Below are 72,089 nucleotides of genomic sequence, written 5' to 3'. Positions count from 1 at the left end.
TGATGCCTGGTCTCCTGTTCACACTAGGTTCGCAGCCAATTGCAACTGGAGACCCCCATTCCCTTGACACTCACCTCAAACATTTGTCACCTGTGCCAATGTTTTCCAACCAGGGTGCCTTGGGCTGTTGCAAAAACTACAACTCCCAGCATGCCCAGACAGCCTTCGGCTGTCTGGGCATGCTGGGAGTTGTAGTTTTTGCAACAGCCCAAGGCACCCTGGTTGGTAAACACTGACCAATGAGTAATGCTTCAGGCCGGAATACCCCTTAAAGGGATACTCCACTACCCAGCAATCGGAACATTTAGTTCCCGACGCTGGTGCCAGCTTTGGGGGTTGCCACGCCCCCTTGTGCCGTCATGCTCCGCCCCTTGTGACGTCGCATCCCACTCCCGTGGACATTATTTTTTTTTTACTTTTAAATTAACTGGTGCCAGAAAGTTAAACAGATTTGTAATTCACTTCTATAAAAAAAAAAAAAATCTTAATCCTTCCAATACTTTTTAGGGGCTTTATATTAAAGAGAAATCCAAAAAAGAAATGCATTTCCTCTGATGTCATGACCACAGTGCTCTCTGCTGACCTCTGCTGTCCATTTTAGGAACTGTCCAGAGCAGGAGAAAATCCCCATAGCAAACATGCTGCTCTGGATTGTTCCTAAAATGGGCAGCAGAGGTCAGCAGAGAGCACTGTGGTCATGACATCAGAGGAAATGCATTTCTTTTTTTGATTTCTCTTTAGTATACAGCCCCTAAAAAGTACTGGAAGGATTAACATTTTTTTAATAGAAGTGATTTACAAATCTGTTTAACTTTCTGGCACCAGTTGATTAAAAAAAAAATAAAAAAAAGTTTTCCACGGGAGTACCCCTTTAAATGCAAGTCTGAGAGGGGGTGTGTTTGCGGGGCATGAAGTCACGAGGGGCGGAGCGTGACGACACGAGGGGCGTGGCGAAGCCCACACCAGCGTTCGGAACTAAATGTTCTGAACGCTGGGGAGTGGAGTACCCCTTTAAGTTACCAAATTTCTTCTTCTTCTACTTTATTTATTTAATTTTTTTCATTTTATTTCTAGCCACATGAATATCTATCCAAATTCCTGCAGTACTGGATTTAATCTTTAAAAAAAATGACCAAATAAGATAAAAGGCATGATTCTGCATCTGGGAGAGCCCATTTAAATTGAACGACTCTTTTGATGCCTCCTTGTACCGAGGTTTTACCTCCACGCAGGAAATCTGCCATAATGCATGTGTGGTGAATGATTTTACCTTGTAGGACCCACATTCCTCTCCATACACTTTGTTTTTGACATTTTACCGTCACGGTTTAAATAAAGCAGAATTAATTCAGGTTAATTTAGCAAAGTCTCCTGTCTATGTTTGGCCATAGACTCTCGCATAGCATGGGGTGAGTGAGTATTAAAGGGTTGGATTGACATGAACATATAACAGACAGGGTTTATTATTTTTTTTGTGAGCATATTATGACTGCAAGTCCCAGGTTTAGGGAAGGGTCACATGTGCCGTATTTTGTTGCTGCATATGTTCCTAACCATTAAAGTCAGTGGGTTTCCATTGACTTCAATGTGTAGAAAAATACGCAGGAGAAAAATATGGCACGTGTGACCCTACCCTAATTTTGGGTCTGAAGAACAGAACTGACCTCATCACAGATCACAACGATGCTGTCATTTAAGGTCAGGCCCGTGGTTGGATTGGGATTTGTAGTTCTACTGTGAGCACCTGTGCGTGCGGCCTAAAGGGGGTTTTACCTGATAAGGCTATGTTCATACGGCAGAAATTATGTGATTCCACTTCAATTCTGTTCTGCAAAGCTCGCTGTAAAATTTATGCACTTTTGCTTAATTTGAGTGGAATTTCTGTGTGCTCAAAACAGAATTCTGCCAAAATTCAAAGCCCCAAACTTCAATTGAAAATTTTAAATGCATGTTCAATGTGTTTGCAGAATGCGGAAAGCATTGGAAATTCTGCAATGTGAATGGGACAGCGGAATCCCCATTCAGTTCATTGTGAACATAGCCTTAGGGAATGTTCACACTGAAGAATCCAAGAGGAATTCACGAGGAATAATTTCAGTCAGGAAATTAACTTGTCATTTGGGTGGAATTTATGCAGAATTTGCACAGAATTGAAAAGGAATGAAGGAAGGGGCTATTCAATTCTACTTTTCTGGATTTTGTCAGGAAAAAAATCCCATTGACTTAATGGGCTTTTATTCGAGGATTCCGCCTGAAGAATGAACATGTTCTATCTTCAGGCAGAACAGAGTTCAGCATTGGAATTCCGCTAGCAGACATTCCTCAGTGTGAACAGGACAGCAGAAAGTCCAATAAAGTCAATTGAAAATGACAGAAAAAGCAAGCGGAATTACTTGAGCAAATGCCTCTGGAGTTGATCAGTGTGAACATACCCTTAAAGGGGTACTCCGGCGCTTAGACATCTTATCCCCTATCCAAAGGATAGGAGATAAGATGCCTGATCGCAGGGGTCCCGCTGCGCCCCCTCAATGCAAACCTATGGGAGGGGGCGTGACAGCTGTCACGCCCCCTCCCATAGGTTTGCATTGAGAGGCGGAGCCATGATGTCACAACGCTCCGTTCCCGTGATCGACGGTAATCAGACCCGGAGCGAACACGCTCCAGGGACTGATTTTAATGGGGTGCCTGACCCCCACGATCAGGCATCTTATCCCCTATCCTTTGGATAGGGGATAAGATGTCTAAGCACCGGATTACCCCTTTAAAGTAAAAAATTTGACTACTCTTTTCTAAAAGCTTTATTTGGCAGCTCAGCTCTATCAAATCCATTATACAATACCACACAGGTTTTTTATTTATTTTTTTTTTTAAATATATACTTCTATCCATGAACCCCTTTTAAAGTTTTTATAAACATTGAAACGTTTCCAAAAGATACCATCAAGGGGGCCTGACATCAATGGGTGACCTTGGACTCAAAGCCAGTCCCATAATTTAGCGGCCTCAATACTTGCATGTAGGGATGAACTTTTTTGAGACTCCTAGTACATAGGATAATGAAGAAAACAAATATACTTGTCTCAGTTGCACATTGTTCTTCAATCTGTAGAAAAACTAGAACTCTCATCATGATGTAGGAAACACTGCAGGAGTATGATATTGTTGGGGAATAGTAGTCTGTATTGACACCGAAAGCTTTTAGAACTCTGTTCTGCTGCTAAGGCTGCATTCACACCACGTTTTTACAATACAGTTCCCGTATCAGGTTTTTGATGAAAAACGGATTCCTCAAAACGTGTATACAAATTTCAACCCGTATACAGTTAAAAACCGTATAAGGTTTGAAAAGTGATGTCCGGTTGCATCAGTTTTTTAAAGAAAAAAATAAGTATACGTTTTTAACTTTTCACTCCATTTTGAATAAAGTTTCACTTGTTTGATTTGAAATTCCAAGAAAAAAAAAACTGTGCAAAGTCAAAAACCATATGCTGAAAACCGAATGGAACCATATGCACATACGGTTCTGTACGGTTCCCATTGACTCCCATGTTTAAAAAAAAAAATGTATACGGTTTAATACAGTTTTTCACCCGAACCAAAAACCGTGGTAGGCTACGGTTTTGGGTACAGGAAAAAAAAACTGACCAAACCTTACAGGATGCAAAACGGACACAACATGATGCATCTTTTGGCATACGGTTTTCAATGGAGAGTCAATGCATACGGTTTTCAATACGGTTCTGTACGGTTTTCACATTGAAAAAGTATACGGGAACTGTATTGCAAAAACATGGTGTGAATGCAGCCTAAGGCTGTTCTGTATAATCCATGAGATATAAGTAACAGCCAAAAAGGACTATTTCTACTTTGTCCCAGTTGTCACCAGTTGTGTGACCACATTTTTTTGCAGTCTTATAAAATTTGATCTGCCATGTTGGATTTTTTTTTTTATTGCCGGTCATCAGCCATGAGTAAAGGTTAATAGAAACATTTTGTTCCCTGGTTGTAGCATTTTATAATGCTATCGGAGATATATTTAGCAGGTGCTATTTTTAGACTGAATAATTGCATTAGCAGTCAAGAAGAAATTGGATACTATCGGTTATAAATATAGGATCAACAATACTCCTGAGGATATTAGGGTGAACTCCACAACAAGCTTCTTCATATAGTACAAGGCTATTAGAGATGAGCGAACTTACAGTAAATTTGATTCGTCACGAACTTCTCGGCTCGGCAGTTGATGACTTATCCTGCATAAATTAGTTCAGCTTTCAGGTGCTCCCGTGGGCTGGAAAAGGTGGATACATTCCTAGGAGACTCTTTCCTAGGACTGTATCCATCTTTTCCAGCCCAACGGAGCACCGGAAAGCTGAACTAATTTATGAAGAATAAGTCACCAACTGCCGAGCCGAGAAGTTCGTGACGAATCGAATTTACTGTAAGTTCGCTCATCTCTAAAGGCTATGTTCACACATAGTATGTTGGGTCTGTGAAACATCTCAAAAAAAATGTCAGTTTTTTTTGTGGTTGAAAATACGGTCCAGAAAAAATGTGCACATAGCCTTAGTCAGTATACTCGTCAGTCAATCAAGTAACACAAGTCTTTTACAATACTCCCAACTTTTAAACCTTAATGGTCTATTCACACGTACAGTATTCTGCGCAGATTTGATGCTCAGGATTTTCTGCTACAGATTTCAATGTAAACGAAATGACTGAACACAGCTTCAAATCCTGCGCATCAAATCTGCACAGGATACTGTACGTGTGAATAGACCCTTAAAGGGGTTCTCCACTGCCCTGCCTTCCGGAGCTCCGCTCGCAGTGTCTGGAAGTTTATTACTCCGAACGCTGTGTTCGAGGCCGCTGCCTCGTGACATCACGCCCGCCCCCTCGTGATGTCACGCCCGCCCCCTCAACGAAAGTCTATGGGAAGGGGGCGTGACAGCAGTCACGCCCCCTTCCCATAGACTTTTGTTGAGGGGGTGGGTGTGACGTCACAAGGGGGCGGCCTCGAACTCTTAAGCCCGCACACAGCGTTCGGAGTAATAAACTTCCGGCTGCTGCGAGCGGAGCTCCGAAAGGCAGGGCAGTGGAGAACCCCTTTAAGGGGATATTCCAGCATTCAGCAGGGTAACCCCTATCCATCGCTTGGGTATCTCAGGTGCTCCCATAGACAACTCATGGAGACCCCACTGCTCTATGTAGCGGAAAGAGTCAGGGCCCTAGTCTGGATATCAGGGTCCCAGTTGCCTGACCCATATCCCCTATACCAGTGGTCTCCAACCTGCGGACCTCCAGATGTTGCAAAACTACAACTCCCAGCATGCCCGGACAGCCAAAGGCTGTCCGGGCATGCTGGGAGTTGTAGTTTTGCAACATCTGGAGGTCCGCAGGTTGGGGACCACTGCCCTATACTGTGGATAGGAGATATGTTTTCAAGTGCTGAGTACCCCTTTAATGCATTCAAGTGTCCTACTCCTTTTCTATCAGGGGACACCCCTAAAATGGTATGGAACATTCCTTTTTGAGACTGCTTGCTGGACTATGTATTCTTGTAGACTTGTACACTAGTCATATGAAGTTACACAGGGAAACTGATATTTAAAGCTGGAGGGGGAAAAAAAAGTCAGTCAGGTGCCCAATGCAACCAATCAGAATTCATCTACTAAACTGCACTGAACTCATACTTGGATTATGATTGGTTGCTTTGAGCAATGTGACCAGTTTCCTTCATGAGGCACGTCTATGTATTCTGCTGCTGGTTATGGAGTATAATGGTCCATGCACACTACGGAATTTCAGAGCTGGGAATTTGGACTTGCTGTCAATGGGATTCCGCTGCACAGTGCACATGTAGTGGAATGTATTGCCGGCTAAGAAGACTGGCAATGTCTGTGCGACTGATTCCGTAGTGTTAAAGGGGTATTCCAGGCCAAAACTTTATGTTTATATATCAACTGGCTCCGGTAAGTTAGATTTGTAAATTACTTCGATTAAAAAAATCTTAATCCTTGCAATAGTTATTAGCTTCTGAAGTTGAGTTGTTTTTTTCTGTCTAACTGCTTTCTGATGACTCACGTCCCGGGAGCTGTGCAGTTCCTATGGGGATATTCTCCCATCATGCACAGCTCCCGGGACGTGACATCATCATTGAGCAGTTAGACAGAAAACTTCAGAAGCTAATAACTATTGGAAGGATTAAGATTTTTTAATTCAAGTAATTTACAAATCTGTTCAACTTTCCGGAGCCAGTTGATATATATATATATATAAAAAAAAAAAGTTTTTGCCTGGAATACCCCTTTAAATGAGGAGGTTACCGTTCTCAAGCTAGATTCTGTGTGTGAGGAGTGTAGGAAATAATAAATACTGAGAGAAATATTTGAATATTGATAATAGATTGTGTTTATTAATAAAATATGTGTGTATATATACACTCATGCCATATGTGTGGTGTCTGCAGGGCAGACCTCTAAAAAAAGGTTTTAAATACTTAAAAAAAAACATTAATAGAATAAAAATAAATAAAAAATAAGCGTACAGTTGTTAATGCCGCTGGCTTGTTAGCTCATATGCTGTGGAGGTTATATGCATCTACCGCAATAAAAAACATAGGATGCTTGATAGCGGTATGTGTATATTTTATGGAAGACAATGTTGCAAATTGCGCATTTATATACAATATATTGAACACATCTTATTTTGCCCACATTTGAAACATTTGTCTTCTATGAAGACTATCAATATAAATGTATTAATGTTCAGTCCTGATGCCTGTGGGAAAGAAATTCCTGGGTACTTATTGTACCCCGAGATAAAATGCCTGTCAAGGGAGTAAAGTCATATGATGCTATGCGGTGTCCTGTGTAAGGAATTACGTTAATGTCTTCTGTGAAGGCTGATGCGATATCGACGCTATGCCCTGCTCCTTGTTGCTGTAAGATAGTGTTATATACAGTTTGTATATTTGTGCGCTGTACGCACTGCTCACCCAGAGATGGATCCCACGTAGCTCTCACTTACCCGTCATAGGCTGGTCTGCTCCTTGCTGTCCGGCTGGGGGGAGTACGATCACGGCGGGCCTGGGGAGGGAGAGGTCAGATGGCGCACGTGCGTGGCTGAGGCTGGAAGGTGGTGATGACGTAATGGATGGCGGTCTTTCACTGGCTTGCGGAGCTCATTGATACTCTCAATTCTGGCTAAACGTGTTTCGAGACCCTCTTGGTCTCTTTTTCAATAGCTGATATCAACTATTGAAAAAGAGACCAAGAGGTTCTCGAAACGTGTCTAGCCAGCATTGGGAGAACACTACCACATCAAGGATATTAGCCGCATACACGATTATTGCATTGAATGCGCTCCGCAAGCCAATGAAAGACCGCCATCCATTACGTCATCACCAACTTCCAGCTTCAACGACAGACGTGCACCATCTGACCTCTCCCTCTGACCTCTCCCTCCCCAGGCCCGCCGTGATCGTACTCCCACCAGCCGGACAGCAAGGAGCAGACCAGCCTATGACGGGTAAGTGAGTGCTACGTGGGATCCATCTCTGGGTGAGCAGTGCGTGCAGCGCACACCTATACAAACTGTATATAACACTATCTTACAGCAACAAGGAACGGTGCATAGCGTCGATATCGCATCAGCCTTCACAGAAGACATTAACGTAATTCCTTACACAGGACACCGCATAGCGTCATATGACTTTACTCCCTTGACAGGCATTTTATCTCGGGGTACAATAAGTACCCAGGAATTTCTTTCCCACAGGCATCAGGACTGAACATTAATACATTTATATTGATAGTCTTCATAGAAGACAAATGTTTCATATGTGGGCAAAATAAGATGTGTTCAATATATTGTATATAAATGCGCAAATTACAACATTGTCTTCCATAACATATACACATACCGCTATCAAGCATCCTATGTTTTTTATTGCGGTAGATGCATATAACCCCCACGGCATATGAGCTAACAAGCCAGCGGCATAAACATTTGTACGCTTTTATTTTTTATTTCATTCTATTAATGTTTTATATATATATATATATATATATATATATATATATATATATATATATATAATATGTTATTTTGTGGGTGGTCTGCATGGGCCCTGCAGACACCACACACATAGCACAAATTTATATATATATATATATATATATATATATATATATATATATTTTATTAATAAATAGAGATGAGCGAACTTACAGTAAATTCGATTCGTCACAAACTTCTCGGCTCGGCGGTTGCTGACTTTTCCTGCAGTGGGCTGGAAAAGGTGGATACAATCCTAGGAGACTCTTTCTTAGGACTGTATCCACCTTTTCCAGCCCACCGGAGCACCAGAAAGCTGAACTAAATGTATGCAGGAAAAGTCAGCAACCGCCGAGCTGAGAAGTTCGTGACGAATCGAATTTACTGTAAGTTCGCTCATCTCTATTAATAAACACAATCTATTATCAATATTCCAATATTTCTCTCAGTATTTATTATTTCCTACACTCCTCACACACAGAATCTAGCCTGAGAATGGAATCTGTATTCCTATCTGTTGAGCCACCTATTCCCCTTATGTATGATTCCGTAGTGTGCATAGACTCTTACTATGAATACTTCTACATCCCAAATGTGTTCTTCAGGGTGCAGAAATAAGGGCTGTATATTTTGGTATAGTTAAGTGGTTTGTTGAGGGATAAGCTCAGTCTAAAGTCTATTATTAGCGTTGCGGAAACTTACAGTAAATTGGCTCGTAGCGAACCTCGCAGCTCGGCTGTTGATTACTTTAGTCTGCATAAATTAGTTCTGCTTTCCAAGGGATCTGGTTGCCTGGAAGAGTCCTGGATGACAGTCTTGGGTCTCCTAGCTCTGTATCCACCTTTTCCAGGCAACTGGAGCCCTTTGGAAAGCGGAATTAATTTATGCCAGACTAAAGTAATCAACGGCCGAGCTACGAGGTTCGCCATGAGCCAATTTACTGTAAGTTCACTCAACTCTATCTATTATGGCACACGTCCTGGGAGCTTGGTGCCTGCTATTATTTGTTTCTCTTATTATTTATAGTGTCGGTTTGGGTGTTAGACATTTTCTATATCGGTATTTCCCAACCAGGGTGCCTCCAGCTGTTGCAAAACTAAACTCCCAGCATGCCCAGGCAGCCTTTGGCTGCCTGGGCATGCTGGGAGTTGTAGTTTTGCAACAGCTGGAGGCCCCCTGGTTGGGAAACACAGAGATATATATATATATATATATATATATATATATATATCCTGTTTCTTTAAAACTGCCTTCCCTTCAGCATAAAAAAAAAATTAAATAAAAAATTCTTATATAAGCTTTGATACATGAGGTGCCAAGTATTTTCCTAACCATTCATTATTACAGCTCCCAGCATGTCCGGACAACCTTTTGGCTGCCTGGGCATGCTGGGAGTTGTAGTTTTCGAATAGCTGGAGACACCCTGGTTGAGAAACCTAATACTGTATTTTATACTTTGGTCTTACAAACGCTGCACATCCTCATTGAGGGCAACTGGTGGTCTTTCAAGCTTAAAGGGGTACTCCGGTGAAAACCTTTTTTCTTTTAAATCAACTGGTGGCAGAAAGTTAAACATATTTGTAAATTACTTCTATTAAAAAATCTTAATCCTTCCAGTAATTATTAGCTGCTGAATGCTACAGAGGAAATTCCTTTCTTTTTGGAACACGAGCACAGTGCTCTCTGCTGACATCTCTGTCCATTTTAGCAACCATGCATAGCAGATGTATGCTAAGGGCAGCATGGTGGCTCAGTGGTTAGCACTGCTGCCTTGCAGTCCTGGGGACTTGGGTTCAAATTCCACCAAGGACAACAAAAAATAAAGCATTATTATTATAATAACGTCAGCAGAGAGAACTGTGCTCGTGATGTCATCAGAGAGCATTCCAAAAAGAAAAAATTTCCCCTGTAGTATTCAGCAGCTTATAAGTACAGGAAGGATTAAGATTTTTTTAATAGAAGTAATTTACAAATATGTTTTACTTTCTGCCACCAGTTGATTTAAAAGAAAAAAAGGACAGGAGTACCCCTTTAACTCCCAGAAAATGTAGTTGACTGAAGTTTGAAGTTAAGGGGTCTTGTGAGATCTTGGAGGTCTAGCCTGAGTCCCCCTGGTTAGTTCATGTTTGTCATGATCACAGTTATCTGTATGAATTGTCCTGGACAATGTGATCTAGTATCAATTTGTATACATAGTCAGTGGTCTGCAGCCTGTAACTTACCAGCTTTTGTGAAACTATAATTCTCAGCGTGTCCTGACAGAGACCTATGGGTTGCAGACTAGTGGCCTAGGGAGTCAGAATTAAAGGGGTACTCCAGTGGAAAACATTTTTTTTAATCAACTGGAGCCAGAAAGGTAGGCCCCATTCACACTACGAAATTGCTGCGGAATTTCAGCGGCGGACATTTCCGCCACTGAAAGTGTTCCGCGCAAAGAAAGAACATGTTGATTCTTTGCGCGGATTCCCGCTAGCGGACCATAGCCGTCAATGGTGACGGCTCAGTGCCCCGCGGCCCTAGTGCCGAAGTATCTTCGGTGGTGGGTGCCAGGCGGAATCTCCGCTCGCGGAATTCAGCCACGAGAATTCCGTAGTGTGAACGGGGCCGTATACAGATTTGTAAATTACTTCTATTAAAAAATCTTTACCCTTCCAGTACTTTTTAGCAGCTGTATACTACAGAGGAAATTCTTATATTTTGAATTTCTTTTTTGTCCACAGTGCTCTCTTCTGACACCTGATGCCCGTATCAGGAACTGTCCAGAGCAGGAGAAAATCCCCATAGCAAACCTATGCTGCTCTGGACAGTTCCTATCACGGACAGAGGTGTCAGCAGAGAGCACTGTGGACAAGACAAAAAATTTATTCAAAAAGAAAAGAATTTTCTCTGTAGCATACAGCTGCTAAAAGGTACTGGAAGGGTAAAGATTTAACAGAAGTAATTTACAAATCTGTTTAACTTTCTGGCACCAGTTCATAAAATAATAATAATTCCACCAGAGTACCCCTTTAAGACCCAGCTAAACCAAAGACTCCATCAGTATGTAAGATTTCACAGGATGACAACTTGAGCATCAATTAATATTCATTCCTCGTCTAGAGAGTTGCATGTAAATTGGTTGTACAGAATTAAAAAGATGGCTGTTTTCTTTTCTATTTCCCTACAACAGCGCCACTCCGATCCACAGAATGTGCAAAGTATTGCAGCTCAACCCTTTGTCAATGTAGCTACAGTACCAGACACAGCCTGCGGAAAGGTGTGGCATCTGAAGAAAACTGTCTTTTTATTCCTGTAAAATCCGTAATAATAAGTTCAACATTTTTCAGCTAACTGGTTCAAAACTGTTTTTTTTTTTTTTTTTTAAGTTTATTTGAAAACATAAAATTTATAGATATATATTTTTAATTATTGTTTGAGATTATTTTTTAAGTATTTTTATTTTTTTTCTTGTCATTTTTGTTCCCTAGGGACAGAACGGAGCCTCTTGTATCAAAACGATCTTTTGGAATGTGTGGCCACTTTCTTCGTAGCAACCAAGAGAGTCCATGTGTGGTTCGTCTCCCAGCAATGGTTGCTATAAGGATTAGGCCCCCCCCTAAGGCAGCGTTGATACAAGAGCCCCAGTGTGTGCAGCACCATCAGGCCGGGGGCAGACTTGTCGGGTATTCCATTTTCTTTCTTTTTGTACATACGTTGATTTGCATGTTTTGTTCCTAATTTTAGATGTAACTCAGCTATTAAAGATGATGCCGTACCTTATGACCCTGGTTCCTGCCCCTGCCAAATGAGAATGTGAAGGGAGGTCACTTTTCATTGGTCTAGTGTAGAGCTAGGCCGTATGACCAAAAATGTGTATCATGGTATTTTTGTAAATTATGGCGGTTCTACGGTATTTAAAGGTATCCCCCCCATCATGTGACCCGTGGGTGCTGCTTCTCTCTCCCCCCCCCCCCCCCCCCGGTTTATTAGCCCAGTGCTGAGCTGTCCCCCATACTAATCATATGTGACCCCCGAGCGCTGTACTGTGCCCGTGCTGCAAAAATAAACAAAATACACTTTAACTCCCCTTCCTACATTCCCCTGTTGCTCCGGTACCGGCCTCACGGTCCAGCGATGCGAGCCTCATGCTGCTGCCTGGGGATGGGAACGTCACAGAGCAGTCAACCTATCACCGGCCGCAGCTATGTCCCACCTCGGCCGGTCATAGGCTGAGCGCACTGTCATATAAGGAGCGGGCCGGCTTCTTACATGACAGTGGGCTCAGCCTATCACCAGCCGGGGCGGGACATAGCTGCGGCCGGTGATAGGTTGACTGCTCTGTGACGTTCCCATCCCCAGGCAGCAGAGCAGCGGAGGGACCGTCAGGCCTGCACCGGGGGAATGTAGGAAGGTGAGTTAAAGTTTATTTTGTTTGTTTTTGAAGCCCGGGCTCCGGATAGTACAGTACAGTGGCTGATAATTATTTGGGGGGGGGGGGGGGGAGGAGTAGGGAGAAACAGCACTCGCGGATCACATATTAGTTCCCGATATGGGGGACAGCGCAGCGCTGGGCTGATAATTCATTGGGGGGGGGGGGGGGGTTTAGAGAAGCAGAACAGCGCACGCGGGTGACATATCAGTTCCCCGATGTGGGGACAGCACGCTGTTGCTGATAATTCATTCAAGGGGGGTGGGGGGGCCCCAACCGGTATTGCGGTATGGGAAAAATTCATATAGTACAGGAAAAAAAATTTGGTATGAAGCGGTATACTAGTCTAGTGTAATAAGTGGGCTGTGGCTGGAATATGGAGGGCTTCACTTTGGAGATTGCACGGGATTTGTTTGTAAAGATAATACTTGTAAATTCTGGCTCAAGCTAATGGCCTGACTGAATAAAGTTGAATTTTCAATTTAGATGCATGCGGATGGCTTTTTGTTTACCGTGATATGTGGCATGACTATGCTGGTGTACGCAGCATATGACACTTACTTATATGTGTACATGACGACATCAAAACACAGGAAAACCAAACTCAGAAGCTGGGAGCTGTTTTTAATGGTATTTTTTTTTAGAGATGAGCGAACTTACAGTAAATTTGATTCGTCACGAACTTCTCAGCTCGGCAGTTGATGACTTATCCTGCATAAATTAGTTAATCTTTCAGGTGCTCCTGTGGGCTGGAAAAGGTGGATACAGTCCTAGGAGACTCTTTCCTAGGACTGTATCCACCTTTTCCAGCCCACGGGAGCACCTGAAGGCTGAACTAATTTATGCAGGAAAAGTCATCAACTGCCGAGAAGTTCGTGACTAATCGAATTTACTGTAAGTTCGCTCATCTCTAGTATTTTTAGTGCAGCTATATAAAGCAGCCTTAGTTCCTCCTTAAAGAAAGTGAAATGCAGGAGCTTGTGTGTAAAACTGCAGTACGTACCCAAAGACCAAGATGCATCATGTTGGGGGATGCAAAGGCACAATATTCAATATGCAAACCCTTACCTGGCTGCAGGACTGATGACCCATACCGACACCTGTCAGGTCATTAGAACTGTGGTCAGGCTGGGTGTATTAAAGGGGTACTCCGGCCAAAGGCATCTTATCCCCTATCCAAAGAATAGGGGATAAGATGTCTGATTGCAGTGGCTTGCCGCTGGGACCCTCACAATCTCTCAGGCAACACCCGCATTCTATACTGGGCTGCTGCTCCAGTCTCGGAAAGCTCTGTGTGGGACTGGAGATGTGACGTCACGCCACGCTTCCTCCATTAATGTCTATGGGAGGGAGCAGTCACGCCCCCTCCCATAGACATTAATGGAGGGGGGGGGGGGGGGTGTGATGTCACGTCTCCAGTCCCAGAAACACAGAGGTTTGCAAGACTGGAGCAGCAGCCCGGCATAGAGGATAAGAGGTCTTTGGCTGGAACACTCCTTTAGGGTACGTTCACACGTACGCAGATTCTGATGCTGCAGATTTCAGTGTAAACAAAATGACTGAGCACAGCATCTAATCGGCAGTTACAAATCCTGCACAGGATCCTGTGTGTGTGAACGTACCCTTTAAAGGGGTACTCCCACCCTAGACATCTTATCCCCTATCCAAAGGATAGGGGATAAGATGTCTGATTGCGGGGGTCCCGCCGCTGGGGACCCCCGCATTATTGCATGCGGCAACCACCTGTTTTATCACCGGAACCGCTGGAGGGTCTGAGTCGCGACTACGGAAATAGAAGTCTGTGACGTCAGGACTCCGCCCCGTGTGACGTCACGCCCGTCCCCTCAATGCAAGTCTATGGGAGGGGGCGTCACGCTGTTGCTGCTTATACAATTCTGTTCCAAACAAGGGCAAGAAGAAATTCTTTCAGTAAGGGTATGTTCACATGGGTGGGTTACCCACGAGATTCCCACTGCAGATTTACATTGACCTCAATGGGGTCTACTGCAGAAAACTTGCGGCTAACCAGTCAGTGTAAACAAACAATAAATCTAGCATAAGTAACCTTCGGCACTGCAGATGATTTGGACTACATCTCCCATGATGCTTTTCCATCTAAAATTCTGCCAAAGCATCATAGGAGAGTCCAAAACATCAGCAGTGCCGAAGGTTGCCTATGCCTGCCCTAAATGGAACCTTGTGGATATGCTTGCTGTATACTTGGAGTATATAAAATGCTATGGTTTACATACTGACAAAATTCATAGCATCTTATTTCACAATAAGGAGAACAGAACATTGGATTTACAAATCGCTTTTATTCAGTATTAATACAATTAACATTGAAATCTTCGATTGCAAAACAATTACTGAAGTAAATCTCACAGAACAGATACCGTAAGTTAGAAATAAAGTCAGTCTTAAAATAAGTATTAAGATCTTTAGAGGACATTCCCACAGGACAACAGAAGGACTCAAGTCCAGCACATAAAAATGGAGATGTTGGACAGTGCAGGACTGTCTCTGGAGGACCCAACACATTGCAAGACAGGTACAGACCATTTCCCTTTGGCACTGCGCATGAGCATTTGCATTCAGGTCCCCAAACATTTTTAGTGTATTTTGGGTGTTAAATAGGCACTGTCACTTTCGAAAAAATAAAAAAAATTCTGACATTAAAACTTCAAATGTTCAGACCCCAACAATTTGGTAAAATGAGTTGGGAGAAACCCTAACCCGTTCAAAACTTTTGACTCAACTCTAGGTTTTTGCTTTTAACCACTTAATGAGTGCAGATACCCCTTTTTACAGGGCTCAGTGGTCATTGAATATAGAGTGGGCACGAGAGCTTAGCCCTCTCAGTCTGATCCTGACAATTTAAAGGGGTTATCCAGGAATAGAAAAACAGCTAATTTCTTTCAAAAAACGCTCCCCGTCTGTCTCCAGACTGGGTGTGGTTCTGCAGCTCAGTTCCATTGAAGTGAATTGGAGCCAAGATGTAATAATCACACACAACCTGGAGACAGATGTGGAGCAGTTTATTTATTTATTTTTTAAAGAAATTAGCTTGTTTTGCTACTCTATAACCCCTTTAACCCTCTGCATGCCACAGTTGCTATTTATCACAACATGCAGAGACTGATGTGACAGCTACTGCACCTGTCATGGATTCAATCGGCACCCTCGCAACACAATTGTGGGCTGCCAATTGGTTACCATGGTAGATCTGCTTGTTCCAGAATATTGTCGATTTGTATAATTATATATATATATATATATATATATATATATATAATATAAAAAAATCTACACAGTCCCCCTTCCAAATGTCTGAACAATTACAATATTATGGTAAAATTAAGAATGCCTTTACAAAGTATAATTAGTCCCTTAAAAAACAAGCCTTCGTGTATCTCTGTATGTGGAGAAAAAAAAAATCTAGTTTTTTGTTTAGTTTTTTTTTTTTTATAAAGAAAACAGCACCACATCTGTCTGCAGGTTGTATGTGGTTTTACAGCTCAGTTCTATTAAAGTGTATGGAGCCATAATGAAATACTACACACAACCTGCAGACAGGGGTGGTGCTGTTTTTGGAAGGATTTGGCTCTGTTTCGTTAATCCTGGATAACCCCTTTTAAGAGTGACAATAAAAGAGATGGAGTTAAAAATGTGTCGAAAAATATTGTAGGAGTTAAAGTGACAGGTAGACTTTAATATGATGCGGCTGCTAATTTCTGAGTGAGGGTCTGTTCAAGGTCCCATTCACACTACAGAATCTCTGCTCGGTGCAGTTGAAATCCATTGGCGCTAGGACTGCGCGAAAAAGTGCAATCACCATTGACTGCAATGCAGTCTGAGAGAAATTCCACCGAAAGCATGAACATGTTTCATTCTTCTGGCGGAGTCCGGAATTAGAATTCACCAGGTGCAGCAGAATCCCATTGAGGACAATGAGAGGCTGCTGCACCGGAATTTCTCCGGACATAAATTCCATAGTGTTTAACAGGTAAAATTATCCTCTAGAAGTGTAAATTTTGTTCTATATACAGCATCCAAATGGTCAAGTTCCAATTTTATGGCCCCACTGCAAGAATGTAATAACCTATGTAGTATCTGTGGGATAATACTTACGTGTCCATATAAACCTAATACAACCTAAACTTCACACATTCTGCCATTTGCCCCACTTGCCAACATATTACTTCTGGCTTTGCGCTAAAACAGTGTCCTGTGTGAAAAGGACCTTTAGTCTTTTTACACATTTATATATTAATCAAACATTAAATCACAGTTCAGGTCAAACAAGATCAGTAAAACACAAGCAGTTTGGGCATCGCCCGGCACAGGTAAATAGTAGTTAGTCGCCAATTATATAGTAGGTACGATTCTTATGTGGAATTAAGCCAGTGTTTCCCAACCAGGGTGCCTCCAGCTATTGCAAAACTACAACTTCCAGCATGCCCAGACAGCCGAAGGCTGTCTGGGCATGCTGGGAGTTGTAGTTTTACAACAGCTGGAGGCACGCTGGTTGGGAAGCAATGGATTAAAAGGTGTATTCCAGGAAAAAACTCTTTATTTTATTTTTTAAATATCAACTGGCTCCAGAAAGTTAACAGATTTGTAAATTACTTCTATAAAAAAAATCTTTCCAGTAGTTATCAGCTGCTGAAGTTGAGTTGTTCTTTTGTGTCTGACCACAGTGCTCTCTGCTGACACCTCTGCTTGTCTCAGGAACTGTCCAGAGTAGGAGCAAATCCCCATAGCAAACCTCTAATGCTTCGGACAGTTCCTGAGACAAGCAGAGGTGTCAGCAGAGAGCACTGTTGTCAGACAGAAAAGAACTCAACTTTAGCAGCTGATAAGTATTGGAAGGATTATGATTATTTAAAAGAAGTAATTTACAAATCTGTTTATCTGGAGCCAGTTGATATAAAATAAAATAAAAATTCCTGGGACTCTACTGCGTGCAGAATATTCCTGCGGATATTCCGCAAAAAAATCTGCCGCATGAACATACCGGAAAAGAACGCGCTATGCATGGATTTCCATGTTTTCCCCTGATTAGTTGAAGGTGTGAACACTCAGTCGCAAAGCAATCAAAACTTTTCACATGTCTCCATTGCATGTTAAAATGTTGCTTTTAGTGTTTTTGCTTTTGTTGTTGCTTTTAGTGTTTTTTCTTTCAGTCTAAAGACTGCTGTGTGGAGGCCTCAGGGAGCGATGTTATGGCTGCTGTGGGGAGCCTGCGGGAGCGATGTTATGGCTCCTGTGGAGAGCCTCAGGGAGCGATGTTATGGCTGCGGTGAAGAACCTCAGGGAGTGGTTATGGCTGCTGTGGAGGGCCTCAGGGATCGATGTTATGGCTGCTGTGGAGGGCCTCAGGGAGCGATGTTATGGCTGTGGTGAAGAGCCTCAGGGAGCGATGTTATGGCTGCTGTGGAGGGCCTCAGGGAGCGATGTTATGGCTGCGGTGAAGAGCCTCAGGGAGCGATGTTATGGCTGCGGTGAAGAGCCTTAGGGAGCGATGATATGGCTGCTGTGAAGAGCCTCAGGGAGTGATGTTATGGCTGCTGTGAAGAGCCTCAGGGAGTGGTTATGGCTGCTGTGGAGGGCCTCAGGGATCGATGTTATGGCTGCTGTGGAGGGCCTCAGGGATCGATGTTATGGCTGCTGTGGAGGGCCTCAGGGAGCGATGTTATGGCTGTGGTGAAGAGCCTCAGGGAGCGATGATATGGCTGCTGTGAAGAGCCTCAGGGAGCGATGCTATGGCTGCTGTGAAGAGCCTCAGGGAGCGATGTTATGGCTGCTGTGAAGAACCTCAGGGAGCGATGTTATGGCTGCTGTGAAGAACCTCAGGGAGCGATGTCATGGCTGCTGTGAAGAACATCAGGGAGCGATGTTATGGCTGCTGTGAAGAGCCTCAGGGAGCGATGCTATGGCTGCTGTAAAGAGCCTCAGGGAGCGATGCTATGGCTGCGGTGAAGAGCCTCAGGGAGCGATGTTATGGCTGCTGTGAAGAGCCTCAGGGAGCGATGCTATGGCTGCTGTAAAGAGCCTCAGGGAGCGATGCTATGGCTGCTGTGAAGAACCTCAGGGAGCGATGTTATGGCTGCGGTGAAGAGCCTCAGGGAGCGATGCTATGGCTGCTGTGAAGAACCTCAGGGAGCGATGTCATGGCTGCTGTGAAGAACCTCAGGGAGCGATGCTATGGCTGCTGTGAAGAGCCTCAGGGAGCAATGCTATGGCTGCTGTGAAGAGCCTCAGGGAGCGATGCTATGGCTGCGGTGAAGAACATCAGGGAGCGATGTTATGGCTGCTGTGGAGAGCCTCAGGGAGCGATACTATGGCTGCTGTGAAGAACATCAGGGAGCGATACTATGGCTGCTGTGAAGAGCCTCAGGGAGCGATGTTATGGCTGCTGTGGAGAGCCTCAGGGAGCGATGCTATGGCTGTGGTGAAGAGCCTCAGGGAGCGATGCTATGGCTGTGGTGAAGAGCGTCAGGGAGCGATGTCATGGCTGCTGTGGAGAGCCTGCGGGAGCGATGTTATGGCTGCTGTGGAGAGCCTCAGGGAGCAATGATATGGCTGTGGTGAAGAACATGGTGAAGGACATAATACTCCCCCTTTATAAAGCATTGGTACGGCCTCACCTGGAATATGCTGTTCAGTTTTGGGCACCTGTCCATAAAAGGGACACTGCGGAGTTGGAAAGGGTGCAGAGACGCGCGACTAAACTAATATGGGGCATGGAACATCTTAGCTATGAGGAGCGATTAAAGGAGTTACAATTGTTTAGTCTTGAGAAGAGACGTTTAAGGGGGGATATGATAAACGTATATAAGTATATTAATGGCCCATACAAAAAATATGGAGAAAAACTGTTCCAGGTTAAACCCCCCCAAAGGACGAGGGGACACTCCCTCCGTCTGGCGAAGAAAAAGTTTAGTCTCAAGGGGCGACACGCCTTCTTTACCGTGAGGACTGTGAATTTATGGAACGGTCTACCTCAGGAACTGGTCACAGTAGGAACAATTAACAGCTTTAAAACAGGATTAGATACATTTATGGAACAAAATAACATTAATGCTTATGAAGAAATATAAAATCCCATCCCTTCCCCAATATCGCGCCACACCCCTACCCCTTAATTCCCTGGTTGAACTTGATGGACATATGTCTTTTTTTTCGACCATACTAACTATGTAACTATGTAACTATGTAACCTCAGGGAGCGATGCTATGGCTGTGGTGAAGAGCGTCAGGGAGCGATGTCATGGCTGCTGTGGAGAGCCTGCGGGAGCGATGTTATGGCTGCTGTGGAAAGCCTTGAATGTGTGACTATATAAACACTGTATATACACACACACACACACACACACACACACACACACACACACATAAATGGCCAATGTCTCACCCTCAAGTGGATTTTGGGCTGCAAGGTCACAAAGCAAGTACAATTATTTAATATATGGAGAAGTTGCAAGTGAACTTTCTAATGCAAAGCTTCCAGCACTGCTGACATTTTAGTCTCAGAAGCACTTCGACTGGGTTCACACTAGAAAAATACCCAATTTCTGAATCTGTATTACAGCAACAGGTCTGATGACCCCAACTAATAGCTGTCAGTTTGGATCATCAGACCCAGGGTTGGGCTGGGACTTGTGGTCATAAAACAGGCACAAACATTTGTCCATATTACAGTAATGTGCACCCAGCCTTAAACCCGTCTGAGAAAAAAAAAAAAAACAGAAGTCACATTACAACTGGAATTTATGCCACTATGTGGCCCCCAGCAGGTCTGCTTCTTAAAATCCTATCTGTATAATACAGTGTTTCCCAACCAGGGTGCCTCCAGATGCTGCAAAACTACAACTCCCAGCATGCCTGGACAGCCTTTGGCTGTCCAGGCATGCTGGGAGTCGTAGTTTTGCAACACCTGGAGGCCCCCTGGTTGGGAAACACTGGTATAACACCAGCCAACTCCTGGGGATGCATTACATACTATGTAGCAGACGGTGTGTGGCAATAAGGCTCAGCTCACTGTAACCACCATACAGGCCTATATAAAGTTTTGCAAACAGAAGACTGATACTTTTCTGCTTCTCATTAGACACTTGATTCACTCATACATTAGATTTATGATTTAATTCCTATATACCAGACAGTCAGTACAGTATTATGGCTGCAGGTATCCTGTAAACCTCAGACTGTTAGCTTGGCCTGGAGTAATTGTGCTTTTATGTTAGAAAACCTCAACCCTAAATGTGAGGAGTGACGCAGCTTCTTAAGAGGACGTCTGTAAAGCCCTAGAATTTGGAGGCGACCCTTTTAGGAAAGTCATCGGTAGTGCCTCAAGTAGACCAGCTTCTGCGGATGGAATTTCTCCCGACATAATGGGCATTCAGCCTGTAAATGATAGAATCATATAAGTACAGAGGATATAGATCAGTTGTCTCCAAACTTTAGACCCCCCAACAATTGCAAAACTACAACTCCCAGAATGCCCAGACAACCAACAGCTGTCAGAGCATGCTGGGAGTAGAGATGAGCGAATTTACAGTAAATTCAATTCATCACGAACTTCTCGGCAGTTGATGACTTATCCTGCGTAAATTAGTTCAGCCTTCAGGTGCTCCGGTGGGCTGGAAAAGGTGGATACAGTCCTAGGAAAGAGTCTCCTAGGACTGTATCCACCATTTCCAGCCCAAGGGAGCACCTGAAAGCTGAACTAATTTATGCAGGAAAAGTCATCAACTGCCGAGCCGAGAAGTTCGTGACGAATCGAATTTACTGTAAATTCGCTCATCTCTAGCTGGGAGTTGTAGTTTTTAAACATCTGGAGTTCCATTGCTTAGATACCAATAACATAAATGGAACAAGCTAATCCAGATAAGATATTGAAGAACTATGGTAATTGGTCACAAAAATGCTAAATATTTATAACAATACAAATGATACAGAATATATTTCATTTACTATGTTCGGTGGGTGACGCTGGTATAAACGTTATCAACTGTTTTCAATTAGTTCTGTAGGTTAATTAAAAGGGGTATTCCAGGAAAAAAACTTTTTTTTTTTATATCAACTGGCTCCAGAAAGTTAAACAAATTTGTAAATTAAAAAAAATCTTAATCCTTTCAATAATTATCAGCTGCTGAAGTGGAGTTGTTCTTTTCTGTCTGACAACAGTGCTCTCTGCTGACATCCCTGCTTGTCTCAGGAACTGCACAGAGTAGAAGAGGTTTGCTATGGGGATTTGCTTCTAAACTGGGCGGTTCCCGAGACACGTGTCATCAGAGAGCACTTAGACAGAAAAGAACAACTCAACTTCAGCAGCTCATAAGTACTGAAAGGAATAAGATTTTTTTTCCAGGATAACCCCCTTTAAATTCAATGCTATAAGAAAAATCTATATCCTATGACGTAAAGCATTAGGCTGGGTTCACACTGTGTTTTTGTCCCCGTATAACCGTTTGTTACAATAAGTTTAGTTGTATATAAAAATGTAACCTACTATGTTTTTGTTTACAACAAAAATATTTAAAAAATACATTGCAATTTTTTTTTATACATTATGAAAATCAATAGGAAACATGGCATACAGCAGCATCCTGTCCAAGCATCAATTAATATATATATTATATATTTTTTTTTTTATTTAAAAAAAAAAAAAAAAAAAAAAAAATGCAGTGTGAACCCAGCCTTATAGTGAGGGCACATAAATAAACAGCCAAATGAGCAATTCATAAAACAGGCTGGACCCATTGTTCTAGCTTATTGGTCATATGGAAGCAATATAAAAAGGGGGTCACCTGCCTGTGACTACTCTCTAAAAAGTGTTTGTATTAGGAGACAATCCCTTTGACATTCCAACCACCACAATTCACCAACACGGAGGATAGCTGAGCGCTGCCCACAACTTCATAAAATGAAATTGAGATTATATATAAAAAAAGGTACGCGTTTTGAAGCCGACTTGGTTTCGAAACGCGTTGTACGTTTTTTTTTTATATATAATAAAATCCATTTCATTCTATGAAGTTGTGGGCAGCGCTCAGCTATCCTCCGTGTTGGTGAATTGTGGCGTTTGGAATGTCATTGATCACGCCTTCTAGCATGTTGGAGGAGGTAGCTGCAGCCTTTATTCATTTCTAATCGTCTGCACAAAGATAGCGTGGAGGTATTGCACCTTTCTATATATTCCCCTGATACATGTGACAACCCTTGATAGCTGCAGGTGTGTCCGACCAAATAATGCAGTGAAGGTTGTGCTGCTACGTGAACAAGTGCATGTAATACTGTAGTCTTAAGTAGAAGAAAGCACGGAGCACTGACCGTAAATCTGCAGAAGGAGTTCATTAGTCAAGATCGCATCACAGCCATGTGTACAAGTGGGGAGAGCGGACGTCCGTGGAGACCTGCGGGCAACGGACCGTATCATGCGTTAGCGCTTCTTCAGGCCCTATCATAGGGCCTGAAGAAGCACTAACGCGCGATACGGTCCATTGCCCGCAGGTCTCCACAGACGTCCGCTCTCCCCACTTGAAATAGAAAAGAGAGGGGGGGGGGCCCTCTACCACTGTATAACCATGTATGGGGTGCTACTAACAGTAAACAACACTGAATTTAGCAGCGGAGAACAAGAATAACTGTAACCAGTGCACACCCAAAGATCAATATATAAATAAATTATTTTTTAACAAAATATAGAAATCATTATCCAAAACAAGAGACATTTAAAATCAATTAAAAATTGCTCACAAGGAGCATGGCAAAACATGGGAAAGGGGCCATGACCCCCCTTTCACCATACCTGCCCCCCTATATACCAAATACACAATATGCAATGTACTATACAATACACCCCTGTCTGTGTTGCCTATAGCACTTAGATACACAATAGTAATGCTGCAATCACATCAATGCATACAATATGAGGATAGACTTTACAATAATTTCAATATTCCTAAGATGCAAACCACTAAATTGTATATAATAAACAGCCAAACCACAACCAGACAGAGGAGCAGAGATGCAATGATGCCAAAAGAGGGGGACGGGGTACAGGAACCCCACACGTTCCGTCACTAGGTGACTTCCTCAGGGGGTGCTCTCCCCACTTGTACACATGGATGCGATCTTGAATAAAGAACTCCTTCTGCAGATTTACGGTCAGTGCTCCGTGCTTTCTTCTACTTAAGACTACAACTTTATTCATTTCTTTTTACGTTTTGTGAAGGAATTAGCACAACCGCTCCAGTTGAGTCGGTTCTTGGATCACTGGGTCATTGTAACGAGGTTGCTGGAAGGAATTACACAAGGAAGTGCCTCTTGTTCCTTTTTTGCAATCCCTTTGACATGGACAGTTTGTTCTGACATTTCTTATACCAAAAACCAAGTGTATCCACATAAAAATAACTGTTCCAAAGACTACTTCTATTTCAGTTTTTTTTACTTTGGCGTGAGTTAGGCATGGTTTTTCTTAGGAGTTGTAGTTCTGCAACAGCTGGAGGCACACTGGTTGGGAAACACTGAGATAAGGGATATGTGGCTTATAAGTATGGATAACAGCAGATGGACCCCTACCAACTACCAGAACAGAGGTTACTTGTCCCTCGGTGAGTGGAAGGGTAGCACAATTTATGGGCCATCTGATTATTGCCAAGTGCTAAACTCTGAAGTCCCATAGAGTTAGTCCCATAGGCTGAGCATGTGCACTGCTGCCCCATTCACTAGGAGGGGGAGTACAGCCCCCTTTTTCCCCTGATCAGTGGAGCCCCCCCCCCCCCCCCAATCGACCAGCTATTGCCTTTAATCTTGGGATAACCCCTTAAAGGGGAACTTCGGTGGAAAACATTCTTTTTAAATCAACTGGTGCCAGAAAGTTAAACAGATTTGTAAATTACTTCAATTTAAAAATCTTAATCCTTCCAGTACTTATCAGCTGCTGTATAATAGGAGGAAGTTCTTTTCTTTTTGAATTTCTGTTCTGTCTGTCCACAGTGCTCTCTGCTGACACCTCTGCCCATATCAGGAACAATTCCCCATAGCAAACCTCTCCTGCTCTGGACAGTTCCTGACATGTAAGTACTGGAAGGATTAAGATTTTTAAATAGAAGTAATTTACAAATCTGTTTAACTTTCTGGCACCAGTTGATTTAAAAAGAATGTTTTTCACCGGAGTACCTCTTTAAAAAGAGGCCCATAGCTCATAACAAATTTGGCGCAACTTTCAGTGACCTGACTGGGGAAGATTTCTACTATACTTTACACCACTTTGGCTTGCGTAAAAAAAAGGAGGAGCTTATTGCGGACTCCAGACGACACGTGACGAAGCACCACTTGATCTGGGGTCCTCGGATCAAATTCCTCTCCTCTGATGATTACAGGTCCTAATATTTACCGACATGATCCCCTCTCTAACCCCCCCCCCCCCTTTTGCTTTTCTCGGGTGTGTTTCCCGCTTAGCATTGTCAGCCTGCCCACTTTTTCGGGCTTTGCCGTCCTCCGAGGTATGTACTCCCTCTGATTTTACTCTTCCCCCTTCCCTCCCTTTTCCCTTCTTTCCCTACCCTCCTTCCTTTCCTGACTCACAATCCTTCTTATTGATTCCTTATATGCACCTCCTGTCTTTTTTGTTGTTACTTGTTTTATATGTGTGGCTTTATACCTGTGCGAGACTAACTACGATATGGTGTTCCGGCTATTGTCTTACTACTTCACCCGATATCCCTCCGAGTGTGATGGCCGCACTATATATGGGTGCACTCAGTTCTTTACCTTTGTAGTCCTGTAATTCCTGTCTGTTAATTGCAATTTGTTGACTATTTTTGCCTTGTTGAGTTTTTTTTTCTCTTGAAAAATGTAATACATTTAAAAACATATACTATTACAAATTAAATAGTATAAGTGTGACTTTTGTATGCAGTTATAAAAGGACAGGTATCTGAAAGGCTAAAAGGGTCGAACATCTAAGCTGCCACCCCATTATAAAAGCACTGGTTCAGATTTATCAGCCCAAAACAAAAAAAAAAAAATGGATTGATTTGCCCATAGTAACCAATCACAGCTCAGCTTTCATATCTTATCTAGCTCTGGCAGAGGGATAGCTAAGCTGTGATTGGTTGGTGTGCGCAAAACCAGTTTTGGTTTCAGGCAGATTGATAAATCTGGGCAAGTGTGTCTCTATCCCACCAGGAAAGATGCCCGGATGCTGGCAAAGAACGAATGAATGTCTTTGTGCATACAGTCCTACAACCAGGGCTCAAGTCCTGCAGGAACGCATGGGAACTGAGTTCCTGCACTTTTTCCACAGCAGGAACACTGTTGTCATTGGCATGAATTCTGCTAGACCAGCCCTTGAGTGAAAATCATGGGTGAGTTCCTGCACTTTTTTTTTTTTCAGGACTTGACCCCTGCCTACAACTATGTGTGCAAGCCAGTATTTCCCAACCATGGTGCTCACAGCTGTTACAGAACTACAATTCCCAGCATGCCCGGACAGCCTTTGGCTGTCCGGGCATGCTGGGAGTTGTAGTTTTGCAACAGCTGGGGGCATACCCGTAGGGAAACACTGGTCCAAGCCGAAAATCTTTTGTTGCCAGACTATGGTAATGTAACATTCAGTGTTATCCAGTCAGATCTATGACATATGATGAGCTGATCAGATGTGATAAACGTTCTACTTCCATGGTGTTTAAAATGAATATAAAGCTGTTATTCCCATTTTTGTTCTTTAGCGACCCATTTAAGTCGGGAATGAGATGCACGTAATAAATGTGGCGCGCTGTATATCAGGAGCACAGATGGCGTGTCACTTGTTTCCAGACACTTCTTACAGAAATTAATTAGACGGTTACAGCGGGTTCTGTGTACGACACCATGTAACGGTATAAGTCGTGAGAAAACAGCGAGTGCTGAAGTAACGCGATCGGCTGGGAAACATACGTCTTCCATAGCGTGTCACTGTCATCCCGTAGACACACCGGTGACGTCTGCCATCCTGTAAGATCAGGGTGTGCGTGGGAGCGAGATTTTGTTACACACAGATAGGGAGCCGGGTAAATGTTTGCTGAACAACTGCGAAATGTACTTAGGAGCGTCACCAGGAAATAAACATTTATATCGGACGACATGTGTAGATTTTATGGGCTCAGGTTCCCAGACAGAAATTACATTAAGGGTATAGACAGCAAAAGGATCCTTTTATTTCTTACTTTTTTTTTGCTATTTTAAAGCAGTAATTATTAAATTTATAAATTAATTAAAACAAATGATATACATACACACACACACACACACACACACACACACACACACACACACACACCCCTGTCTAATAAAAAAAGAGGATTGCAGCAGCACACATCCTAAATGAGGCCACCTCCGCGTGGTGGATAGGGGGACACATTTTGATTACAAAGTGCGCTAAGAGCCTCCATTTTTTTGACCAAATGTGCTGCTGTAATCTTTTTTGTATACTCTGTATTTGCCACAGCAGCGTGCACCCATGTATTAGGTAGTTGTGCTGGCTATTTTTCTTTTTGCTTGTTTGTACAACTCAGGGGGAATGGCACCCTATTTAGCTGTGCACCCCTCCCCCTTTTTCACAGGAGGAGTTTTAAATTGTTAATGGATCCAGCATGTCACCCAGTCAGAGGCTATTCCGCTTTGAAATTGCAGGCGGAAATTCCGCTTGCTAAAATGTATAGTGTAGTGAATGGGTTTCTGTTCCCAAATTCACACTTTGGAATTTGTGAAGCGGAATTTGTGAACGGAAAATCCGCTTGGAAATTTCCACCTGAAGAATGGCGTTGCTCTTTCTTCAGGCGGAAATTCTCGTGGAACACATTGCAGTCTATTGGAGACTGCAGTGTCCGCGTGGTCCTAGCGCCGACTGAATCTCCGGGCGGAAATTTTCCGCCCGGAGATTCCATAGTCTGAACTTAGCCTAAGTCTATACTACGTACGTATAAATATTAGGGAAATTAAATGGTAAGCCAACATTTATCATTTACAACGAAGTATCTCTCATTAAAAGGAGAACTCCAGAATATAAAAATTGTCCCCCATACTGCCGGCAGTAAAAAAATTAAGATGTACATACCTTCCTTCGCTCCCCCGGGAACCGTCTCCAGTCTCCATTGCGATCCTCTTCCTGGTTGCCGATGGTTGGAGAGTCTTACTGCATTCAACCAATCACCGGCTGCAGCAAAGTCCCGACTCGGCCGGTGATAGGCTGAGCGGCAGTGTGACGTTTTCGGCCCCGGCAGCAGGTGTCTGTGTAGTGAAGAATTGTGTGTCTTGAAGCGTTCTCACACTGCCGCTCAGCCTATCGTCGGCCAAGTCGGGACTGCGGACCGTGATTGGCTGAGCGCAGTATCACTCACCGACCATCGGCAACAAGGAAGAGGGTCGCGGCGGAGACCGGAGACGGTTACCGGAGGCCACGGGGGAGCGAAGGAAGGTATGAACATCTTTATTTTTTTTTCTGCCGGCAGTATGGAGGACAATTTTTATATTCTGGAGTTCTCCTTTAACTTGATAGATTTATAATCCGCCCAGTTCACTGCCCCCATCATGATAAACCACCCCCTACCTTTATTTTTATTATTATTTTTCTACCTTGATATTGCTCTATATTTTCTGACAGCCTCAGGTTCAGGTTCACAGACTGGGAAGGGGTGTTACCCAGCAGGCGTGACATCATCTGAAGCTATACAGGGGAGAACTTCCTCCCTTACTCTGCAAGCATCAGCAAACAGCAGTTCAGTGTGAAATTAGCTATGATTGGATAAGGCTGGACAACTTCTGCCAGACCAGCAGGAGTCCTAAGTCTGTGCATGAGATGGGCAGGAAATGTGCTCTGGAAAAGTAGGGAGACACCTAGTGGCAGTCTTTTTTAAACACAAATAAAACCTAGAAAACTTAATTTTTTTAAACAAAGTATATTAGAAAGATTTATTTACCAGAAGGAGTGCAATAGCAAAAATGTATTTTAATGAGAGTGCCCAATTTAAGGATACTGCATCATCACTGTACTATATACTGCAGGACTGTGGAGGAAATAAATGGTGGATTACTGGATGCCTGATTATAGGAATTTCACTGGATACATACACTCTCATTGTAACAACCGTACTTGCTTTAACAAAACATAAAGGTGAATATTCTGAAAGTAATCTAAGAGAAATATTTCATTGTTAGAGCGTACCTGTGTCAGAAGATTTTTATAACCCTGCATGGTTTTGATACAGTAACACTTCAGAGTGGTGACAAGGTTATTTAGTGCTCCGGATGTTATTGAGCCCCTGAAAGTTCCCTCCATGGTGCACAGCCATTTTTCATTCTCTCCATTTTAGGGGCCAAACTAGGACTGGGCTGTTTACCAGTAGTTCACACACAAGGGGGGGATACACTGCACTCTGTGGAAATACAGAATTGCAGATTCCCTGAGCTTTATAGGTGGTCGGAGATAAGACCACCCATGGTAAGCAGGCAGACTAGCTCAGCTGGCAGACACACAGCCCAGACATGAAGGGAATTTATTATTATTATTTTTTTTTAATTATTACAACGATTTAAATGTTGAGCTCTCACCTTGGTGTTACACCATTCAGTGATGCATTCCCAGCAGAAGAGATGTCCACAAGGGGTGGCCGTACTGTGCCGCCTGTGTTCTAAGCACAATGTGCATTTGGATGGCCGCTGGTATGACTTCTCATGTGGTGGTGCTCTAGGAAAATAAATTGTTTTTATATTAAAAGTTTATTATAATATCAAAGTGTATCTTGGACCCTTCTGTTCCACACATAGATGACATTCTTCTATTAACTTCTATAGGCAATATACTGTATAAACTGCATAAAACAAGTCGCTGCATGCAGGCTGGGAGCCCTTGTTCTTAAAACAGATGCAGGTCTCATTCATGTGGATTCTGTGGATATGTCATAAATGTTATAGAAAAGGAATACCCCATTAAAAGGGGTACTCTGGTGGAAAACCTTTTTTTTATATCAACTGGTGCCAGAAAGTTAAACAGATTTGTAAATTACTTCTATTAAAAAATCTTAATCCTTCCAGTACTTATCAGCTGCTGTATGCTCCAGAGGAAATACTTTTCTTTTTGGATTTCTTTTCTCTGTCTGTCCACAGTGCTCTCTACTGACAACTCTGTCCATGTCAGGAACTGTCCAGAGGAGGAGGAGAAAATCCCTATAGCAAACATATGCTGCTCTGGACAGTTTCTAAAATGGACAGAGATGTCAGCAGAGACCACTGTGGTCGTGACAGAAAAGAAATCCCAAAAGAAAAGAATTTCCTCTGAGTTATACAGCCGCTAATAAGTACTGGAAGGATTAATAATTTTTAATTGGAGTAATATAAATATCTGCTGAACTTTCTGCCACCAGTTGAAAAGAAAAAGTTTTCCACCGGAGTACCCCTTTAAGGGGTTGACAATTAGTTGATCCCCACCAGTTCCCAGTTAATGCGCATTACTGCAGACAATGGCGTAATGCTCATGGAATGTCATCTGGGCTCAGCTGTCAATCAAAATGCTGCAGTAATGTTCTGTTCATGATGTCATGTGTATAGTTTTTATGAAGAAAGCACAAGGGACCATGGGAGATCAGTGACATTAGAAAGCTGCAGCATTAATAAGATAAGCCAATTCTGTTTGTTTCTTTACATTAAGAGGCGAGACACTGCTTAACTCTGAGCCGGGAGGAGTCCATTTTGATGAGTAGAAAGTAGCAGAATGAGCTATTTGTATTTGGCTCGGGCTTCATGAAAAAAGATGATGGTCTTATTAAAACCTGTGCAAAGGAAAAGTTGCCCAGTTGCCCATAGCAACCACTCAGATTTCTTCTTTTATTTTTCAGAGGCCTTGTTAAAAATGAAAGAAGTAATCTGATTGGTTGCTATGGACAGGTTTTGATAAATCTCCCCCATTATGTCTAATTTTAAATGACACCCCAGCCAAATACAAACTTTATCTCGTGCCCGGATAACCCCTTTAAATGGGCACTCATTAAAAATAAAACTTTTTATATCATATAGATTAAAAAAATAAAAATCATTCTAATATTTCTTTAACCCCTTAAAGGGGTACTCCAGCCCTGAGACATCTTGTCCCCTATCCAAAGGATAGGGGATAAGATGTCTCACCACGGGGGTCCCGCCGCTGGGGACTCCCACAATCTTGTATTTGCCACCCACCTGTTTGAGCTGCACGCCGCGGTGCCAGCTCACAAACAGCCGGGTGGCGACAACGGAGCCGGAGTACAGTGGTCCCTCAACATACGATGGTAATTCGTTCCAAACGACCCATCGTTTGTCGAATCCATCGTATGTTGAGGGATCCGTGCAATGTAAAGTATAGGAAGCTGTACTCACCTGTCCCCGTCGCACCGGACCAGGTCCTCACCGCTCCCGCTGCTGTTCCAGGGGCTCCCGATGCTGTCCCGCTGCTCCGGTGTCTTCTTCGCGATCCTCCGGCTTCTTCCGCATCTTCTGCAGGGTCCGGGCCTCACTTTCTGGTGACATTATTACGCTGCTGCGCCGGCGCGGCGTGCGTAGTGACGTAATAACGACGCCGGAAACCAAGGCCCGGACCCTGGAGAAGATGCGCAAGACACCGGAGGATCGCGAAGTGGACCCGGAGCAGTGGGAATAGGTAAGCGAACCTGCCAGGGATGCTTAAACTTCTATACGACAGCAGCTTAAGCATTTTGCGCTGTCCGATAGCAGTTAATGCGATGGCCCCAACATCGTAGGTCGGGGGGTTACTGTATCGTGACGTCACGACTCTGCCCCCCGTGTGACGTCACCCCCGCCTCCATGGGAGGGGACACTGTACACTTTATGGTAAAAGTGACATGTGTTCTTTATTCTGTGTGTCAATCCGATTAAAATGATACCCATGGCTAGATACTTTTTTTATTTTTGTACCGCTTAAAAAAACTATTTTCACTTTTTTTTTACTTTTATATTTTTCCACTTGTCGGCCATTACCGGCGGGTCCCCGACTGCTGCTAGCAGCTGGAACCTGCCGTGTATGACGCGAGCACCGTCATACTTTAGAGAGAGATATATATATATATATATATATATATATATATATATATATATATATATATATATATATATATATATATATATATATTTATATTAGTTTTACCATATTTTTTGTCCTTTGAAATCCTGGCCACTAGGTGTCTCCCTACTGGGTCCAGGATGGCTCCCCCACCCCCCCCCCCCCCCACATGAGGCACATTCGGACCACTGCTTGCCAGGGCAATGGTCCAAATGCAGGAAATCACATCTGCGCAGCTCGCTCTCTGCCTGTAAATGAAACAGGCAGAGAGCAAGCACAGTCCTCGTGCTTGTGCGGTGTGTGCCCAATTTAAATATCCCCGCCCCCTGCATCTTGTCCTTCTCCTCCAGTACCATTCATCCCGCTACGCACAGTCCCGAGATCGTAGCATACAGGAAGAAGGGCGGAAGCCGGCCCAGGCAGGCATCAGATGATGTTGCGCCTGCCGGGCCACGCCCACTTCCTCCCTCACTGGAACACTGCTGACTGAGCAGGCTGAGAAGCCTTTAAAAAGGGGGGGGGGTTGAAAATAATAAAAGGCAGGATTAGTGTCAGGATGGAGGGATTTAGGGACAGATTAGTTTATGATAGGTACTCTTGAAGCATAAGAAGTTTCATTTCTAAATGTCAGAAAAATTTTACATGTTTGACACATGGTCAATTGCTCAAGTTCAGAAGCCACCATCACTACCAAGTGTCGGCCATAACTGATAACCAGCATCCAATGGTAATGGATGGGCTCAGAAGTTGTTGTTCTACATAAGTATGTAAAATTATATGTGTGTTTCACTTCATCCACCTCTGAATGTAATGAAGGAAAAGAGTCAACCACAGGGTGAAGGAAGGAACCAAGAAGGGGATGGTACACAAGCCAGGGACCTTTACCTCTGGTAGGACATCCTTCGGTGAAGTTTAAACTTCTGCTGAGCCTCCTGCTTGTGCTGAACGCTCTGCATCTGAACAAAGACCAGCAACAGGAGATGAACCATGGACACGGCACCAAGGAGGCTGTAACTCTTGCGTACAAGACAGTCATCCCCAGATGATCCTCGCACACGGAGCTGCAAGAAAAAAAAAATTACAATTATTTATTTATTTATTTTTTACAAAATTGGTTTCAACAAGGAACTAGGTCCATGTTTCGTTGTATCCACACTCCATATAGATGCGTGATGAGTGTGCATGCATTACCCATCCCAATGTTTCCCAACCAGGGTGCCCCCCCCACCCCAATATCTGCCAAAGGGGGCAGTATGATACAACATCTTAAAGGGGTACTCCAGTGAAAGTTTTTTTTTTTTTTTTTTTTTAAATCAACTGGTGCCAGAAAGTTACGCTGGGTTCACACCACGTTTTTGCAATACAGTTGCCATATCAGGTTTTTGTTGAAAAACTGATTCCTTAAAACCCAAAACCGGACTAAACTGTATCAAAACGTGTGTACAAATTTTAACCCATATACGGTTTAAAAAATTATGTCTGGTTGCATCCGTCTTTTAAGAAAAAAACTTATACGTTTTTAACTTTTCACTTTATGAATAAAGTTTCACTTGTTTGATTGAAATTCCAAGAAAAAAAACTGTGCAAAGTCAAAAACCGTATGGTGAAAACTGGATGGAACCGTATGAACATACAGTTCTGTACAGTTCCCATTGACTCCCATGTTTAACAAAAACGTATACGGTTTAATACAGTTTTTCAGCCGGACCAAAAATCGTGGTAGGCTACGGTTTTGGGTACGTGAAAAAGACTGACAAAACCGTACAGGATGCAAAGTGGACACAACATGATGCATCTTGTGGCATACGGTTTTCAATGGAGAGTCAATGCATACGGTTTTCAATATGGTTCCATACGGTTTTCACATAGAAAACGTATACAGGTACTGTATTACAAAAACGTGGTGCGAATGCAGCCTTTAAACAGATTTATAAATTACTTCTGTTAAAAATGTCTTAACCCTTCCAGTACTTATCAGCTGCTGTATGCTCTACAGGAAGTTGTATTTCTCTTTCTGGAGTTCTTTTCTGTCTGACCACAGTGCTCTCTGCTGACACCTCTGTCGGTATCAGGAACTGTCCAGAGCAGGAAGAAATCCCCATTGCAAACCTCTCCTGCTCTGGACAGTTCCTGATACCGACAGAGGTGTCAGCAGAGAGCACTGTGGTCAGACAGAAAATAAAATTTAAAAAGAAACAGCAGCTGATAAGTTCTAGAAGGATTAAGATTTTTTTTTTAAATAGAAGTAATTTACAAATCTGTTTTAACTTTCCGGCACCAGTTGATAAAAAAAAAAATTAATAAAAAAAAATTATATTTGTTTTTCACCGGAGTAACCCTTTAATATCCAATAGGAGTGCAAAAAATGTTATATACTTACATAGTGGATACCAGTAATTCTTTTGGCAATATGGTAGAATGTTCCATTCATGTAGAATAAGGCCAGGTGAAACCTTCTGAGGAAAGTAATACTCTGCCTGAATATATACACGGCCTTCACCAATGTCTTTTTCTGCTGGTCGGAGAGAGCAGCAATTTTTCTGTGAGTCCATTTCCACATCCATGACCGGTGATGGGATCCAGACGACAAGTTGCTGTGCGGGACCCGTACTCCATCTATTTCTATGTGTATCTCGTGTTCCAGACGCACCAGCTCCTTGTCCAGTAGGTAGGGGAATAGTGTGTGACAGCAGATGAGTAATGTGCGCTGCAGCAAGGATGGCACCTTCCGCTTAGTGGAATCTACCTGCACAATATTCACATATTCCTCCCCGAGAGTCTGGTAACCTAGAAAATACACACACAGCCTTGGTGTCAAAGTGTCCGAAACACAATGGACCTCATGGGTACGTTCACACGCGCAGATTTTTTAGCTGCGTATTTGAAAGTGGGCGGGCTCTTATCGGCTGTCCGCAGCAGATTTTCCGCGGCGGAATTTACGCTGCGGAAAATCCGCCACAGTCCCTATTGACTTCAATGGGGCTTGCAGCGGATTTTCCGCAGTGTACATTCCAGGGTGGAAAATCGGCTGCGGACAGCCGAGAAGAGCCCGCCCACTTTCAAATACGCAGCTAAAAAATCCGCGCGTGTGAACGTACCCCAAATGTGAAGTCTACTCAAAGAAAAAAAGGGAGGAACTGCTCATAGAAACAATTGTCACTTTCAATTTACAAACTTCAAATTTGCTTAAATCAGTGTTTTCCAACCAGTGTGCCTCCAGTTGTTTCAAATCTACAACTTCCCACATGCCATAATGGGAGTTGTAGTTTTGCAACAGCTAGAGCAGTGTTTCCCAACCAGGGCGCCTCCAGCTGGGGCAAAACTACAACTCCCAGCATGCCCGGACAGCCGAAGGCTGTCCGGGCATGCTGGGAGTTGTAGTTTTGCCACAGCTGGAGGCACCCTGGTTGGAGAACACTGAAGTAGAGGCACACTGACTTAAAGAATGCCTGAACTTTCAGGTGACTTTTCAGGAAAAATAGTTGCCTGTGTACATATGAAACCGCACTATGTCTGGCCATTATATACTGTAACTTATATGGCATTTTTTTTTTTTTAACCAGTTTACCCCTCTGCAGGCTTCATCTTTAATTTTCAGTTCTCTCCGAGTTAGTAGGTGTAGACTAGCTGTTATGACGTCTTTCATATATTGTACAAACCCAGAAAAGGGGGGGGGGGTATTGGAGGGGGTCTTGCTTTGCTTTTTCTCAATAGCACACCCTCAGAAGCAGCATGGAGGACATTATAAGGCAAAACTGAGCAGTCAAAAAAAATAAAAACCTCTCTCATACAACAACCATTTATGACTTACCTGAAAATGTAGTGAGCGTGTAGTATGCGAGATCACATAAAAGTTCTATTTCTTTCCTCCACTGCAGCCATTTTTTGGCACCTTTAAGAAAAAAAATGGGGGACTATAAATTTTATTTGAATTCTTAGTTTCCACTGTAAATACCTGTTCAGATTTTGCTTAAAAAGGAAGACACTGGATTTTACTACATCTAAATGAGATGGACAGGGAATGCTTTGGTTTAGAATTGTAACAAACTGCCCTAAAATCTAGGGCGCGACACGGAGGCGAGAGGGCGCGACGCGGAGGCGAGAGGGCGCGACACCACTGCAAATCCCACCCGGAAATGTGTTTCAGCACAACACTTTCTACAAAGGCAATTACAGTTACACCGCGTGAAAAGGCACAAAATGTTTTACGCAATTTAAACATCAAAACAGCTGTACCCCTTATGGTAAACCCCCTCCCCCCTTGTCTGAATCAGGCATTCTATAAACCAGTGGGCTCTAAACTGTGGACCTCCGGATATTGCAAAACTACAACTCCCAGCATGCCCGGACAGCAAACAGTCTAAACGTTAAAGGGGTACTCCGGTGCTTAGACATCTTATCCCCTATTCAAAGGATAGAGGATAAGATGCCTGATCGTGGGGGTCCTGCCGCTGGGGACCCCCGTGATCTTGCACGCGGCACCCCGTTTATAGCGTGTTTGCTCCGGGTCTGATTACCGGCGACCACAGGGCCAACGGCGTGTGATGTCACGCCTCCGCCCCCATGTGACGTCACGCTCCGCCCCTCAATACAAGTCTATGGGAGGGGGCGTGGCAGCTATCATGCCCCCTCCCATAGACTTGCATTGAGGGGCGGAGAGTGAGGTCACACGGGGGCGGAGGCATGACATCACACGCCGTCGGCCCTGTGGTCACCAGTGATCAGACCCAGAGCGAACACGCTCCGGCGACTGATTATAAACGGGGTGCCGCGTGCAAGATCACGGGGGTCCCAGCAGCAGGACTCCCGCGATCAGGCATCATTTAGGAAAATCTACACAAAATATAAAATATGTTGCCCAATTTTTTCGCTATGTGAACACAACCTAAGACTGTTGCCGTGTTTCCTAACCGGGGTGCCTCCAGCTGTTGCAAAACTACTACTCCCAGCATGCCTGGACAGCCTTTGGCTGTCCAGGCATGCTGGGAGTTGTAGTTTTGCAACAGCTGGAGGTACACTGGTTGTAAAACACTGACCTAGGGGGCTTATTCACACTAACACTGAGTGTAGCTGCTAGGTGACCCTCCTCCTCCTCCTTTCTGGACCATGCAGAGTGTGGTTGCTCCATTGTCAGTGTTCCCCAAGCTGCTGCAAAACTACAACTCCCAGCATTCCTAGACAGCCAAGGCTGTAGAGCCACAGGATGGAGGAGGGGGCACAGCTCTATGTCATGGAAGGTGCAAAGCATTCTGGGACTTGTAGTGCCCTAGCAGCAGTGAGCGGGCCGGACTCACCCGTGAACGCCTGGAAGGCCCCATGTGCCCGGCCCCGCAGGCTGCCCTGGAACTGCTCGTCCTTCTGACAGCTGCGGACGAGCTGGGGCTGGTTGGCGGCGGTGAAGGCCATGTGACCTCCCGCATCACCCGGCGACCCCCGGGAAAGGCGATATACTGCTGTAGCTGAGGACCTTCTGACGTCAGAGAGTCATGTGATGTTCTCGAGTCATGTGACTCGGCAGTAGGGGGCGGAGCTCTGTAGCGCATTGAAGAGAATACGTAGTGTACTCTGAGGAGTGTGACGTCTGCACTGGAGGGAGGGAGAGGCCGTGCTGGATGTCATTTACATGGGACTGATTGTTTGGGAGGGGAGTGATATTTACATGAGACTGTGTTTCGAAAGGTCTGAAGGGAGGGGAGTGATGATGTTTACATGGGACTATGTTGAGGCACAGGAGTGACGTTATTTATATAGGACTGAATATTTGAGGGATGTTATTTACATGGGACTGAATGAGGGATGTTATTTACATGGGACTGAGTGTTGGAGGGAGTGGAGAGACGTTATTTACATGGGATTGTATGTTGGGGATCAGGAGTGATATTATTTACATGGGACTGTATGTTGGGGATCAGGAGTGATATTATTTACATAAGACTGTATGTTTGAGGGATGTTATTTACATGGGACTGAGTTTTGGACTGTATATTGGGGATCAGAAGTGATATTATTTACATGGGACTGTATGTTAGGGATGTGGAGTGATAATTTACATGGGACTGTTAGCTATAAGGAGTGATATTATTTACATGGGACTGTGTTAGGTATGCGGAGTGATTATTTACATGGGACTGTTGGCTATAAGGAGTGATATTATTTACATGGAACTGTATGTTAGGGATGATGAGTGATATTATTTACATGGGGCTGTATGTTAGGGATGAGGAGTGATATTATTTACATGGGACTGTATGTTAGGGATGAGGAGTGATATTATTTACATGGGACTGTATGTTAGGGATGAGGAGTGATATTATTTACATGGGACTGTATGTTAGGGATGAGGAGTGATATTATTTACATGGGACTGTATGTTAGGGATGAGGAGTGATATTATTTACATGGGGCTGTATGTTAGGGATGAGGAGTGATATTATTTACATGGGGCTGTATGTTAGGGATGAGGAGTGATATTATTTACATGGGACTGTATGTTAGGGATGAGGAGTGATATTATTTACATGGGACTGTATGTTAGGGATGAGGAGTGATATTATTTACATGGGGCTGTATGTTAGGGATGAGGAGTGATATTATTTACATGGGACTGTATGTTAGGGATGAGGAGTGATATTATTTACATGGGACTGTATGTTAGGGATGAGGAGTGATATTATTTACATGGGACTGTATGTTAGGAATGAGGAGTGATATTATTTACATGGGACTGTATGTTAGGGATGAGGAGTGATATTATTTACATGGGACTGTATGTTAGGGATGAGGAGTGATATTATTTACATGGGACTGTATGTTAGGGATGAGGAGTGATATTATTTACATGGGACTGTATGTTAGGGATGAGGAGTGATATTATTTACATGGGACTGTATGTTAGGGATGAGGAGTGATATTATTTACATGGGACTGTATGTTAGGGATGAGGAGTGATGGAGGAAGCTGAGGGGAGTGACGTGTTTTGCATGGAACTATATATTGGGCAGAGGGGAATGATGATATTTACATAGGACTGGGTGTTGAAGGGTTTGAAGGGAGGGGAATGAGGTTTTACCGGGGGCTCAGAAGGGATGTTATTTACATGGGACCGTGTGGTGCGGAAAGGAGGAGAGTGATGTAATTTACATGGGACTATGTTGAAGGGAGTTTTTTTTTATTTTTTAACATGGGACTGTATGTTGAAGGAGCCGGAGGGACAGGATAGCTTTTTACATGTGACTGCATTTTTTTTTTTTTTTTTGGGGGGGGGGGGGGGGGATGTTGGAGAAGCTAACATGAGGAGGAGTGATTATTTTTTTTTATTTTTTTACATGGGGCTGAAGGGAGGGGCAGTAATGTTTTTACATGGTAGACGATTTTCTGTTAACCACCACTTGACAGGCCGGTTTATAGGAGAGTCCAAAGCCGGATCCTTGTTTTTAATATATTTTAGGATATCTTGTTGGAGGCTTTGGATCTGGGCTTTCACCAAGGGGCAGCCTGGAGGGGTTATGTTTGCCGGCCCTATACCGTCACCACAAAGCTTACTGGGCAGAAGTCCAGAGATCTGAGTGTTCTCCCCAATTACTGAATATCCTGAATCCTTTTGTCAACTGGGACTTCTTTCATATGACCAAAAGACCCTTGTTCTCTAAGAACTTCTAAACTGTGCACCTCCAGCTGTTGCAAAACTACAACTCCCAGCATGCCCGGACAGCCAACGGCTGTCCGGGCATGCCTGGAGTTGTAGTTTTGCAATATCTAGAGGTCCACAGTATGGAGACCACTGTTCTAGAGTAACATTTAAGTGATGTAGCCTGAAGGGCTTGAGATGAAGTCCTTTAGAAGCCAGTGGTTTAAAGTAGGGTGTGATGAATATCCCCTTAGTGCAGAGATCACATGAGAATGAGGCAATGCCGATGGACAGGCCAGGAAATTAAAGGGGTACTCCAGTGGGGTACTTCTGGTGCCAGAAAGTTAAACAGATTTGTAAACTACTTCTATAAAAAAAAAAAAAAAAAAAAAAATCTTAATCATTCCAGTACTTATAAGCTGCTGTATGCTCCACAGGAAGTTGTATTTCTTTCTGGACTTTTTGTCTGACCACAGTGCTCTCTGCTGACACCTCTGTCCGTATCAGGAACTGTCCAGATGACAAGCAAATGCCCAAAAGCAAACCTATCCTGCTCCGGACAGTTCCTGACATGGACAGAGGTGTCAGCAGAGAGCACTGTGGTCAGACTGAAAAAACTCCAGGAAGAAATACAACTTTCTCTGGCGCATACATCAGCTGAAAAGTACTGGAAGGATTAAGATTTTTAAATAGAAGAAATTTACAAATCTGTTTAACCTCTTAAGGACTCAGCCCATTTTGGCCTTAAGGACTCAGACAATTACATTTTTACGTTTTCATTTTTTCCTCCTCGCCTTCTAAAAATCATAACTCTTTTATATTTTCATCCACAGACTAGTATGAGGGCTTGTTTTTTGCACGACCAGTTGTCCTTTGTAATGACATCACTCATTATATCATAAAATGTATGGCGCAACCAAAAAACACTATTTTTGTGGGGAAATTAAAACGAAAAATGCAATTTTGCTAATTTTGGTAGGTTTCGTTTTCACGCCGTACAATGTATGGTAAAAATGACGTGTGTTCTTTATTCTGAGGGTCAATACGATTAAAATGATACCCATTATTACATACTTTTATATTATTGTTGCGCTTAAAAAAAATCTCAAACTTTTTAACCAAATTAGTACGTTTATAATCCCTTTATTTTGATGACCTCTAACTTTTTTATTTTTCCGTATAAGCGGCGGTATGGGGGCTCATTTTTTGTGCCATGATCTGTACTTTTTTTTGATACCACATTTGCATACAAAAAACATTTAATACATTTTTTATAATTTTTTTTTTATAAAATGTATTAAAAAAGTAGGAATTTTGGACTTTTTTTTTTTCGTTCACGCCGTTCACCGTACGGGATCATTAACATTTTATTTTAATAGTTCGGACATTTATGCACGCGGCGATACCAAATATGTCTATAAAAAATTTTTTTACGCTTTTTGGGGGTAAAATAGGAAAAAACGGACGTTTTACTTTTTTATTGGGGGAGGGGATTTTTCACTTTTTTTTTACTTTTACATTTTTTTACATTTTTTTTTACACTTGAATAGTCCCCATAGGGGACTATTCATAGCAATACCTTGATTGCTAATACTGATCTGTTCTATGTATAGGACATAGAACAGATCAGTGTTTTCGGTCATCTTCTGCTCTGGTCTGCTCGATCACAGACCAGAGCAGGAGACGTCGGGAGCCGCACGGAGGAAGGAGAGGGGACCTCCGTGCGGCGTTATGAATGATCGGATCCCCGCAGCAGCGCTGCGGGCGATCCGATCATTCATTCAAATCGCGCACTGCCGCAGATGCCGGGATCTGTATTGATCCCGGCACCTGAGGGGTTAATGGCGGACGCCCGCGAGATCGTGGACGTCGGCCATTGCCGGCGGGTCCCTGGCTGCGATCAGCAGCCGGGATCAGCCGCGCATGACACGGGCATCGCTCCGATGCCCGCGGTTATGCACAGGACGTAAATGTACGTCCTGGTGCGTTAAGTACCACCTCACCAGGACGTACATTTACGTCCTGCGTCCTTAAGGGGTTATCCAGGAAAAAACTTTTTTTTTTTTATATATATATATATATATATATATATATATATATATATATATATATATATCAACTGGCTCCAGAAAGTTAAACAGATTTGTAAATTACTTCTATTAAAAAATCTTTTTTTTTTTTTAAATAACTGTTTATTTTTCAAAAAAAAAAAATTCCAAAACAAAGAAGAACAAATACATATAAAGAAAATAAAAATAAAATAAGTAAATAAATAAATATAAAGAACAGGCACATCTTCAGGTAAATAAAAGTAAAAAAGAGGGGAAAGGAGTATAGGAAGAGGACATAAGACGGTGATCAACAGTCCATATGATGTCTCAACTTCACGTATTCAGTCGACATATAACAATAGAAATAACATCCCAGATATCCATGCAGACCCACCAGTTTGGAACAGAAGTGTTTCGAACCCAATATGGCAATGGAAAAACAAACATGATAAGGTATGCATAAAACATTTCGATTAAAGAAGGTAAATAATAATGAGAATCGTTTATCTTCAGCGACAATTGAGAACATAGAGCAAGTCTTACAATAAGACTACATCATAATTTGGGATATAGGACAAAAACGTCCTAGATATATGGATAAAAAATGTGGTAAATAGGAGGAGCCATGAAACAGATGAGGAGACTGTTGAAAGGGGGACACAAATAATAAGGAAAAGTAGAGGAAAAGAAAAAGTGAAAAGAACGGACCCGCGCAGATCCGAGACCCAACCCCACCGTCTCATGATGTTGCTTCCGTTTCTATGAACCTATCCCAGACCATCCAGATTTTATAGAACTTGGGTAAGAGATTGTCTGTCAGAGCTGAAAGGTATTCCATTTTTCTGATTGACGAAATTTTATTCTTCAGATGTAGCATAGTGGGTACGTCTGTAGTGCGCCAACGTTGGGCAATCAAGCTCTTAGCTGCAATTAAAATATGATGAAATAGTCTAATCTCAGGTCTTTGCATGTCTTTGGGAGGGAGGTTGAGGAGGTATGTTAAAGGATGGAACGGGATATCTTTATTAATCACTGATCTTACCATAGTTTGAACCTCTAACCAGAAGTGTCTAAGTGAGGGGCAGTCCCAGAAGATATGAGGTAAGGTACCCAAACTGGATTGGCATCTCCAACAACTGGAGGACACATCTGGATAATATCGATTAAGGACCACAGGGGTATGGTACCAGTGGAACAAGATTTTGTATTGCGCTTCTTTATGAGCAATACAAGAAGAGGCTTTCGCCGTGTGTGTCCAGACTGTCCTCCAGGTAGCAGGAGAGATTGGGGTTCCCAAATATGACTCCCATTTTGCCATATATGCATGGTTTATAGTGGTAGAGTCAGCAGGTGTGTTGAGGATGGAATAGATTTCTGATATCAATCCTCGTGTCGAGGATCCTCTTTTACATAAAATCTCAAATGGGGTAGGGCGAGAAAAAGGGCTATTCACTGTAGAGGATAATAACTTGTTTAGTGTAATGTGGTAAAACTTGCTTGATTCATTGGGTAGGTCATGTTGCCTTTGTAGGGTAGAAAATGGGACAATCTTCCTTTGAACAGGTTCTATTAAGTCTGCGAGATGAAAGATGTGTGCTATCACCCAAGGTGTGATGATTTCTGGGTTAGTACTGTCGGGGACATAGGGGTTAAACAATAGAGGAGAAAGAGTGGATGGAGAAGACTTCAAAGTGTAGATATCAGTGAGTTTCCTCCAAAGAGTTATGGTGGATCTCATTGGGCCCAGTAAATTTTTGGGTAAGACAAGAGGAGGAGAAGACCAAATTAAGGAACACGGGTGAGTGGGGGCAATCCATTTTTTTTCAATATCTGTCCATTTATTGTAAGCCAAGAATTGTGTCCAAGACGGAATACGTCTAAGATGGACAGCATGGTAATATTTAAAAATATCAGGCATGGCCAGACCACCATGTGATTTCCCTGAAGTAATAACTGAAAGTGGCACCCTGTGTCTGCCACCCCGCCAGATAAATTTAAGTAGGGACGTTTGAAACCTCTTTAGTGCTTTATTAGGAATCAAAATAGGCAGAGTTTCTAGTAAGTACAAAAATTTGGGTAGAATGGACATTTTAATAGCAGTGATTCTACCAATGAGTGACAGAGGTAAAGAAGACCATTTGCTCAACAGTGAATCCATATCAGCGAAGAATCTCGGGAAATGATGTTTATATAAAGAAGAGTAGGTAGGGGTAAGGCAGATTCCTAAGTAACTGAGGGAAGAGTCCGGCCATCTATAAGGAAAGGTAGTTTTCAAAATGTTAAGTGTCGTGACGGGTAAGTTAATGGGCATAGCTTCCGTTTTGCTGTTAATTTTGTATCCTGACATTTGTCCGTACATGTCCAGTATCGAGTGAAGAGAAGGGAGTGAGATCAATGGTCTAGTGAGGGTCAGCAGGACATCGTCCGCGAATAGCTAAACGTTGTACTCTTTACTTTGCACTACAACACCGGAGATGTCTGGACAAGCACGGATTTGACTGGCTAAAGGCTCTATACATAGTACGAAAAGCAACGGGGAAAGGGGGCAGCCCTGTCTGGTACCATTACGTATCTGTAATTTCGGCGAAGTAGCATGGGGCAATTTGATTTGGGCTGAAGGGAGAGTATAGAGTTGTTCAATTGCACATAAAAACGGACCTGATAAACCATATGCACCAAGGGTGGACATTAGAAAAGGCCAGTTTAAGCGATCAAACGCTTTCTCTGCGTCAAGACTCAGTAAGAGGCCGGCAGATTTAGATTTATTTAAAACTTCAATAAGGTCAATGGTGCGTCTGGTGTTATCACCAGCCTGTCTATGGACAATGAAACCTACTTGATCCTTATCTATAAGAAGGGGAGGACAGTACTGAGTCTATTGGCCAATAATTTGCTATACATTTTCAGATCAGAATTTAGAAGTGATATAGGGCGATCACTCGCACAATCTGATAGATCTTTATTGGGTTTAGGGATTACCGTGATGTAGGAGTCAAGCTTGGAGGATGGTACAGGGGAACCCGACATAAATGAATTATAAAGTGTGACAAGGTAGGGGCCTAGAATGTCAAAGAAAGACTTATAATATAAATATGGGAGACCATCTGGGCCGGGGGTTTTACCGTTAGGTAAGTCTCTGATAGTCTCAAAGAGTTCTTCCTCAGAGATCACCTTGTTTAAGAACTGTAGATCAGTGTCCGCTATGCGTGATAGACCACATTCAGCAAGGTAAGCTCTAAGTTTGTCATCTCTAACAGTTTGGTTAGTTGGGAGATTTGAAGGGAGGTTGTAAAGATTAGAGTAGTATTCATGGAACGAGTTGACTATTTGTTCCGGGTCATATACCAATTGACCACGTGAGTTTTTAATTGAAAAAGGGTTTCTTTTATATTGTTGTTGATTTAGCTGAGATACTAACAAAGAATGAGGCTTTTTCGTCTTAGCATAGTACGTGTGCTTTGTGTATGTGATTAATTTTTCCACTTTTCTAATATCTAAATCTCTCAAAGCATCTCTCAGGGAAGTTATTTGTTTAAGGACTCTCAGGGAAGGATTTCTTGTCATTACTCCTTCTAAGCGTGTCAGTTTTTTCCGTAGGTCAGAATATTCTTTTACATTGGTAGGTTTAATATGAGAGGCTAAGGAGATACAGTTGCCTCTAAAAACAGCTTTATGGGCCTCCCAAAGGGTAGAGGCCAATAATACACTGTCAACATTATTGTTCCGCTCTCAAAACACTGACTATGTGTGGTTCTAAACGGACAGCTAAACACTTGTTAAAGACTCCAGTAAACAGAAGCCCATGCTTGTATTGTCCACCAGAGGACTCCAACTTTATTTTAGTCTGTGAAACTGCAATACAATACAATAACAACATATCAGTACACATGGAATCATTAGCCTAGCATAAATGACAAATAACTAAGCAGAAAGGCACTTACAGGTGATGATGTCCCAAACCTCATGGGAGAGATAGATACATGCTGCCTGCCCAGTGAAAGAGTGACCTCAAGATGGTGGAAGAGCTTCCTGGAACAAAGGTCACTTCCTGTCTGTATAAACTATCTGTGTAAGTAAAGCTGATATTAACTTCTGCCACTAGATGGCAGTGGTACACTACACAGCCTATCATTATAATGCAGTTAACCTAAAAAGGCAGCACACTCCCTGCCTGATATAATACATTATATCACTACCTATACATATCTGATGTACAGGGAAAAACATATTAATAAGATATTGTATTCCTGACCATAACTAGTAACAAACTATAACATAAGTCCACAATATCAGTGTCTCTTGGCTGTGGCACTTCAAGCTGGTAATCCACATGAAGAAATAGTTCTGTCCATAAACCCATCTTCAGATAGGAGAAGCCGCACTAGGCCAAACTATCTCCTACCCCATTTGTAATCCACAGAATGGAATTCAGCTCGAGGCAAATGTCACATTTGAAAACTCTCAGTGACAAGCTCTTAGTTATGTATTGAGCCAATAACAGAACAGAAATACTCAAAGGAGAACAATGACATCAGAAACTGGTCTGGCGTACACTTTAACAGTCCCTTGTTTCGTGACTTTTACTTCAACCTTTCTGACATTACCATCTTTACTTGGCAACGTATTTGTGACAATTCCCATAGGCCAGTTATTTCTGCTTTCTTGAATATCTTTCAATAACACAACATTTCCCACCTTGATATTGGGACCAGTCTCTGCCCATTTCTTGCGACTCTGTAAGGTAAATAGGTAATCTCTCCTCCATCTCTTCCAAAATGTATCAGCCAGACATTGGACTTGTTTCCATTGCTTTGCATGAAGTTCTGTTGTACTAAAGTCTCCACAGGGGGCTGATAAAGAGTCTACCTTTTGGGTCATGAGCATAGCAGGGGTAAGAACTGTTGGGTTATCTGGATCTGTAGATATTGGTACCAAAGGTCTTGAATTAATGATGGCCATAACTTCTGCCATGAAAGTACTCAAAGTCTCATGAGTCAGGTGAGTGGGTTTGGATTGGAGCAACATTGCATCTAAAATTCGTCTAGCCACACCAATTAATCTCTCCCAAGCACCTCCCATGTGAGATGAGTGTGGAGTGTTAAAGAGCCATGTACATCCTTTGTCTTGAAGATAATTTAGAAGTTCTGCATCATTTGAGCATATATGCAGCTCCTTGCATGCTCCTACAAAGTTCGTACCTCTATCTGAGCGAATCAACTTAGCCGGACCACGAACAGAAAAGAATCTTCTCAGAGCATTGATGAAACTGGATGCTGACATGGACTCAATCAATTCTATATGCACTGCTCTTATAGAAAGACACGTGAAAAGAACAGCCCAGCGTTTGCTGTCAGCGCTGCCTCCTCTAGTTCGGCGTGTTACAACTTCCCAGGGACCAAACACATCAACACCCACACTAGTGAATGGAGGTTCAGGATTGACTCTATCTTTTGGTAATTCTGCCATCTTTTGGCTTTCAAATCTCCCTCTGAGCTTACGGCATACGACACATTTGTGAATGATTGCAGACACTAGACGTTTTCCACCAAGAATCCAGAATCCTGCAGCTCTGATTGCACCTTCAGTAATGTGTCGCCCTTGGTGTACTGTCTGACTGTGATAATATCTTATGATCAAGGTAGCAATGTAGTGATCGTGAGGAATGATGACAGGCTGTTTCTCTTCATCTGACAGCGTGGCATAAGATAAACGGCCACCTACTCTCAATAATCCATATTGATCTATAAAGGGACTTAGTTTTGTAAGACGGCTATGTTTAGGAAGCATCTTTTGCTGTTCAATACAGTCATATTCTTGCCTGAAACATGTGCGCTGTACAGAAGAAATTATAACTCTCTTGGCTAGTGAAAGTTCTTCTAAACTAACCCTTTCATGGAAAACTCTCCAACTTCCAGGTTGATCATCATTAGGTTTCTTTTGGAAGCTTTTGGTAACATGGATTAACTTCGCTATAACCCTGTTCAGTCTCTTCCAGTCCGAAAATCTTACAAAACGATGTGGCTGCAGTCTAGCGTCAAGGGCTTTAGTACTGAAGCTTACTACTTCTGACCTAATTTCAGGATCAGCTTCGGGCTCCACTAAAGGGTAAACATTGGTGTCAGGACTATCTACAGCCGTCTGATACAGAAAAGTTGGCCCTGAAAACCATATAGAGTTCTGAAGGCAAGCTATCTGTGTAGGCCTGGTAGCATAATCTGCAGGATTTTGTTCTGAGGGCACATAGAACCATTGCTCTGGACGTGTTGTTTGTCTGATCCTGTTCACCCGATTAGAAACATATAAAAAGAATCTCTTTGTAGTGTTGCAGATATAGCCTAGGACTGTTTTACTGTCTGTAAAGAATTTCACAGCATCTAGGTCTAGGTCTATCTCGTCTCTCACCAGCTCATACAGTTCAACCGCTAGTACAGCTGCACATAACTCTAGACGTGGGATTGTGTGTGCTGGCCTAGGACTTAGCTTGGATTTTCCCATAACAAATCCAACATGGCAGACATTTCCTACATCGCTTACCTTCAAGTAAGCAACGGCACCTATTGCTATAACAGATGCATCTGAAAAGATGTACAGTTCTTTTTTGCAGGCCTGTGACAATGAAAGAGGAACATAACACCTAGATATTTGTAAACATTGTAAGGCTTGTAAAGACTCTGTCCATTGGACCCACTCATGGAGTCTTTCTTGTGGAAGTAAGGCATCCCACTCACTTTCTCCACTTGATAGTTCACGAACTAAGGCCTTACCTTTTATGGTGACTGGTGCCACAAACCCGAGAGGGTCGTAGAGACTGTTAACAGTGGATAGGATCCCTCTTCTTGTGAATGGCTTTTCTGCTGAACAAACCTGAAACACAAAACAGTCTTTATCTAGATCCCAGCTTAGGCCTAGACTTTTCTGCAATGGAAGGGTGTCTGTTCCCAGGCAAAGGTCTTTGAGGTCTTTAGCTCTGTCTTCTGCGGTGAAAGCTTCCATGACTTGTTTGCTGTTAGAGGCAATCTTATGTAGTCGCAGATTAGACTCTGCCAGCATTTGTTTTGCTTTGTTGAGAATGTTAACTGCTCCTTCAGGTGTGTTCGCTGAAGCAAGTCCGTCATCTACATAGAAATGTCTCATCACAAAGTGCTTGGCATCTTGACCATAACGTTCTGCACCTTTCTGGGCAGCTTTCCGCATACAATATATGGCAACAGCGGGGGAAGGGCTGTTACCAAAAACATGTACTCTCATTCTGTACTCTGTTACCTCTTTATCTATGTCGTTATCCTTGTACCACAGGAAACGCAGGTAGTCTCGATGGTCCTCTCTCACTAGAAAACAATAAAACATCTGTTGCACATCAGCTGTGAAGGCAATAGGCTCCTTCCTGAAGCGCAAGAGGACACCCAGAAGTGTGTTATTTAGGTCTGGGCCACTCAGCAGTACATCGTTTAGTGAAATGCCTTCCTGTTGAGCACTGGAATCGAACACAACTCTTATTTGATCTGGCTTGTGTGGATGGTAAACGCCAAACATTGGCAGATACCAGTGTTCTTTACCTTTATCCAGTGATGGTGCTAATTCAGCATGATTATTGTCCAGCATCCTTTTGATAAATTCTGTAAAGTCTTTTTTCACTTCAGGCTTTCTTTGCAAAGTTTTGCGTAGTGTGTTTAAGCGCTTCATGGCTTGCTCTCTGTTACTAGGTAAATAACACCTTGGTTTGCGAAAAGGTAAAGGGGCTACCCAATTGTTGTTCTTATCTTGGAAAGTCTCTTTATCCATGATGTGGAGAAAGGTTTGATCATCTATGGACATTGCTTGTTTGTCATCATCTTTTGTCTTCTGGAACACTGAGTTCCCTAAATTGTCGGTCTTCAGACCACTACTAATATTCCTATCATAACTGGAAGGAGAGCCACAGTATGGTTTTAGGGTTTCTTTAACAACAAAGCTGTTTTGGCATGGACTGAGAAGGGACGTGCGTCCATTTGTTAACACAGATGTCTTAGAAGTGTTGACACTGTCAGGCCGATGAGCTGCTCCCAAACAAACTTCTCCTACTATAACCCACCCCAAGTCAAGTCTTTGCGCATAGGGGGCATTAAATGGTCCATTAATTTGTTGGCGTACCTTATGCACCTGTAGAATGTCTCTTCCAAGAAGTAGAAGAATAGAGACGTCTGTCTGGACAGCTGGAATAAGGTGAGATATTGCATTAAGATGAGGATGATGAAGGGCCACTTCTGGTGTAGGGATCTCTGATTTATCATCTGGTATCATATCACACTCTATCAAAGTGGGAAGTGAGAGATGGATCCTCTTGTCAAGAGACTCAATAGTAAAGTCAGTAGCTCTTCTCCCTGAAGTTTCTATCACTCCTGCACATGTCTTTAGGGTGTATGGAACTGCCCTTGATGTAATGTTGAAGGCATCAAAAAAGTCTGACCTTGCCAGCGACCTGTTACTTTGTTCATCCAGAACCACATACATCTTTACTGCCTTTTCTCTTTTCCCTGTGGGGTACACTGTTGCTAGACAGATCTTGGAACATGAGCGTGGATTTGTACTGTCACCACAGATTTCAGTGCATTTGGACATTACTGGGATAGCTGATTTATCTTTTTGCTCCCTGCCCTCATCTTTTGGGGTTTCAGTGACCTCTAATGGTTGATGCAAAGTATTGGGGTGCAGAGCTGAGATGTGTCTGTCACTGCCACATTCTGAGCAATTTGCTTGTATTTTGCAGTCTTTAGCTATGTGTTTGGTGGATTCACAACACTTGAAGCATATGCCGTTTTGTCTAAGAAAGGCTAACCTTTCCTTGATAGGTTTACTTTTGAACCCTTTGCACTTGTTTAGAGGATGGGGCTTTTTATGAAGTGGGCAAAGTCTGTCAGGGCCTTCAAAGGTGTTTACCTTGTAGCTGCTTGAATCTCCTGGGTCCTCAGAGGGAACTGTTGTCTTGTGGGTGATCACTGAAGTCCTATTGTAGGATCTAGGTGGCTTTTCTGCCTTAGGCAGTTGGCTGCTGGTGATGAAGGAAAAACTGGGATCGCACCTCATCTTAGCTTGCTGCTGTACAAACCTAGAAAACACAAAGAAAGGGGGGAAGGGGACACCATGTTCTTCTTTGTATTTAGCTCCAACACTCACCCATTTCTCTTGCAGGTGGTGAGGTAGTTTCTCCACTATAGGCTTAGTACCGTTGGCAGTATCTAAATGTGCAAGTCCCCTTAAATAACCTTCTTCTTTGGCACACTGGACTTCCCAAAGAATATCACCCAGCTCTTGCAGTTTTAAATTGTCTTTGCTGTTTAGCTTAGGGAAAGACTCCAGTCTTTTCATCAGAGCACCTTCAATTGCCTCTGGTGATCCATATCTTTCTTCTAGCCTTTGCCAGGCCATATCGAGTCCTACTGAAGGGTTAAATAGGTGTATCCTGCGCATCCTTCTTGCATGCTCTGTAGACTCAGACCCAAGCCACTTTACCATCAGGTCTAGCGTCTCAGCTGCTGTTAAGTCCAAGTCTTTGACTGCATTCAGAAAAGAAGCCTTCCATGCCCAGTAATTTTCTGGGCAGTCATCAAACTTGAGGAAGCCTGTATTAACCATTTCTTTACGGATAAGATATTTAGTGACGTCTTGCATGCTCTGGTGTTTGGGTTGCTGCGGTGAGGATTCTTCTTTTATCACTCTGTTACTGCCAGCCTCATGGGTTTCTTTTCGTGCGCTCAGGAGTACTGATGGTTTTGGTTTAAATTCAGCTGACTTTGGATTGAGAAACGGTATTGTTGAGCTGCCACTTGAAATATCTTGGACATACGCCCTAGTGCGTTCTGCAGAGGAAAGCGGTTTCTCGGGCACATCTGGGCCTTCGTGGATAGATTCCATTCCAGACCGCTCAATATCCGCATAAGCTGCTGCTTCTGCTGCTGCAGCAGCGGCTGCACACTGACGTTGAAGAATATGCAACTTTGCTTCCTGTTCAGTTTTTTCTTTTATAATGGCAGCCTCTTTCTCTGATCTTTCCTTCATAATGGCAGCCTCTTTCTCTGATCTTTCCTTCATAATGGCAGCCTCTTTCTCTGATCTTTCCTTCATAATGGCAGCCTCTTTCTCTGATCTTTCCTTCATAATGGCAGCCTCTTTCTCAGCAAATTCTAGCTGAACGCGAGCAGCCTCTGCTTTGGCGCGAGCCCTGGCAAAAAGGGCACTTGCTGATGAAATCTGACTGGACCTTGCTGATCTAGATGAGCGTGAGCGTACATCCTCCTGCTGGACACTTGGCGTGCTCTCCCTGCCTTGATGTGTCCCAGGTAGCTGATCTTCAGCATTATACTGACTTCCTGATCTTAGACTCATTCTGTCTGTGCAGCAACTCCTATCTCCAGGCTTGTTGTGCTATCACCTTTTCACTGTTCCGCTCTCAAAACACTGACTATGTGTGGTTCTAAACGGACAGCTAAACACTTGTTAAAGACTCCAGTAAACAGAAGCCCATGCTTGTATTGTCCACCAGAGGACTCCAACTTTATTTTAGTCTGTGAAACTGCAATACAATACAATAACAACATATCAGTACACATGGAATCATTAGCCTAGCATAAATGACAAATAACTAAGCAGAAAGGCACTTACAGGTGATGATGTCCCAAACCTCATGGGAGAGATAGATACATGCTGCCTGCCCAGTGAAAGAGTGACCTCAAGATGGTGGAAGAGCTTCCTGGAACAAAGGTCACTTCCTGTCTGTATAAACTATCTGTGTAAGTAAAGCTGATATTAACTTCTGCCACTAGATGGCAGTGGTACACTACACAGCCTATCATTATAATGCAGTTAACCTAAAAAGGCAGCACAATTATTGTCAAAATAGTCCCGGAGGCCAGCCGCCAAAGTTTCTCTATGTTCAGGTTTCTTTATAAGAGATTCATTCAATCTCCAATGACAATGTCTTCTAGGAGTAGAGGCTGGCCTCAGGTCTAAAGTGACAGGAGCGTGATCTGACCATGTTATTGAGTGAATTGTTACTTTATCCATTAATCTAAGGCCTAATAAATTGCCCATGAACATATCGATCCTACTGTGAGTAGAGTGGGGATGTGATAGAAAGGTAAATTCCTTATTATTGGGATTACAGATCCTCCATAAGTCGAACAAATGGAACTTCCTAATAGATTGGCGGAATGTTGTAGATAGTCGTATTGCAGAAGGAGAGGGAACGGGATGTTTAACTGATAATCTGTCCATAGAGGTCGAGAAGGGTACATTAAAATCACCACCAATAATAAGCGTGGTAGGGAGTGTGGAGGTTAATTTTGTGAATACCCTGTTAAGAAAGGGAATTTGGGAAGTATTGGGGGCATATAAATTACAAATTGTGATTGGGACATTTGACAATGTGCCTGATATGAAAATTAATCTACCATTAGGATCTGCATGTGTAGAAGTAATTTGGAGTCGACACGTACGGGAAATCAATATCGCTACTCCCCCTCTCTTCCTGTCTTGAGTCGCTACATATACCTCTGGGTATTGTCGAAAGGCAAATTTAAATGTGCAAGACTCGTCATGGTGTGTCTCCTGAATTAGAGCTATATCAACTTTTTTATCTTTCAGCTCTTTCAAAAGCAAGCGTCTTTTAATGTCGGAGTTTAACCCCTTCACATTAAATGAGATCAGACGCACCATGATGAGTATGTGTGGTGGGCTGTGGAGATAGTGAGACAGGTCCTACCGTCTGTAGCAACGAGAGGAACCTTGTAGTTTGAAGAAAGATCAGCGAAGTGGAACATTGGAAGATGTAGGACTTGTAAAACATCAGATAGGACATCTAAGGAGGCCGGGGTGGGCTCGGAACGCGCAGAGTAAAGGAGAAAAAAAGAGAATAAGTTACAAAGAAAAAAATAGACAACATAAGACTATTAAAAAAATCTTAATCCTTTCAGTACTTATGTGCTTCTGAAGTTAAGGTTGTTCTTTTCTGTCTAAGTGCTCTCTGATGACACGTGTCTTGGGAACCGCCCAGTTTAGAAGCAAATCCCCATAGCAAACCTCTTCTAAACTGGGCGGTTCCTGAGACACGTGTCATCAGAGAGCACGTGTACATACCTGCCAGGCTATCTGGGTATTTCCTGTTTTAGTTGGGTCTCTTAAACTACACATCCCATAGTTCCATGCTTGTAAGTATGAAGTTACATTCCTCTCTCTCACAAATCAGCTGTTGCAAAATTATCTCTCTGTCACTCCACCCTTTGAAGAAGACAGGCTCCCTTTGAATAACTGACTAGTGATGTCAGGTCTCAACACACTACAACCTGGGAAATCCTGAGACTTGAGTCAGTTTGTATGCTGTTAAAAATAAATATTGGGGTGAAAATAACACAAGAATTGTAAGACCACCGTCACACACAGGTACAGATACGATATTATGAACTACACTAACTTTACAGCCCCTGTGGCATAGTCAAATAAAAAAAAAAAATCCTGGAATACCCCTTTAACAAATCTCATGTAATCTACCGTATTTTTCGCCGTATAAGACGCACTTTTTCTTCCCCAAAACTGGGGGGGGAAAAGTCGGTGCGTCTTATACGGCGAATGCACCCCTATCGCGGCGGTCCCTGCGGCCATCAACGGCCGGGACCCGCGGCTAATACAGGACATCATCGATCGCGGTGATGCCCTGTATTAACCCTTCAGACGCGGCGATCAAAGCTGACCGCTGCGTCTGAAGGGAAAGTGACACTAACCCGGCTGTTCAGTCGGGCTGTTCAGGACCGCCGCGATTTCACCACGGCGGTCCCGAACAGCCCGACTGAATAGCCGGGTTAGTGCTTACAGGACACCGGGGGGGACCTTACCTGCCTCCTCGGTGTCTTCTCCGTTCAGGGATCCCTTGTATGGCCGGCGCTCTCCTTCCTCGTCATCACGTTGTCGCGTACGTGCGTCGGCGTGCGTAACGACGTGATGGCGGCGACGGAGAGCGAGGATACCCAGCCGGCAGCAGGGACATTCAGCAGCAGACCGGCAGCAGAGCGACGGGGACATGGCAACAGCGATGGAGCAACATCCAGGGCAGCGGTGACGGGTCCAGAGCGGCGGGGACACGTGAGTACTACCTCCTATGCATAAGAGAAAAATAGTGTTAGCAAAATGTACCGTATTTTTCGCCCTATAGGACGCACCGGCGTATAAGACGCACCCTATTTTTAGGTGCAAAATCTAAAAAAAATAAAGATTTTGAACCCAATAGTGGTCTTCAATCTGCGGACCTCCAGATGTTGCAAAACTACAACTCCCAGCATGCCCGCACAGCCAACGGCTGTCCGGGCATGCTGGGAGTTGTAGTTTTGCAACATATGGAGGTCCGCAGGTTGAAGACCACTATTGGGTTCAAAATCTTAAATTTTTTAGATTTTGCACCTAAAAATAGGATGTGTCTTATACGCCGGTGCGTCCTATAGGGCGAAAAATACGGTACATTTTGCTAACACTATTTTTCTCAAAGAAAGGTGAAAAATGTTACGTTTATTAAATGTATGTATGTGTAGTAACCTCCAATCACTAACAAAGAGCGTGCAGTAACACTCAGGACAGGAAAAACCCCAGTGTAGGGGAAACCTTGGCTACTGTATTGCCCTTCCTCTGAGCATACTAAAGGAGCTTAACTCAATAATAATGTGTGTGTGTGCTCTATGGTACCAGTACATCTAAGGTATGAAAACAAAAGAAAAATAATTAAAATTTTTACTATAAAGATGTACATATCAAACACAGAACTTGAAAAATACCTATTTGAATGCTAAGCTTGGTCCTTAGGATTTAATGATTTATAATAATCTTTCCTAAAAAAAACCTTTTGCCACCTTAATGTTACACTTACCAGAAATACAGTCATGGCTGTAAATGTTGACACCCCTGAAATGTTTCTAGAATATGAAGTATTTCTCACAGAAAAGGATTGCAGTAACACATGTTTTGTTATACACATATTTATTCCCTTTGTGTGTATTGGAACTAAACCAAAAAAGGGAGGAACAAAAGCAAATTGGACATAATGTCACAACAAACTCCAAAAATGGGCTGGACAAAATTATTGGCACCCTTTCAAAATTGTGGAAAAATAAGATTGTTTCAAGCATTTAATGCTCCGTTAAACTCACCTGGGGGCAAGTAACAGGTGTGGGCAATATAAAAATCTCACCTGAGAGGAGGTAAAAAGGAGAGAAGTTCACTTAGTCTTTGCATTGTGTGTCTGTGTGTGCCACACTAAGCATGGACAACAGAAAGAAGAGAACTGTCTGAGGACTTGAGAACCAAAATTGTGGAAAAAATATCAACAATCTCTAGTTTACAAGTCCATCTCCGGAGATCTAGATTTGTCTTTGTCCACAGTGCACAACATTATCAAGAAATTTTCAACCCATGACACTGTAGCTAATCTCCCTGGGTGTGGATGGAAGAGAAAAATTGATGACAGGTGTCAATGCAGGATAGTCTGGATGGGGGATAAGCAGCCCCAAACAAGTTCCAAAGATATTCATGCTGTCCTACAGGCTCAGGGGGCATCAGTGCGAACTATCCGTTGACCTTTAACCCCTTGTGTTTTCCGTTTTTGCATTTTCGTTTTTTCCTCCTTACCTTTAAAAAACCATAACTCTTTCAATTTTGTACCTAAAAATCCATATGATGGCTTATTTTTTGTGCCACCAATTCTTCTTTTAAATTATGTCAGTCATTTTACCCAAAAATCTACTGCAAAATGGAAAATAAAATCATTGTGAGACAAAATTTCTACACAGTACATTTTTCTGTAAAAATGACACCTTCTCTTTATTTTGTAGGTCCATGCAATTAAAATGATACCCTATTTATATAGGTTTGATTTTGTCGTACCTCTGGAAAAAATTCATAATTAAATGCAGGAAAATGTGTACGTTTAAAGGGGTACTCCGGTGCTTAGACATCTTATCCCCCATCGCGGGGATGGGTGATCTTGCACGCCACACCCCGTTTAAAATCAGTGCCCGGAGCGCGTTCGCTCTGGGTGTGATTACTGTCGATCACGGGGCCGGAGCGTTGTGACGTCAACGCTCCGGCCCCGTGATCGACAGTAATCACACCCAGAGCAAACACGCTCCGGGGACTGATTTTAAATGGGGTGTGGCGCGAAAGATCCCGGGGGTCCACAGCAGCGGGACCCCCGCGATCAGGCATCTTATCCCCTATCCTTTCGATAGGGGATAAGATGTCTAAGCGCCGGAGTACCCCTTTAAAATTGTCATCTTCTGACCCCTGTAACTTTTTTATTTTTCCATGTATGGGGCGGTATGAGGGCTAATTTTTTGTGCCATGATCTTAAGTTTTTAGCGGTACCATTTTTGTATTGATAGGACTTATTGATAATTTTTTCATGATATAAAAAGTGACCAAAAATGTATTTAATGATATATTTTTATAATTTGGACATTTTTTTATGGGAAAAGGGGGGTGATTCAAACTTTTATTAGGGAAGGGGTTAAATGGTCTTTATTAACTTTTTTCTCACTTTTTTTTGCAATGTTATAGCTCTCATAGGGGACTATAACACTGCACACACTGATCTTTTACATTGATCTATGGTTTCTCATAGGAAACCATTGGTCAATGATTCTGCCGCTTGACTGCTCATGCCTGGATCTCAGGCACTGAGCAGTCATTCGGCGATCGGACACCAGGAGGCAAGGTAAGGGACCTTCCTGCTGTCTCATAGTTGTTTGGGATGGTGCGATTTTGCCGCGGACATCCCGAACAGCTCCCTGAGCTAACCGGCAATGATTTACTTTCACTTTAAAGGGTTAATACCGCGTGGCACCTCGATCAGTGCTGCGCGCTATTAGCCACGGGTCTTGGCCGTTGTTAGAGGCCGGGCCCGACCCGCTATGAACGACGGGTCATAGGTCCTTAAGGGGTTAAATGAAGACCCAGGAGGATCCCACTGCTGACACAGAGATATAAAAAAGCAAGACTACATTTTGACAAAATAAGCTTGAGTAAGCCAAAATCCTTCTGGGAAAACTGGGAAAATGAAAAAAAAAAAAAAATTTCACTAAAATGCTGGTGTTACCCTCAATTTTTCAATTTCACAAGGGAAAATAGGAAAAAATCCCACCAAAATGTGTAACACCATTTCTTCTAAGTAAGAACATACCCCATATATGGATGTAAAGTGCTCTGTGGGCGAACTACAATGCTCAGAAGAGAAGGAGCACCATTGGGCTTTTGAAGAGAAAATTTGTCCAGAATTGAAGGCCACATGTGTTTACAAAGCCCCCGTAGTCCAGAACAATGGACACGTGACCCTATTTTGGAAACTACACCCCTCATGGAATGTAATAAGGGGTACAGTGAGAATTTATGCCCCACAGGTGTCTGACAGATTTTTGGAACAGTGGTCCGTGAAAATGAAAAATGTTCTGTTCTGGCACCATGGTTTTTTTTTAAACGCACATGGCCCCTGACTTCCATTCCAAACAAATTCTCTCTCCCAAAGCTCAATGGCGCTTATTATCTTCTGAGCATTGTTGTGCGCCAGCAGAGCACTTGACGTTCACAAATGGGGTTACACATTTTCGGGGGCATTTTCGCCTATTACCCCTTGTAAAAATGTAGAATTTTGGGGAAAAACTGAATTTTAGAGGAATTTTTTTTTTCCTTTACACATCCGAATTTAACGAAAAGTCGTCAAACACCTGTGGGGTGTTAAGGCTCACTGTACCACTTGTTATGTTGGTGCTTTACTGGCACCATAGGGGCTTCCGAAATGCGACATGCCCCCGAAAAACAATTTCAGCAAAATTTGCTTTCCAAAAGCAAAATGTGACCCCTTCTCTTCTGAGGGGGGCAATTTTGGGGGGCATTTTCTCCCATTACCCTTTATAAAAATGGTAAATTTTGGAGAAAAAAACCTGCACTTTAGTGAAAAAAAAAATTCATTTACACTTTAATGAAAAGTCATCAAACACCTGTGGGGTGTTAAGGCTCACTGGACCCCTTGTTACGTGCCTTGAGGGGTGCACCCACAGAGCACTTTACATCCACATATGAGGTAATTTCCTTACTCGAGAAAAATTGGGTTACAAATTTTGGGGGGCTTTTTCTCCTATTACCCCTTTTAAAAATTCAAAAACTGGATCTACAAGAACATTTTTATGAGTGTAAAAAAATAAAGATTTAGAATTTTCTCCTTCACTTTGCTGCTATTCCTGTGAAACACCTAAATGGTTAACAAACTTTCTGAATGTAATTTTGAATACTTTGAGGGGTGCAGTTTTTATAATGGGGTCATTTATGGGGTATTTCTAATAAGAAGGCCCTTCAAATCCACTTCAAAACTGAACTGGTCACTGAAAAATTCTGATTTTGAAAATTTCGGGAAAAAATAGAAAATTGCTGCTGAACTTTGAAGCCCTCTGATGTCTTCCAAAAGTAAAAACATGTCAACTTTATGATGCAAACATAAAGTAGACATATTTAGGGACATTTATCAATGTTTGCTTATGTATTCTTTTTTTTGTAATTTTTTCTTTTCTTTTTTTTTTGCTTATGTGTGAATTATTTATCAACTGTTTTCAGCCTGTTGATAATTTTCTTTCACGTAAGCAATTTTTCCTTTTTTACTTTGGTAGTAGCTTTTTCTGCTCCATGTTTGAGCTGGAGTAAATTTAGTCAATTTTTAACCCTGTTGCGACTCTTTTTTGCGCAGTTGCGACTGTCGCAGTTAATAAATACCTGACTATCCGTAGTCCATTTTAAAATTCTTACTACGTAGTTAATTTTTGGAAAACTTGCTTTTCTCGCTTTCCAGTCAAAATGTCGCACGAAAAATCGCGTAGTTGCAGTTGCGACAATTTTGCGACAATTATAGTAAAGAAAACCTGACTAAACCCATTGATAAATGTCCATAATTGTTTATGTGAATCAATATATAATTTATTTGGTATGTCTATTTTGCTCACAAGCAGAGAACTTCAAAGTTAGAAAAATGCAACATTTTCAAATTTTTCATGAAATTTGGGAATTTCTTACCAAGAATTGATGCAAGTATCGACGAAAATTTACAACTATGTTATAGTAGAATATGTCCTGAAAAAAGCAGTCTCGGAATTCAATTCATAAGTAAAAGCATCACAGAGTTATTAATGCTTAAAGTGACAGTGGTCAGATGTTAAAAAAATGCTCTGGTCCTTAAGGTCAAAATGGGCTTGATCCTTTAAGGGGTTAAAAGGGTTGTCTCACTAAGCAAAGCTGGTAAAATCAGACGTGTATCACATACATATAAGTAAAGCATTACAAATGTTCTGTTTTAAATAAAGTAAATATCATCCTTGTAGGCTTTTCCCCCATGGATCTGATTATTTCCTGGTTTCCTCTCTGAACTGTCACCCTGCTGTTTCCAGGCAACAGAACATACACTTTCCCACTTTAGGGCATCACCCGGTGCGGTCTGCACCCCCCAGTAACACCACTGCATTATTGTATGTAGCCCAAAAAACTTATATGCTATAATGTTTTATTATTATTATTATTATTATTATTATTATGAATAATGTAAGTAAAATGACAACTTATCTGTCTCTCCTATGGAACCCCCCAGCATAATTCAATTCAGCCTGCACATTGCAGGTGGAGGACACTGGGGGAGATATATCAAAATATACGCAGAGGAACAGTGGAGCAGTTGCCCCAAGCAACCAATCAGATGGCTTCTTTCATTTTCAGAGGCCTTTTTTTTTAAATTAAAGAAGCGAGCTGATTCATTGCTATGGGCATCGGCTCCACTATTTCCTAAAACTAGTTTCCCTCATAAAGCTGGTAATGAGTCCCACATGAGTCCTAGTAGAGTCCCACATGGTTACCAGCAGAGTCCTAGTAGAGTCCCATATGAGTCCAAGTAGAGTCCCACATGAGTTCTAGTAGAGTCCCACATGACTCCTAGTAGTGTCCCACATGGTTCTCAGTAGAGTGCTAGTAGAGTCCCAGTAGATTCCTACATGAGTCAAAGTAGAGTCCCACATGAGTCCTAGTAGAGTCCCACATGGGTCCCAGTAAAGTCTTAATAGAGTCCCACATGAGTCCTAGTACAGTCCCACATGAGTCACATGAAAGGTGTCATTACAGAGTACAACTGGTCTTGTATAAAAAATTAAAAAAAAGCCTTTTAAAAGGCAAGGAGAAGAAAACGAAAACACAAAAGATGATTGGCTGCATCCTCCAGGGGTTAAGTGTGTGTGAATAGGGGTGTCTCTATTTGTCTTTTGGATGGTATTGCAATGAGTAGGAAAGTATGTTGTACAGTGGTATTCCCATCTCATGTATAACATGTGGATCTGCCATAAATACCTGAAAGATGTTGGTTCCACCTCTGGGACCTACACTTATCTCAGGATGGCCCTCAAGACCCTGTCTGGCCTTGTCACAGGAAACAGAAGTGGCCAGGAGTGCAAAAACAGCTGAGCAAACTTTTCTATGTTATGTCCATTACATCAATTTAATTCTATGGTGACAATTCTCCAAATTCAGCTTTCTGACAACAAATTCATCTCATGGGGGAAATGCTGACGTGGCACATGTTTAACCCCTTAAGGACACATGACGTACTGGAACGTCATGTGTCCACTCCCGATCTATAACGCGGGGCCACGGCGTGGCCCAGCGTCATAGCAGGTCGGGCCTGGCCTCTAACAACGGCCGGGACCCGTGGCTAATAGCGCGCGGCATTGATCGCTGTGCCGTGCGCTATTAACCCTTTAGACGCGGCGTTCAAAGTTGAACGCCGCTTCTAAAGTGTAACCGAAAGCATGCCGGTTAGCTCAATGGGCTGTTCGGGATAGCCGCGGCGAAATTGCGGCATTCCGAACAGCTTACAGGACAGCGGGAGGGCCCCTACCTGCCTCCTCGCTGTCCGATCGCCGAATGACTGCTCAGTGCCTGAGATCCAGGCATGAGCAGTCAAGCGGCAGAATCATCGATCACTGGTTTCCTATGAGAAACCACTGATCAATGTGAAAGATCAGTGTGTGCAGTGTTATAGGTCCCTATGGGAGCTATAACACTGCAAAAAAAAAAGTGAATAAACATCATTTAACACCTCCCTTATTAAAAGTTTGAATCACCCCCCTTTTCCCATAAAAAAAAACAGTGTAAATTAAAATAAAAATAAACATATGTGGTATCGCCGCGTGCGGAAATGTCCGAATTATAAAAATATATTGTTAATTAAACCGCACGGTCAATGGCGTACGTGCAAAAAAATTCAATAAGTCCTATCAATGCAAAAATGGTACCGTTAAAAACTTTAGATCACTGCGCAAAAAATTAGTCCTCATACCGCCCCATATGCGCAAAAATAAAAGTTATAGGGGTCAGAAATGACAATTTTAAACGTATAAATTTTCCTGCATGAAGTTATAATTTTTTCCAGAAGTACGACAAAATCAAACCTATACAAGTAGGGTATCATTTTAACCGTATGGACCTACAGAATAAATATCAGGTGTCATTTTTACCGAAAAATGTACTAAGTAGAAACGGAAGCCCCCAAAAGTTACAAAATGGCGTTTTTTTTTTCGTTTCACTGTAGATTTTTGGGCACAATGACTGACATGATTACAAAGTAGAATTGGTGGCACAAAAAATAAGCCATAATATGGATTTTTAGGTGCAAAATTGAAAGAGTTATGATTTTTTAAAGGCAAGGAGCAAAAAACGAAAATACAAAAACGGAAAAAACCCCGGTCCTTAAGGGGTTAAAGCACACCACCCTATTGGGTCAAAGGTGAGTTGGAAGACTTATCCTTTCAGTTCATCCATTATGGGCTTCATGGAAGATAGCAATAATAAATTACATTAAAATCTGCATGTTCTATACATAATAAAATAATCAATTTTCTCATATAAAGATATTTATTAAAAGTTTATATAATATGTCATTAACAAAACAAATTAATTTATTAACACCATTTGGCATACTAAGACCTGCAAGATGGGCAAGAAGCTACTGATGCCATACGTATTAAAATAGAAGGAACATCTTCATATTTGTCAATAGGGTTGCCATTACACACGATGTACACTAGAGGTCAGAGGTTTGCCATTCATGGAGTTATCTGACAGCACTGAGCATGCAATACATAAAAGCTCCACAAGAGCTTTGTACTGGATTGAGGAATGCATTAAAGGGGCACTTTTTTTTTTTTTTCAACTGGTGCCAGAAAGTTAAACAGATTTGTAAATTATATAGGAAAAAATTGTATAACCAATCCTTCAAGGATTTTACCCCCCAAAAAGGTACACAATGGTATTTAAATCAATATTGTAAGAATACTTCAATTATGGTTAATTATTCTTATTATTAAACATTTATAAAACAATAAAATAACAATAGTAATATTATCCTGGCACAGATATATAAAAAGGTGAGAATCCACTGGGCCCTAGTGGTATTAATTACCAAAAACTTTGTATTTAGGCAACCATATAGTATATAATAGAGATTGCTGGAAAAATATATTCAAAAGTCCTCTTCAATGTGGCTAATAAAAAAGAGCATTTGCATTGGATATTGTAGCAAATAAAATCTTTGTAATAGATGTTGTAATAAATATGTAACGTGTATATTGTTACTTGTTGCAGTCTTTGGGCTGTAATAGTCTTTTAGCTGAGCCGTATAGAACACTGCTGGTACAATATATCTCACCCACTCCTGGCAGATGTTGTCCTCTCCGCTCACCACATGCCGGCAGTGCTGGCACAGGGCTGGCACTAATGGTAGGATGGACCTGTGCAGGGGTGCAACGTCCCCAGTAGCCTCCGTACTGCTCCTGTGTTGTTACTTACAGGGCGGGCACAGCGTTGGTGTCCCTCGTGGTGGATGTGATGGAGTCTCAGGGCGGATGGATAGAGGGATCTCTCCCGGCAGGTTCAGGCTGAGGCAGAACACAGTGAAGATCCGGACCAGACCGTGGCTGCAATGGTTGTCGATTTCAATGGATCATAAAAGACGGTGCCAGGTTCACACCATGAGTATATTGCAAGGTGCGATATTTGATATAACTCTATCCTAGACGCGTTTCAGGGTTCTTCTGCTATATATTGCACGACCCTTTCTTCAGTAGGAATTCAGGCAAATGTATATTGAAGCTTATCCTGTAGGTCACTTTTATACGGTGGTTCACATTTGCTTCCAATTCATCAAAAGTCAGAGCTAATATCTGGCCTGGATTACACATCTAGATACCATTACATTATATTCTTATGACAGTATCTATGGTCAAATTCACATTGGGCCATAGCGTATTTATATCCTAGTTGATATATACATATCGGGGAGAGCAGTTTAACAGCAGCCTATATTGTATAACTATGAACATACTAAATTACTTTTTTTGTAAATTACTTCTATTAAATATCTTAATCCTTCCAGTACTACAGAGGAAATGTTTATCTTTTTGGATTTCTCTGATGTCACGATCACAGTGCTCTCTGCTGACCTCTGCTGTCCATTTTAGCAACTGTCCAGAGCAGCATATGTTTGCTATGGGGATTTTCTCCTGCTCTGGACAGTTCTTAAAATGGACAGTAGAGGTCAGCAGAGAGCACTGTGCTCGTGACATCAGAGAAATCCAAAAAGATAAACATTTCCTCTGTAGTATTCAGCAGCTAATAAGTACTGGAAGGATTAAGATTTTTAATAGAAGTAATTTACAAATCTGTTTAACTTTCTGGCACCAGTTGATAAAAAAAAAAGTTTTCCACGGGAGTACTCCTTTAACCTGTTAAGGACCAAGGACGTACAGGTACGCCTTTGCTCCCTGGTACTTAAGGACCTAGGGTGTACCTGTATACCCATGGGAATTTTGGTCCCCGCCCCGCCGCACGCGTGCAAATGCCCAGGGGGGTCATCAGACCCCCCCATTTTGTCGATGAATTCACACCAGCGTTTTACGCTCATTCCGGGTCATACGGGTCTATGGTGACCTGGTGACCCGGAAAATAAGGGGGATCGGGGTTGTCAAAGACACCCACGATCCCTCTGAAGGGATAGGAGTGGGGTGCCACCCCTCCTATCCCTGCTATTGGTCATCTAGAAGCGACGACCAATAGCAGATCGGGGGCAGGGGGGTTAACTTTCGGTTTCCCTGTTCTGCCCACCCACAATAGGCGGGGCAGAACGGGGAAACCGTGGAGGACTGGCGCCAAAGTCCACTTATCCATCGGCGGCGGAAGCGGGCGGCAATCAACGGCAGAAGAGGACGGTGATGCGGCTCCCTGGATCCTACGGAAGCTGGTTGTTTGCGGTTTGGGCATGCTGGGAAACTACACCCCTCACGGAATGTAACAAGGGGTATAGTGAGCCTGAACACCCCACAGGTGTTTGAAGAATTTTCATTAAAGTTGGATGGAAAAATGAAAAAAAAAATTTTTCACTAAAATGCTGGTGTTACCCTAAATTTTTCATTTTCACAAGGGAAAATAGGAAAAAAAAGCACCTCAAAATTTGTAGCCCCATTTCTTCTAAGAACATAACCATATGTGGATGTAAAGTGCTCTGCGGGCAAACTACAATGCTCAGAAGAGAAGGAACGCCATCGGGCTTTTGAAGAGAAAATTTGTCCGGAATTGAAGGCCACGTGTATTTACAAACCCCTATAGTGCCAGAACAATGGACCCCCCCACATGTGACCCCATTTTGTAAACTACACCCCTCATGTAATGTAACAAGGGGTGCAGTGAGCATTTACGCCCCACAGGTGTCTGACAGATTTTTGGAACAGTGGTCCGTGAAAATTTAAAATAAAATTTTTCATTTGCACAGCCCACTGTTCCAAAAATCTGTCAAACGCTAGTGGGGTGTAAATACTCACTGCACCCCTTATTAAATTCTGTGAGGGGTGTAGTTTCCAAAATCGGATCACATGTGTGTGTGTGTGTGGGGGGGGGGGGGGGTCCACTGTTCTGGCACCATGGGGGCTTTTTAAACGCACATGGTCCCCAACTTCCATTCCAAACAAATTCTCTTTCCAAAAGCTAAATGCCGCTCCTCCGATTTCTGAGCATTGCAGTGCGCCAGCAGAGCACTTGACGTCCACACATGTATTTCCATACTCAGAAGAAATGGGGTTACACATTTTGGGGGCCATTTTCTCCTATTACCCCTTGTAAAAATTTAAAATTTGGGGAAAAACCAGCATTTTTGTGAAAATATTTTTTTTTCATTCACACATCCAACTTTAACAAAAAGGCGTCAAACACCTATGGAGTGTTAAGGCTCACTGTAACCCTTGTTACGTTCCTTGAGGGGTGTAGTTTCCAAAATAGTATGCCATGTTGTTTTTTTTTTTTTTTTTGCTGTTCTGGCACAGAAATGCCCCCCAAAAAACATTTCAGGAAAATTTGCTTTCCAAAAGCCAAATGTGACTCTCTGACTTCTTTTATGAGCATTGTCGTGCACCCACAGAGCAAATACATGGGGTATTTCCATACTCATAAGAGATGGGGTTACAAATGTTGGGGGGGAATTTTCTCCCATTACCCTTTGTAAAAATGGTAAATTTGGGGAAAAAAAATGCACTTTAGTGGAAATATTCTTTTTTTCATTTACACATCTGACTTTAACGAAAAGTCTTCAAACACCTGTGGGGTGTTAAAGGGGTTCTCCCTTTCTAGAAATCTTATCCCCTATCCAAAGGATAGGGGATAAGATGTCTGATCTTGGGGGTCCCGCCGCTGGGGACCCCGCAGTATTGCATGCAGCACCCACCTGTTTTTTGTCTGGAAGCGCTGGAGGGTCTTAGTCGAGACTACGCCCGTCTCCCTAAATGCAAGTCACGCCCCCTCCCATAGACTTGCATTGAGGGGAAGGGCGTGATGTCACACGGGGGCGGAGTCCTGTAGTCGCGACTAAGACCCTCCAGTGTTTCCGGACAAAAAACAGGTGGGTGCCGCATGCAATACTGTGGGGGTCCCCAGCGGCAGGACCCCCGAGATCAGACATCTTATCCCCTATCCTTTAAGGCTCATTGGACCCCTTGTTATGTGCCTTAAGGGGTGTAGTTTCCAAAATGGTATGCCATGTGGTGGGTTTTCTGCTGTTCTGGCACCATAGGGGCTTCCTAAATGTGACATTCCCCCCAAAAAACCATTTCAGAAAAACTTACTCTCCAAAATCCCATTGTCGCTCCTTCCCTTCTGAGCCCTCTACTGCGCCCACCGAACACTTGACATACATATATGAGGTATTTCCTTACTCGAGAGAAATTGGGTTACACATTTTGAGAGGATTTTTCTCATTTTACCCCATGTAAAAATTCAAAAACTGGGTCTACAAGAACATGTGAGTGTATAAAATGAAGATTTTGAATTTTCTCCTTCACTTTGCTGCTATTCCTGTGAAACACCTAAAGGGTTAACACACTTACTGAATGTTATTTTGAATACTTTGAGGGGTGCAGTTTTTATAATGGGGTAATTTGTGGGGGTTTTCTAATATGAAGGCCCTTCAAATCCACTTCAAACCTGAACTGGTCCATGAAAAATTCTGATTTAGAAAATTTTGTGAAAAATTGGAAAATTGCTGCTGAACTTTGAAGCCCTCTGATGTCTTCCAAAAGTAAAAACATGTCAACTTGTATTTGTGAATCAAAATATTATTTATTTGGAATTTCTATTTCCTTAAAAGCAGAGAGCTTCAAAGTTCGAAAAATGCTAAATTTTCAATTTTTTTCATCAAATTTTGGAATTTTTCACCAAGAAATGATGCAAATATCGACAAAGATTTACCACTAACATAAAGTAGAATATGTCACGAAAAAAGAATCTCGGAATCAGAATGAAAGGTAAAAGCATTGCAGAGTTATTAATGCTTAACCCCTTAACGACACAGGACGTATATTTACGTCCTGCGCCGGCTCCCGCGATATGAAGCGGGATCGCGCCGCGATCCCGCATCATATCGCGTCGGTCCCGGCGCTAATCAACGGCCGGGACCCGCGGCTAATACCACACATCGCCGATCGCGGCGATGTGCGGTATTAACCCTTTAGAAACGGCGGTCAAAGCTGACCGCCGCTTCTAAAGTGAAAGTGAAAGTGACCCGGCTGCTCAGTCGGGCTGTTCGGGACCGCCGCGGTGAAATCGCGGCGTCCCGAACAGCTGATCGGACACCGGGAGGGCTCTTACCTGCCTCCCCGGTGTCCGATCGACGAATGACTGCTCCGTGCCTGAGATCCAGGCAGGAGCAGTCAAGCGCCGATAATGCTGATCACAGGCGTGTTAATGCACGCCAGTGATCAGCATTAGAAATCAGTGTGTGCAGTGTTATAGGTCCCTATGGGACCTATAACACTGCAAAAAAAATTTAAAAAAAAAGTGTTAATAAAGGTCATTTAACCCCTTCCCTAATAAAAGTTTGAATCACCCCCCTTTTCCCATAAAAAAAATAAAACAGTGTAAAAAAAATAAAAAATAAACATATGTGGTATCGCCGCGTGCGTAAATGTCCGAACTATAAAAATATATCATTAATTAAGCCGTACGGTCAATGGCGTACGCACAAAAAAAATTCCAAAGTCCAAAAAAGCGTATTTTGGTCACTTTTTATATCATTAAAAAATGAATAAAAAGTGATCAAAAAGTCCGATCAAAACAAAAATCATACCGATAAAAACTTCAGATCACGGCGCAAAAAATGAGTCCTCATACCGCCCTGTACATGGAAAAATAAAAAAGTTATAGGGGTCAGAAGATGACATTTTTAAACGTATAAATTTTCCTGCATGTAGTTATGATTTTTTCCAGAAGTGCAACAAAATCAAACCTATATAAGTAGGGTATCATTTTAACCGTATGGACCTATAGAATAATGATAAGGTGTAATTTTTACCGAAATATGCACTGTGTAGAAACGAAAGCCCCCAAAAGTTACAAAATTGCGTTTTTTTTTTCAATTTTGTCGCACAATGATTTTTTTTTCCGTTTCGCCGTGCATTTTTGGGTAAAATGACTAATGTCACTGCAAAGTAGAATTGGCGACGCAAAAAATAAGCCATAATATGGATTTTTAGGTGGAAAATTGAAAGGGTTATGATTTTTAAAAGGTAAGGAGGAAAAAACGAAAGTGCAAAAACGGAAAAACCCTGAGTCCTTAAGGGGTTAAAGGGGTACCCCGGTGAAAACCTTTTTTCTTTTAAATCAACTGGTGGCAGAAAGTTAAACATATTTGTAAATTACTTCTATTAAAAAATCTTAATCCTTCCAGTACTTATTAGCTGCTGAATGCTACAGAGGAAATTCCTTTCTTTTTGGAACACTGATGACATCATGAGCACAGTGCTCTCTGCTGACATCTCTGTCCATTTTAGCAACCATGCATAGCAGATGCATAGCAGATGTATAGCAGATGTATGCTAAGGGTAGCATGGTGGCTCAGTGGTTAGCACTGCTGCCTTGCAGTGCTAGGGACTTGGGTTCAAATCCCACTAAGGCCAACAATAAATAAAGCATTATTATTATTATAATAACGTCAGCAGAGAGAACTGTGTTCGTGATGTCATCAGAGAGCATTCCAAAAAGAAAGGAATTTCCTCTGTAGTATTCAGCAGCTAATAAGTACAGGAAGGAATAAGATTTTTTAATAGAAGTAATTTACAAATATCAAACATGTAAGAGAGCATGGAAAATAAGCGGCACTCACCATGGACAGCTAGCGACAACCTCTTTATTTCTTAGGCGTGCAGTTAAGACATACAGGTGCAGGGAGACAGGGACGTCGGGGAATCCGGCTGACTTGTCACAGCCGTATCATGCTTCCGCACTTCGTCAGACCATCTCATCCACTGGGAGCTCACCAGGTAAATACCTGCTAGGCTCCACCCATGGGCGGTCATTTCTGTTACATATAAGTGCAAGTGCAAAAATACAAAAACGTAGAAAAAGTATAAAAGCATTTAAAAACAGAAACTTAGCCAAGATTCGTACTACTGTAACAAGGACAGGATTAAAGGAAATCTGTCATCAGAATCTCCCGCACTAAACCTGTTACACAGGCTTGTAGTGCGGGTGATCCTGATTAAAACGCTCCTTATCTGGTTAAAAATGGTTCAGCGCTTCTTCAGATATCTTTATTTTTAGTTTTCTGTTATTCCCTGGCTTGGGACTCAGTGGAAGGTGTTATCATCTCGGACTCGGCCACACGTCATTCTAGCTGGGCGGAGCTGCTGCCCGGCTCATGAATATTCATGAACTTATCCTCGTGGCCCTCCCCACCAGACCTAGAAAAAGGAGTTAGACTACGAGGATAAGTTCATGAATATTCATGAGCCGGGCGGCCGCTCCACCCAGCTAGAATGACGTGTGGCCGAGTCCCAGATGATAACACCTCCCACTGAGTCCCAAGCCAGGGAATAACAGAAAACTAAAAATAAAGATATCTGAAGAACCGCTGAACCGTTTTTAACCAGGTAAGGAGCGTTTTAATCAGGATCACCCGCACTACAAGCCCGTGTAACAGGTTTAGTGCGGGTGATTCTGATGACAGATTTCCTTTAAAAAAATATACTGAGATCAAGTTTATCGTTCAAGTCGAGGTCTCCTTGTGCGTTCGTGCGCATTATCCATCGGGCCTCGGCTTGAATTATCAACTTGCGCCTGTCTGAACCGTCTGTACTATCAATTCCTTCAATCCCAAAGAATTTTAGTGATTTTGGGTCCCCTGCATGCATATTAATTACATGATCGATCACTCTTGGTGATCCTTTCCTCGATTTAATCGAGTATAGATGTTCCCGAAATCTGTGGTGCATTGGTCTGGTAGTGCTACCGACGTAAAATCGGCCACAAACACACACCAGGCCATACACCACAAATTTCGTCTTACAACAAAAAAAATCCCTGCATTTAATATCCACACCTCCAATTGTGATGACTTTTTCACAAATCAAAGAAGGACACCATTTGCATGCTCCACACCTGTAATTTCCTTTTGGGCTGCTAGATTGTAACCAATTTGGATTAGATTTACTGGAGGAAAATTTACTTTTTGTAAGGACATCCCCCAAATTTTTCGCCCGTTTGAATGTGACTAAGGGCATTTCTTCACTAAAGTTGGGTAGGACAGAGTCTTTTTGAATCAAATACCAGTGTTTTGATACAGCCTTTTTAATAGCTGCACTCATTGGACTGAATCTAAAAGAGAAGGAGAAGCGCTCCGGTCTCTCTCTTCTCGATCCAGGTCCATGCAACAGCATATTCCTGTTTTGACTTGATGCCCTTTTTAAAGCTGTATCCAAAACTGGTTTGGGGTACCCCCTGTCCTCCAACCTAGTGAGTAAATCTTTTGCTTGAACTTTAAAGTTTTCTTCAGAACTATTAATTCTTTTTTTATTTTATTTTTTTTCAGAAATAATTTTTATTAAAGTTTTTCACATATTAAACATACAAAACTGTGGTATTGGGTCATTTGTTAAATATTTTACAAAGTCATATACCATCGGTCGAGCCGAGTGGAGTAGTCACACTCTGCCCGACAGCAGTGCCCAATTTGTGTTGTCATACATATTCTACATACCAACTGGCAAAATAACACCAAGAAAACAAAAGAAACCGGCAGCAGCCACTCCTCGTTTCTCTATAAACATATAGGTCGTGCACAACCATCAATTTTCTGTATTCTCACGCTTGTGAATGAAAAAAAGGATTTCTGTTATGTTAACGGTAAATGGGTAATGGTATATGGGTAATTTTATACTTAGTCCCTGTCAGTGTCGCTAAGCCGGAGGCCTATCTTGGTCCGGTGATCTACAATGGGTAGAAGATGCCCACGGGAGCCACCTTGTAAGAAAGGCATCAAACCTGTCTGCCCCCTGAGCTATTATTTTCTCAAATGCGTGTGTCATATTTATCTTTTGTATAAGTGTCTCTATGGTGGGTATCGTTGTGGATTCCCAGTTGCTGACTATTGCTATTTTTGCTATTATATATATAATACAGAACAAATCTCTCCTATCCTTCGGCATATGCCAAACCCCCAAGAAAAGCAGTACAAGTTGGGGCGTCCACACAATCAGTCTCCCAAATAGAATTCTGATCAGTTGCTGACATGATGTCCAAAAGGATGTGAGTAGGGGGCAGGACCACAGCAGATGGAGTAAGGTACCACGCCCTCCACACCCCCTTCAGCATCTGTCCGAAGTATCTGGGTATATTTTACAAAGCTTAACGGGAGTATAATACCAACGTAGAATAGTTTTTAGAGCAGATTCTAAATGAGATGAGCACTGGAATGCTCTATGAATAGCCTTGAATGTTCCCTGCCATTCTTCACATGTGGCCTCGAGATTAAGTTCCCTCTCCCATTCTCTCAGAGGATAAGTTTTTGTAAAGGTGTCATACGAAAGTAAATTATTATAAAATTGTCTTATGCCCTTTACTTGTGTAGATAATTGGTTTAGAGCCACGCAGTCCAGAGGAGCATCCACGTGTCTTAATCCTGCTAGAAAATATCTAATTTGGAGGTATTTATAAAATTCAGAGTTTTCTAGCTCTTTTAACATGGAAAAGGACATGGTGACAGAGCCTTCTTTAAGGTGTCTAACTGAGGCAATTCCCTTATCTATCCAAGATGTTAGTTCCATGTCTGGGATAGAGGCTTGTATGAGTGCCAGTGGAATGTCCAGTAGGGCAGATGTAGCAAATCGCTCACTCTATATGGATGGGTGGTATGATTTTCAATATCCACCCATGGAAGATCCGTCCTATTCTGTCTCCAGTGTCGCGCCATAGAGACCAATGTGGCTGTATAGTAGTGTC

The 72,089-nt window shown here is 42.6% G+C and overlaps 2 protein-coding genes across 4 annotated transcripts; both read right to left on the bottom strand.

Moving 5' to 3' along the window:
* Positions 1-20,599: 20,599 nt before the first annotated feature.
* On the bottom strand, positions 20,600-37,062 carry PEX10 (peroxisomal biogenesis factor 10). The gene is made up of 6 exons (XM_056542026.1): positions 36,860-37,062; positions 35,377-35,457; positions 33,946-34,352; positions 32,451-32,626; positions 29,069-29,204; positions 20,600-20,875 (listed from the first exon to the last, which is right to left on the bottom strand). The coding sequence occupies exons 1-6, from the start codon at positions 36,969-36,971 to the stop codon at positions 20,807-20,809; spliced, it is 981 nt and encodes a 326-aa protein (XP_056398001.1). The 5' UTR covers positions 36,972-37,062; the 3' UTR covers positions 20,600-20,806.
* A 7,987-nt stretch (positions 37,063-45,049) lies between these two features.
* On the bottom strand, positions 45,050-51,632 carry LOC130293394 (uncharacterized). Of its 3 annotated transcripts, XM_056542025.1 has the most exons (3): positions 48,008-51,632; positions 45,185-45,308; positions 45,050-45,095 (listed from the first exon to the last, which is right to left on the bottom strand). In XM_056542025.1, exons 1-2 carry the CDS (start codon positions 51,603-51,605, stop codon positions 45,205-45,207), a joined length of 3,702 nt encoding a protein of 1,233 aa, XP_056398000.1. In that variant the 5' UTR covers positions 51,606-51,632; the 3' UTR covers positions 45,050-45,095; positions 45,185-45,204. The 3 variants fall into 3 exon arrangements, with proteins under 3 accessions (XP_056398000.1, XP_056397999.1, XP_056397998.1); XM_056542024.1 differs by having other exon boundaries at positions 45,050-45,308; positions 48,008-51,631; XM_056542023.1 differs by lacking the exons at positions 45,050-45,095; positions 45,185-45,308 and adding an exon at positions 47,563-47,849.
* Between the last annotated feature and the right edge of the window lie 20,457 nt (positions 51,633-72,089).

This window comes from Hyla sarda, chromosome 10, assembly GCF_029499605.1.
Source record: "Hyla sarda isolate aHylSar1 chromosome 10, aHylSar1.hap1, whole genome shotgun sequence".
Lineage (NCBI taxonomy): Eukaryota > Metazoa > Chordata > Amphibia > Anura > Hylidae > Hyla > Hyla sarda.
The sequence above is the reverse complement of the archived record's forward strand: the minus strand, read 5'-3'. Positions and strand labels throughout refer to the sequence as shown.

What these genes read in the sequence shown, in the direction of transcription:
- LOC130293394 (XM_056542023.1), bottom strand. Translation starts at nt 51,605, where the DNA reads ATGAGTCTAAGATCAGGAAGTCAGTATAATGCTGAAGATCAGCTACCT. An exon ending in GGCACCAGTCACCATAAAAG is followed by an intron (nt 47,850 to 48,007) that starts GTAAGGCCTTAG and finishes TCATTGTCACAG; the next exon opens with GCCTGCAAAAAAGAACTGTA.
- PEX10 (XM_056542026.1), bottom strand. Translation starts at nt 36,971, where the DNA reads ATGGCCTTCACCGCCGCCAACCAGCCCCAGCTCGTCCGCAGCTGTCAG. An exon ending in CACGCTCACTACATTTTCAG is followed by an intron (nt 34,353 to 35,376) that starts GTAAGTCATAAA and finishes TGTATTTTCTAG; the next exon opens with GTTACCAGACTCTCGGGGAG. An exon ending in GAATTACTGGTATCCACTAT is followed by an intron (nt 32,627 to 33,945) that starts GTAAGTATATAA and finishes TTTTTCTTGCAG; the next exon opens with CTCCGTGTGCGAGGATCATC.